General features: G+C 33.1%; 3 protein-coding genes, 1 long non-coding RNA gene and 1 pseudogene across 4 annotated transcripts; 4 read left to right on the top strand and 1 right to left on the bottom strand.

The window, feature by feature from the left end:
• Positions 1-3847: 3847 nt before the first annotated feature.
• Positions 3848-5167, top strand: LOC138310056 (uncharacterized protein F54H12.2-like). The gene has a single exon (XM_069251203.1). The coding sequence runs from the start codon at positions 3848-3850 to the stop codon at positions 5165-5167; it is 1320 nt and encodes a 439-aa protein (XP_069107304.1).
• Positions 5168-7908: 2741 nt separating this feature from the next.
• LOC138310055 (uncharacterized) lies at positions 7909-14185 on the bottom strand. Its single transcript, XM_069251202.1, has 10 exons — positions 14182-14185; positions 14011-14126; positions 13835-13894; positions 13547-13726; positions 13355-13417; positions 13137-13193; positions 12907-12978; positions 12729-12791; positions 8707-12594; positions 7909-7947 (listed from the first exon to the last, which is right to left on the bottom strand). The coding sequence occupies exons 1-10, from the start codon at positions 14183-14185 to the stop codon at positions 7909-7911; spliced, it is 4542 nt and encodes a 1513-aa protein (XP_069107303.1).
• On the top strand, positions 14061-16521 carry LOC138310848 (uncharacterized). Its single transcript, XM_069252177.1, has 3 exons — positions 14061-14628; positions 14810-14999; positions 15292-16521. Exons 1-3 carry the CDS (start codon positions 14272-14274, stop codon positions 15531-15533), a joined length of 789 nt encoding a protein of 262 aa, XP_069108278.1. The 5' UTR covers positions 14061-14271; the 3' UTR covers positions 15534-16521.
• A 13712-nt stretch (positions 16522-30233) lies between these two features.
• On the top strand, positions 30234-37053 carry LOC138310314 (uncharacterized). Its single transcript, XR_011206403.1, has 3 exons — positions 30234-30402; positions 35128-35247; positions 36579-37053. It is a non-coding gene; the product is annotated as an uncharacterized lncRNA (long non-coding RNA).
• Positions 37054-41259: 4206 nt separating this feature from the next.
• On the top strand, positions 41260-44962 carry LOC138310767 (uncharacterized; annotated as a pseudogene).
• The last annotated feature ends 15986 nt before the right edge of the window (positions 44963-60948 follow it).

Genomic DNA, 60948 nt, shown 5'->3' with positions numbered 1-60948 from the left:
GACAATGTTCCGTCTTAAATGTCATTATATCGATTCGTCTGTAATTTTTAAACACAAAAAACTATTGATTACTACATATGATTCCCTCGTATGACATAATTTGTCAATATTTTGAAACATCCATGCAGTGTCATATTTCTCGTGTTTTCTCATATGAGATCAATATATAAACAACTAAATGTTGTCGGAAATTAAAATAAAAAAAATAGTTGTGTGTTCATTACTTTGTGTAATTTTCTATTGCAGCTGCGCTTTGTTCAGTGTACAGTAGTAGTATAATCCCTAGATTCGGTGAATATACACTTTCGTGAGTAATTAACAGATTATAATTAATAAGTAGAAACTTCCGTAATTAGCGTGACACCCGGAAGTTAAAATGGATAAGCAATAGGGTATGATGGAAGTACTTGACCTAAGAAGATCAAGGAGAAAAGATACAATCATGGGTACTAGAATCCTCGGGTATATACACTTTCGTGATAATTAACAGATTATGATTAATAAGTAGAAACTTCCGTAATTAGCGTGACACCCGAAAGTTAAAATGGATAAGCAATAGGGGTATGACGGAAGTACTTGACCTAAGAAGATCAAGGAGAAAAGATACAATCATGGGTACTAGAATCCTCGGGTATATACACTTTCGTGACTGAGCTGATAGGGATTAGAATGTTGTCCACGTTGCACATTTGGATTAATGTGTATAAAAGGAGCAGTAAAAATGTCAACTTCATCAGTCTCTGATCGAGCATCCAATCTCAACAAAACAGCAGCCGATCTACGAAATTTAATGTTCAACCCCCCTTTCAGTACATTTACTGTGTTGACGGAAGAAATAAGGTATGTATAACATTATATATGTGTAGAAAGATAAATAGATATTCTTTTCATTTTTTTTATGCATGAACAACAATAATACATTTCATTATCATTCCAAATCAAAGTACGTGTATAATATCTATACCGTTATTATTTCTATTTTCAGAAATATGATGGCATCGTCAACACAATGCAAGGACGCAAATGTTGTTGAGGAGTATGGATGGATCCTGCAAAGTATGGACAGTACTGAAGATTCACCCACCGTTATGTGTAGGTCAAGTGAGTGGTTTTCTACCAAGTCTGATTGTTTAAAAGACTTTCAACGGTTTAAATGTACACAAGAAGGAGCTTGTGTGGTTAAAAGTAGAAAAAGGAGAATCGTTCAACGAAGTGAAAACGAGGAAAAAGAAAAGTGTGCTAGGATCGCGGCTGATTCCTTTCTAGACATTTTATACATAGAAAACATTATGTGTCGTTTGAATGGTGTGATTGAGAAAAACTGTCCTGGGTGTATTGTGGATCACCCAAGTCAACACAGGCATGAATGCATAATGGATAGCAATGAAGACAAACTGTTAAAAAACTTTGATGAGTGCTTGGAGTCCTTAGATGACATGGATATTGTGGATCGATGGATCCAATACATTGAACAAATGCAACTGGAAGGTTTAGCATTGCATCCTATCTATACTCTAAAATACAGCTGTTTGAACTGGTTAAAATCGTCTTACAAAACGCAGGTCTGGAAAGAGAAGATATTTGACACTGTTTCTCGCATATACTGTGAAAAGTATTAAAAAGAAAAGAGAAAAGAGAGAGAGATACCATACAATATGTGCTTTGTGAATAAGTATGTACACGTAGTTGATACTGTGTATTTATGAATAATTACAAATAAAATTCATTTTGTATTCTTTATATGACTATTGTTTGTTTTCATTTTCTAACCACGTGATAACGTGATCAATAAGGGAACCCTGTTTGAGACGTAACTTTTTATTCCTGTTCTGTACACGGAGACAATGACTAACGACATTGACAAGTACTTACGGACTATCTACTATGACCCTAGTGTTGGTTACAAGGGCGCTGAAGCATTATATCACCAAGCTATTTCTGATGGTAAAAAGGTATCAAGATACAGAATTCAAAAATTTTTACAGAATCAGGATTCTTTTAGTCTACAGAGAAGTGTTCGCAGAAAATTCAAACGCAACAGAGTTATTGTGAACGGCATTGACGATCAGTGGGACATAGACTTAATGTCTGTTGCAAATACACAGAAATATAATGATGGTATCAAATATCTTCTTATCGCCATCGACATTTTCTCAAGATATTTATGGGTACGTCCATTAAAAAATAAACTCGGAAAAACTATAGCTGATGCAATGCAGAGTATTTTTACACATGGTCGAATTCCAACACATATTCGTTCGGATAAAGGTGGTGAATTTATTGCAAAGGAAACACGTAAATTATTCAAGGAGTTAGATATAAATCACTTCGTAACTCAAAACACAGAAACAAAAGCAAATTATGCAGAAAGAGTTTCACGCACACTAAGAAATATAATGCATAGATATTTCACAGCCCAAAGCACTTATAAATATAAAAATGTATTACACCTCATAGATCTTTGGGAAATTTGTAAGCCAAGTGAAGTAAGTAAAAGGAACGAAGAAGAATTGTGGCGTACACAGTATTTACCAAAGAGTGATACAGAAAAAAAAGTTCAGAAAAACAAAAAAAAGAAAACACGACAACGATACCGTTTTAAAGTGGGTGCCCTTGTAAGGATTTCTCATTTAAAGGGTATATTTCAAAGAGATTATCAACAAAAGTGGAGTGAAGAACTATTCAAAGTTAATACGCATTATTACCGTAACGGTATACCTGTGTATAAGATTGTTGACTTAGCCGATGATCCCGTGGTCGGTACGTTCTATCAGAGTGAATTGCAGCGAGTGACTGACAAAGACGATAAAACCATTTGGAAGATAGAAAAAATCCTTAAATCCCGGAAGTCAAAAAGAGGATTGGAATACTTAGTGCGTTGGCTAGGATATCCGAAAAAGTTTGATTCCTGGGTCAGTAAAGCTGATGTAAAAGGAATAAAATAATTATAAAAAAAAATGGATACATATATTATTTTGAAATCAGACGGTAATCAGGAAATGTTTCAGGAAAACTTACCATATAGTTTTGTAACTCAATTAGCGTTTCCGCTTGTCTTAGACGGTGAATGGGAAATAGGATTAACGGAAATAACTTTAGAAAGTCCTTCTAATGTTGGTGATTTAAAACAACCAATAGAATGTTTTGTCTGCTCAAATTTAGCAGACGAATCAATTATTGGTCAGTCGCAGATGCGACTTTTGCGGAGAATATTTGTACCAAAGCAAGATTCATATATTAATCAGATATTTGTTTCACCTTATTATGTGCCTGTGCGTCTCAAAAGCACCAAGATCATCACAGTGTTTGTAAAGACATTTTACGGAGAAGAAGCTTCATTTCTAAAAAAGCCATTGACTGTTACATTACATTTAAGACGTGTTGCTTTTCTCCATTAGTATGTTAGGCAAAGCCTTATACATAAGTAATCCCCAAGTGTGGAAAGATTTTTATCATCGAAAAGGATCAGCATGCAAAACATCGAAACATCATTATAACCAAACCGGAAATGGAATGCGACGAAAGAAAAAATATGGTAAAAGTATGACTATCATTCAAAATGGTTCGTCTCGTATTCATCCTGTCACAAGTATATCAACAATAGTCTCTCCAACTCATCAAATAAATCAACAAGCATCATCACAGCTGAAACAGGAAATTGAAAATGATTTACCCCACGTGACTTTTAAGAAAGCAAAGAAAAGGACAAAAGACTCGGGAAAAAGTTCTAATAGCACAAAACAGAAGCAACCACGGAAGAATAAAAAGGGGACAGCAGTAAAGAAGCCTGTGGGTAAAAAAAAGAAAAGAACTGTGAAAGATAAATCTATATTTAGTAGATTAAACAATGGCGTTTTTGAATGAAAACAACACAGATATTGCACAGCCTTATGAACTCTCAGTATTTGAAGACCTTCCAAACCAGGTTGCCGTAGAGAGGAGCTTTTATGAAGAGTATAGACCTATCTCTTCTCTGTCATCTGATGATTCACCACTAGAATTTTTTGTTAGTGGTCAAGGGGCATTGTACACTGATTTGCGAAAGTCACAGTTATATTTACGATGCAGAATAGTGAAGTCCAATGGTGATTACTTGACTGATACAGATAAAGTTAGTATTGTGAATCAACCGTTACAGTCGTTATGGTCACAACTAGACATCCTTATGAATGGAAAACTAGTATCGTGTCAAACATGTAACTACCCATACAAAGCTTATATAAAAACATTGTTGTACAATCAACATGCCGGTGATAGTGGTCAACTGGAAGCTCAAATGTTCCATAAAGATACAGCACAGTTAGATTCTTTGGATCCTGTTACAACGACAAACGAAGGATTGTTTGTTAGACATTCACTCGTTAAAGAAAGTAAACAATTTGAAATAGAAGGGACACTATTAGAGGATGTATTCGCCATAGATAAGTACATGCTAAATGGTGTGGATATGTATTTGAAATTTTATCGTAATCCAGTGTCATTTGTTTTATTGTCGCCGACTGGTACCGCAAACTATCGTTTACTTATAGAAGAGGCTACTCTGAAGATGTACAAAGTCAAACTAGACCCTGGAGTTATTTTGGCTCATAGTCAACAGTTGGAGAACTCTAAAGCTCAATATTATTTTACTAAATCCGATGTAAAGACACACACTGTTCCGAGATATTCAAATAATGTCTGCTGGGATAACATGTTTCCAAATGCTTTACCATCCAAAGTTTTAATAGGACTTGTTAGTTCATCAGCGGTGAATGGCAGTATGAATAAAAATCCTTTCAACTTTGGTTGTTGGGATGTTACAGATGTAGGACTGTTTGTCAATGGTACAAGCTATCCACAAAGGCCATATAAACTCGATTTTACAAAGAATAACAGATTCGTAACAGCTTACTTGAATTTCATGGATGCAGCCTGTACATCAAGACAAAACGAAATTTTCACTGTTAAAAAGGAGGATTTTGTTAACGGATATGCATTATACACATTTCTATTGGACCCAGCATACGCAGATCAGGAGCACATCAATTTGGTCAAACAAGGGAATACAAGATTGGAAATACGTTTTGGTGCACCTTTACCTGAACCAGTGACATGTATAGCATTTGCTGAATTTCCTTCGCTGTTACAACTGGATAAAACAAGAGATGTTCAGTATATTCAACCATGAATACATCTGACTTGAGAATGTTAATCAACAGGGACAAAATTTTGTCAAAAAGAATTTTAAATGTTTATGCATTGAACAATTTACCACCAAATCTTCTGGATTTCCCGTGTGGTTTGATTGTAAATACAGACCCATCCAGTAAACCTGGAACACATTGGGTAGCTATGTACTTCCATTCACCTATGTGTGGTGAATTTTTTGACAGCTTTGGTCGGAGACCTGAATATTACAGTTGTATTTTAAAAACTTATCTTGAGAAACATTGTAAATATTATGTATGTAATGATAGGGTATTACAGTCATATAATTCTAATGTGTGTGGTATATATTGTTTACTTTATTTATTGTTTGTATGTAATGGAAATACTATGAATATATTTATATCAAAATTTACGTCAATGCTATGTATTAATGACCAAATGATTGTAAAAATGTTTCGAAAAAAATTCTTATGTAGATATTAGAATAAAAAAAATATGAATAAATAAAAAAAATATGGAAAAAACTTACATAAATGCTTATTCTTCTGTTTAAAAAGCGTTACATCGCATGTACGATTACTCATTATAAATGTGATTGATGATAGTGACACATCGAAAAAAGAGGAGACACTTTGAACTGTGAAATGATGTTACCATTTATTGCACCATGTACAATTATGGTTAGCGGTGGTACTGGAAGTGGTAAAACCTACTTTATTAACAGGTTACTGGAAAATGTCAGAGATATGTTCACTGAGGTGCCGTCTAAAATAATATATGCATATAGCGTTCATCAACCAATATTTGATGATATGGAGAGAAAGATAGCAAATATACATTTATTTCAAGGTTTACCTTCAAGAGAAGATATTGAACGATGGTCAGAGGATGTTAGTCAACACACTTTATTGGTGTTAGACGACCTTATGAATGCTTTAACATCAGATAAAGATATTCTGCATTTGTTTACCGTTGATTCTCATCACAGAAATATATCTTGTATATTCATTACTCAAAATTTATACCCACCAGGTAAATATGCCCGGACTATAAGTTTAAATTGTCACTACATAATATTGTTTAGATGTCTACGAGACAAAAAACAAATTTCCATTTTCGGATCACAAGCTTTTCCAGATAAATTACCATTCTTTAAAGATGCCTTTCAAAAAGCTACCAGCAAACCGTACGGATATCTATTGGTCGATTTAAGTCCACATACTCAAGATCTAGCCTATCAACTGAGGACAAATATTTTTGATGAAAACATTATGGTTTATATACCAAAAAGTTAGTACACAGATAGTTAGAGTGTAATACATAATGGCACTACCGAAGAGGATATACACACATCAAGCTTTTCTACAGCTTTTAATGACGTCAACATTAAAACAGAAGAAACAGTTACTGCATTTTATGACTAATGAACAGCTCCGTGTGCTAAGTGAAATTGTGCATAATATATACATGGGTACTTTCCATTTACCATTGGACTATATAAAGAAATTACGAAAACACGCGGGTACCATATCGGTTTTAGCCAGCAAGAAGACAAGTCTAAAGAAAAAGAAACAAACATTCATCAACTTTTCTTGTAAAATTGGTCTGTTACTTCAGCCTGTACGTGATTTTTTTCTCTAAACATGGCTAAGGAAATGATTTTGTTAGACAAGCATAAACTGGAGGGCATGACCAAAAATATCGACAACAATACAAAAGGAAACGATAACGAAAAAATCGTTTCGTCGATATTACAGTATCTTCCGGATTCGATAAAATCTAAAGCCAAAGACTGGTTAGAATTCTTCAGAACACATTTCCACGGTGTGTTTGACTGGAATAGCAAAGGCGAACTTTTCTTTAATGGTACATCTATTAATGGAGTCGACCTGATAACGCTTTTGAAAAATATGATACATTTAACGACAGGTGATGATAATAGTGGATCACCTACTTTTGCTGATTTATTATTAGCTATATTGAAGTCCCTAATTTGCGATAAGGATAATACACAAATAGGTTCAGGGTATTTAAATGTAACACCCAAACCTATTATGTCGCTCAGAGAAAAGGAAATTTTGTCTTCCAAAAACGGTGGTGGGGTCACTGACGAAGACAGTGATGTAGATGAATTATTGACCATCTCACCGGAAATTGAAAACAATGTCAAAAATAAGTATTCTAAATATGTGGAAGGTACTAAGAGCAGAGGACCACCGGGATTACGTAAGAAGCGGAAGTCATTATCATCATCAACATCCTTAAAACCGAAATTAGCCTCCAAGTGGATTAAATTATATTAAATTTCACCGACTCTAGATATGTGTATCAGTTCTACTTTTACACTCGACCAGAATGGATAACGTCATTATGGAGCACATGAATGTATTTTCGGATGATTTGACTTCAACAGAAGTTACATCTGATAATGAAGGACAAAACCATGTTAATAATGATTGTGACACTCCACACACTTACAGATCGGTAACTGCTTCGCATCAAACAAAGAAACAGAAGAGGAAGCAGAGAATTCTTAAACGGAAAAATGTGAAATTTGTCTTAATGATTTCACTTTGTTTAAATTTTGCCTTCGGAATATCGATACCGATTAATACTTCATCCATTGTTACATGTAATGGTAATAATAACTTTACTTCCGCATTCTTTCAATACCATAACGGAAATATCAGCAGTGATCACGAAGACATCTATACATTCAACCAATGTTCAAGTGTGGTTCTAAATACAATGAACAGCAGTTTAGTATTTCTTGGGAATATTACAGTGGATTTCAAATTTCTGGAACAGAGATTGAATGTGAAATGTCTTCATGTCAATTCTACTGATTGGCTCAATTTACCCGAAAACATTAACTGTGTTAACATTAATTTCAAGACAAACAATGATTGCAAATAACATTCATTAATTTTATTTATCAGTTACACAATAGACATTTTTTTTTGTATGTACAGTTATGAAAAAGTAATAATGATAATTCATTTTTTTTTTTTTTTTTTTTTATAAAAAATGTACATCATAATATGATTCATATTAAAGTTCAAATTACAAAAAAAAAAAGTTTAATATGAAAATAGTATTGGTTATAATTAATCATGATAAAATGTACATAAATACATCAGGATATTAGCTTTATTTTACAATGAAAATATACATCCACTTTGATATGTACAATTATGAAATAGTAATGACAATAATTTCAGACGTAACACAGATATTTGCTTTGATGAAAACAATGTACAATGATAAAATAAACAAACGAATACATTTTCACAATCTTTTTTGTTTTGTTTTCTTTTAGTAGCCATATGGAAGCGTCGAAAGGTCATCTAAGAGTTGACGCTTTGTATAACAAAACTGATACTTTTTTATTTCTTTCCTGTTGTAGATTTTAGCACTTTTTTTGTCTCTACATATTTTTCTGTCTTTTACGATATTGATGTGAAGGTCTTGGTTTGTTTTTACAAGGGATTTAACTGTTTCGAAATTTATCAGTTTGCTATTTTTGAAATTTAGTGTGAAACCTTTAACTTTACATACTTCTGTCCCAACGTCCGTCGTGTAAGCGTAGTTTTTTGGCCCCCCACTGATGAATTCTGTAATATAGTGATGGTTTAAGCACTCTAAATCTTTACAACCTAATTCCTTACATGTCAATTCTGACGTCAAGTCACCTAAATAGTCACCTAAACTGGGATTGTACTGTCCGTCTTTGTGTACATATATTAGAGAGTCTGTGTCACTGTAAAGAACTCTGTCACTCAGTTTGTCCATTTCGTTGTACAGTCGAAGTCGTGCGTGTGCTGTCGTAAAACACGCAACAAATATGTTGGTGTTGTGTCCCTCTGGTACAAAGGGGTCTTTGTACAACCATTCCATGACAATATAATCGTCAGATACACAATGAAAGTCTTTTATGTGTTTTGTCTCGTCAGAAAGCAAGAAATGAAAGTCGGCTTGGTCGGTAATGACTTCGGTCTGGGGAAGATTAAGTCGCATACCATACCTCCCCCAAAATGAGTTAAGCATTAGTTTAGCCAAAGCCCTAAGTCCGTCATTTTGTTTTATATTGTCGCGGTCTAAAAGTATGTCTTCTCGTTCTTCATACTGTCGTATGTATTCGTCTTTGTCAGTGTCAGTTTTACACCAGGTCGGCCACCCTGATGCTTCCTGTTTTATTTTCAAAAAGGTGTTTATGTAATTTGTAAATAGTCCGTCTGTACCAGTTGTCGAGTCGTAACAGGCAGTCTGATGAAAGTGATACACTTCGTGTATTTCCTGGACTACATACCCCTTTTGTAAAGCAACGTCAAGCTCTACGGAGCACCATGTGCCCAAGAGAGCGCGTTCCTTATCTGAATGAGTACATGTACCCTGATAGCTATCTTCAGTGCAAGTTCTACACAACGGGAACATGAGTTTACCATTGGATCTGTAGGGTAATACCGGATGATAAAGTTGTCTGGGTGGTAAAATTTTACATTGAATTAAGCCAAAATAGGATGAAATGTCCTGAAAATTTGATGTTATGATCTCAGGGTAGCCGATAGGATACTTGCAGTATTTGTTGACATACGGGTATAGGCTTGTGAAGTCAACATATTGGACTGTTTCACCCTGAACGGGTTTGTAATGCAGGCGATAGGCATTAGTTCTGCCTCCAAAAAATGCATCCCGTGGATGTAGCCTTTCTACAACTTCTATGTTGTCAACAAAAGTTGCAAGTATACTGTCTGACTTTATCTCCTGCCTGAATTCATGATCCCACTTACATAAATAGGTAAATCCTGCAGCTTCAATATACTGCTTTTTGTTTTGGGTGTCCACATATAATTTTTCGAAAGATGTGTTTGTTTTTGGATTATGATTTTTTGGCGAATAACAATCTGGACACCCGTGATAGAAACAAGAATGATACTCGTATACAGTTTTGTTTTCTTTGTCCAAACCATCGACCCGGTACTTTCCTACCTTTTGTTCTCCGCCATTGCATGCATGTTGGATGTGTATGGATGTGTCAGATTTCATTACCCACTCTAACCAAGCAATGGAAATTCTGGAGAACTGATCTTTCACAGTTAACCCATCGGACGGAAGTCTGGCTAGAGTTTGGTCCTTTAGGAACTGTGAGTTGTATACGGCCATACAGACAGATGCAGCCGTGATATACTGTAAAGGGTCTGTGTTTGTCAGATTCAACAATAGCTGTCTAAACTTCAGCAGACACCGTCTCAGTATATCTACATCTGCCAAGCAATACGTAAATAACTCCTCCTGAAAATCAAACACATAGTTCTCGTTTGATTTTTCTTTGTACCAACACAAAAACTGTTTCCTATTTTTACAGTTCATGCTATCGACACCGTAGTAACTTACATCAGGGAGTTTTCCAACATAGTTTTGATTTTGTTCAGTATTGAACAAGTGTGGGAAATAACCTTTTTTTAATTCTACTTCCCCAAATGTTTTTGGTAATTTTGCCAAACTACTTTGTATGAAATTTAGTGAATCAATGACCCTGATTTTAAGAGATGGTATGTACATGTACATAATTTTCCCACCACTGAAGATGATTTCTGGTTTGATTGCGTTTTTGTAAAGATACGCTAGGAGAAAATAGCCATCATAACCCTTCATATTGTGTGCAACGATGGTATATTTTGAATGACTAGGACTAAAAACCCAGTCGCAAAATGTCTCGGCATCCGTAAACGTCATTTGCCGGATACCACAACCGTCACAATGCTGGTTGTCGCCATTGATTGGCCGATCAATGCAAACCTTACAGGTTTTTTGTGCAACACAGAGATTCGGAATGTGAAAACCTGTTTCCTGAATACATTCGAAATCGAAAAAGATATAGTTATATCCCGGTGGGTTCACATTCCGCTTCTCTATGAAACACTGATGATCACCTGTATGGATCTGTTGGCAGTTGACACATTTTCGGTCTTCACAAGAATGTGAATCCGGAGACACATCTTTTCGTTGAAAAAGCCTTGTACACAAAGGACATTTCCAAAACGTTTCACAAAAAGATTTCCCGACACATTTGTTGTACTTATTGAAGGGTGCTTTCTTATGAAGTTGAAAACACTCAGAGTTTTTACAGACTACATTACAGTCCGAACAGATAGCACTGTCCTGGTCTGTTTTGCACTCCTGTCTTGAACAAGTTCTACACTTTGCGATGGTGCATTTGTGCCACCTTTGACCATGAGCCTTTAGACATTCCATGCAGAAATACTTGTTCCCGTAAAAACCCTGAACGTTTACAACAGCATGGAAATGAGAGTCCATTCTCAACAAGAACAACTTACGTGTTTTTTGATGGGAGCCTCTGTATTCAACCTCACCAAAACGACTTCCAGACAACACAATAATTTGAACATCTAAATGACGCTCAAACTGTTTGATTTCAGGGATACCACAACTAGCCTCCAATCTGACACCAGCCTCATTGTGTAACTTGATAGCTTCACATTTTAGTCGTTTGCTCGTAATGTCACGAATACGTTTTTTTGAAACACTTTTACGTTTTGGATTCTGATCATTTTCATCATCAATTTTTGCATATTCGTGACAGACCCAAATAGCACGAGCACAGCAAAGATTGTCATCTTCATTTTTGATTTCAAATATACTATGTTTTCTTTTGATATCGCGTTCTAAGTTGCCTGTAAAATGGCCACCCCTGAGCATTCTTACTGTTCCAATATGAATTGTGAATGAATTTTCCAAAACCAAATGCTGCTTGCTTTGCAAGACTTTGATTATTTCAGCCAAAATTACCTCAGGGGTGATATCTTTCAGTTCCCGAAAATGAATAACAATAGGAGAATCTAAACCTTCCTGATTTATATAGATTCTCCCTCTGTCATCGGATTGGAGACCAGCGGCGGAAAGGGCTATCGCTTTAGCAAATACATCATGTAAATTAGTCAAAAGAGATAACCACGAGCGTCCATGCCAATTTGGCGTTAGACTGACTTCGTATGTTGTCTCTTTAACACCAAACTTAGGCCTGTTTATGGTTCGTTTTTCGCTCAATTGAAATCCACTATCAATGTCCGCATCACTTCCGTTTCCAACTGACGTGACTTTTCCCCCTGTATCTTTACCACCACCTACTTGATCGGCATCACAGTTTTCCTCATTCACATCATCATCATCATCATCATCACCGTCGACGTCATCACCATCATCATCATCACCAACATCATCATCACCATCATCATCATCAGCATCATCACCGTCGCCCTCGCCCTCACCCTGCTCTTCATCATCATCATCATCACTAAAACCTTCGTGGTCATCACCATCATAATCATCATCATCGTCGTCATCATCATCACCGTTGTCCTCATCCTGCACCTCCTCCTCATCATCATCACCATCATCAACAGCATTTTGTGTCATTTCAGTCGTCTGAGAAAAAAACTCAATAGTAAATTATTGTCATTACCATTATGTAAACAGTGTGTAAGAGTGTGTGAGTGTGTGTGTGTGTGTGTAAAGAACAATATATCATTTTTATGCTATCATGTCATGAAAATACTCACTTTCCATTCTTCTTCATCGAAGAGTTCGTTTGCAAATTTCTCGATGTCTTGTTCAGCTTGTATCTGAAAAACAAAATACAAATTTTAATCTGTGTTTTTAAAGACATATATCATTTTCGTTTATATTATCGGTTGTAAAATATCAGTACATGACCAAGACAAAATCTAAATCACTTACTGTCATTTCCACATTGTCTAGTTCCTCTATCAGATCCCCGTTGCTCTCCTCATCAAAACACTCGAAGAAATCCTTGAACAAACAAAAAAAATATTCCATTACAATTATGCATTGTTATATAGATATCGTAATATTATGGAAAACAGTTTTATTAACTATATATATATATTTTTTTTTTTTTTTTTTTTTTTTTTTTTTTTTTTTTTACTGTAAATACTGTAAATACTTACTTGTAATTTTCTTTTCTTCATCAATACGACCGACTCTTGTTTTGCTTTATAGATCTCCTAAAATAATAATAACAATAATTCAATATTAATTTGACAATAATTAATATATCATACAAACAAAAATAATTCAATATTAATTTAACAAAAATTAACATAACATACGAAAAAAGAAATCCATCTTTTTTCTCATACTAATGATTATTAGATACAGTGCTTACCAAATACTCATTCTTTTTTGTTTTAGCTCTTTCCCGTCTGGCATTCCTTTCGTCGTGTTTCTTCTGTATAATAAAATAAAGATTTTTTGTTTGTTTTAAAAATGTATATTATGATATCATCAACATGTTGTATCAATCAAATTATGAAATAAATATATTTTACGCATTATTTATTAGAAATATGAATATTACCTTGAATGCGTCCTGTTGTTCTTTGGCCTTCTTGAGTCTGATTTTTTTTAATTTTTGAATATATACATTTTCTTTGGACTCCTCTGTATTGTCATCGTCACAAATTGACTCAGGGGTTGGTAAGGTTGGATAGTTATGTACAATCACATCCAGTTCCAGAGGAATGTGTCGTTTGGAAACCTTTAACAACAACAAAAAAAATGTGAAATATTAATCAATTTTCATGACTGTAATGAAATTGCGTTCAATAAAATATCAGAGTAAATCAAATGTTTACGAGTTACTTACGGGTTCAATGTCTTCACTCTCGTCTCTAATCGTATTCTTACGCTTACGATTCGTTGTTATCTACAACGACAAAAACACATATATATATAAAACACGGTACAGAGTTTAAATTCTGTTATAAAGTCACGTTTGAGTATTTTAAATTATTATTATTTTATTATTAATATTTTACTTACTTCTGATGGATGTTCAAATCTATCTGTGATTTCTTCAATCAGTTGTTTTTGTTCTTTTGTTAATTCGAATCCTATGTATTCATCATCATCATCATCATCTTTAAATGAGTCATTATCTGAGATGTCGTTCAGAATCTGTAATTTAAAAAAAAAGCATATACAATTACTGACCCATTGTACAACACGAGTTATGCCCCCTGAATTATCAGTCGTCAAATTTCGGACGTTCCCGGTATTCTACAGTGATACCGGAAATGACCGATGTTTGCCGAACACAAGGGAGGGAGAGAGTTGACAGACGGCGGGAACATGTATCCATTACTTTTCATCGTTTTAGTGTTATTACCTGTTTCTTCAGCAAAATGTATTTCGAAAAACAGTCAAGTGTTTTGTAAAGGCAACATTTCAAATAGATCAGTGATGTTGGAGTGGTCTAACGTTAATCGAATCAATTTTGATTTTGTGTATCTGGATAATCCGAACTCGCAACTCAACCTGACTCTACTCCCCGATCTCCGAATTGTGATTGTTACGCGATCCCCAGTCGTAACGTGTGATAAGATCATTGTCAACTCTAATGTTGCTGTGATTATTGACGATACGGCATGCGAGCTTGAGGTGAGTTAAAATACTTTAATAATTAAATATGTGCAGAGTTTTTTTTTTTTTTTTTTTTTTATGATAATTGTAGAACATATACGTATGACGATATTTGTACATCATTTATAACATTACAGAAGTTTTATCCATCTAATATAAATAATTATATCCTTATATATACAAATATTTTACATTACAGAAAACTGAAACAACAACATCGGCTATGGAAAACATCACTGACATACCGAGTCGCAGAATACCAAAAATCGAAACATTACGACCATATAATCACTCGACCACGACACTACCCCCTGGTGAGCTGACCACTACGCTACCCGGACATCAAAGTCTTACCGCCCCAGACCAGGCTGACCCTGTTGACATTGACGGTACGTATACATGTATACATGTACCAACCACTTTTATCTTATCTGACTGAACACATGACAGAGTTTGGTAAATGTATTAAAGATCAGTTTTTAAGAAAGAAAAAAACTATATGATTTATATTTGTTCTCCTTATATGATATATGTTGTAAAAAAAGTGTTTTAATTACTGTATAAAGATTTATTTTTTGAAGTTGAGCAATCCTGAATAATTAAAGATTAAAAATTAATATATACATTGACTATTGTTCAGTGTCCATAAATTTTAATTTACTTTATTTTCTTTGTTTGTAGGTCTGATTGAGAAGATTATCATTTTGAATGCGGCCATTCTAGCATCTGTTGTTATACTGATGAGCATCACATGTATGTACTTTACCATAAAGTATTGCTTCTGTAATCATACAAAGAGAAAACTTCCCAAGACTACTAAAAGAGAGAAACTGGACGAAAGTTTGAAGATTCCAATGAACAAAATACCGAATGTTGAAACGATTTCCTTTGAATCGGTGGAGTTGTGGACTAAACGGGACTAAGACAATATTTCATTTTGAATCGGTGGAATTGTGGACTAAACGGAACAAAGACTGTTTTCTGTATCATTTATGTTTCCGTTTTGATGATATGTCGTATGTTTACAATGATCAAATTTCACTAAGAAAAATTATTTTAAAATATCCAAATTTACAACATCTTAACTTATCTTTTAAAATGTATATCGAAATAACATATATATTGTTATGAAAGAGAAAGAGAGAGAAAACAAATTCTGATATCAAATTTAAATCATCTGATTAAATCAAAAATAAGATAAGTGAAATTAGTACTTACCAGACTTAGTTGGTAGATATCCATATCTTGATCAGGAGATGATATCGAATAATTTCATTCTTTTTTCAAATCATACTGGTAAAAGTATCGACCGAAATAATTACACTTGTCCATAGTTTGAGTGTGGTGATAATTGTGACTGTAGAAACGTTCATATCCTAGTTAACTTAAAGACAATATCACGTGAACAATATTACGTGTAATACATAAGTAATACTCGAAGCTAATTATCTTTTATGTAAATAGTATGATGGTCAAATCTTGATATTCTTCTTCGTGTCAGTGAAATCTTCCTGAAAAGTAAATATGTATATATCCGGTTCATCGGACATCTTCCGGTCATTTCCCGGACATCAGACTAAGGATTATCTATGTTTCGTAATCCTAGAAAATCCTGACATATATCTGTCTGAATGTTGCAACACAGAGGGGAAATGTTAGAATTTTCATATTTCTTCACAAATTTATTCTGAATATCATTATATTTCAATTTTCTTGTGGCATGCATTATTACTTGTTCATCGTTGTTGATATGTAATTTTAACATGTATTCTTTGATCGACGGATATTACACTTACAGTGTACCAGCAAACATGTTTTAGTTTGATTTCATGATTTAGATATATGTATTACGATAAATAACGATCTGCTAATAGAATAGTTTAATCCAACATTTTCTTATTTTGTTACATTTTACCCATCAATAAACAAAATGTTGATGGTATTTTGTGTTGTAATTATTTTCTTACCATACTGATACCACATTATTGAAAATTCTTCATTTTTATTGAATTTACAATCGAAGGGACCCGAAGCCAAAATAATCGAGTTATTAGTACGATACTTGAACCAACATTACTTTACATTCAATACATGCATAGCGTTTCTTTATTTCTTTCATTTTCGTTACTTTCCAAACCCCTGAGTTAATTTTCTCATAATTCAACAAAGTGTGTGAACATTTTATATTAAGTTCTCGTATTATGGATTCAGAAAGATCTAACCAAAGATTCATAACAACAACACAGTCACGAAAGTGTACATGTATACCCGAGGATTCTAGTACCCATGATTGTATCTTTTCTCCTTGATCTTCTTAGGTCAAGTACTTCGGTCATACCCCTATTGCTTATCCATTTTAACTTTCGGGTGTCACGCTAATTACGGAAGTTTCTACTTATTAATTATAATCTGTTAATTATCACGAAAGTGTATATACCCGAGGATTCTAGTACCCATGATTGTATCTTTTCTCCTTGATCTTCTTAGGTCAAGTACTTCCATCATACCCCTATTGCTTATCCATTTTAACTTCCGGGTGTCACGCTAATTACGGAAGTTTCTACTTATTAATTATAATCTGTTAATTACTCACGAAAGTGTATATTCACCGAATCTAGGGATTATACTAGTGTACAGTAAAACCTGCCTTAGCGACTAGTTCCGTATAAAGACCACGTGCTACATGAAACAACTTTTTCTTGTTTACCGAATGAACAATTTCTACATGATTTAATCGGTACATTAAGTCTATATGCCTGTTAAGACAGATAAAGATAGGTATTATTATAATCATTTTATAAGATAATTGTCAATCAGCGACAGGTATGATTACAATGGCCAGTGTGCTGCCTACATTACTGAACAATGTGACGTATTGAGGTCTAAGGTTCACGTGTTTCTTGTATCTTAAAACATCGCCTTTATGTAAAATGAAGATGCAAATGGAGAGCCACACACAAACAATAGGAAATTACGTTCAAAATTATCCATCGAAAGACATTCATTATAAATTAGGGTACCGGCTTTGGTTTCTGCAATTGATTGTGGCCTTGTTGGATTTTTCACGAATGAGATTTAGATGAGAGCGACAAAGCTTGCATATGTAGAACAGACAATCCATTCAATTCGATATAATCACAAGGTCAGAACCAGGGTTTCCAACCTCCAGAGATGTCAGATTGGGAGACATCCCACCAAAGCATTGTCCAAAGTTGGAGATTTTGCGCTGCGTCATTTTGTAGACATTTACATGCACAACAATTAAGATATAACAAAACAACAGTTATCTTCTGCTTATTTATCTTCCAAGCTGGTTTTGTAAGTATTTCAGTGCATTGACCAAACGCTTAAAAAACTAGGCTTAATTGACTTAATTAAACATGTTTTACAATTATGGATAATGAAGCAATGCACATAATTTTCATAACAACATAAGTACTAATTTCAAATAATAGCTTCAGACTGTTACAGTAGTAACTTAAAATTCTAATCTGGGAGAGATACAAAATAGTGAAATTTCATTAAAATTTGATTTATTTCAATTTGAAATTTACTATTATTTTTTTTCATTATTTGATCAATATTTTGCCTAAAATGTACACCAACTCTCTGGAAAGATAATCCCCTTCCTATTTTGTAACGTGATTATTAGTGAAATCCTGAAAAATTATACCAATATCAGGATCCAGCTATTATAATTACCCAAACTGGCGACCAATACGATTGCCAAATGTGTTTGCTTTGGATAGTTAGCCTATGCCTATTTGATTTTAAAAACGTGAGTAAATCATTTACAGTTATAAGCAGTTTTTGCTTTTGAAGTAATACTCATTATCTATAATACACAACATTTCGTGAAAGGCCAGATGATTGTTATCCAAGCGGCTGGTCGACCTCCTACGTGACACGAGTGAATGCGACACAAAGCCAGGCTGCTTATTAGGGCCGCTGGGGTGTTGTTTACTTATCTATCAAGCCAGTGCACCACTGCCTGGTGGTTTGTAGTTTTGTATTTAGTACATTGACTCTATCTGCCTGTTAAGGCAGGTATAGATAGGTATTATTGTAATCATTTTATAAGATGATTGTCAATCAGCGACAGGTTGGACTTAATAATAGCCATTGTGCTGCCTTCATTACTGAACAGTGTGACGTATTGCCGTCTGAGGTTCACGTTAAGTCACGCGTTTCTGGTATCTTAAAACTTCGCCATTATGTAAAATGAAGATGCAAATGGGGAGCCACTCACAACAAACAGAAATGTACGTTCAAAATTATCGATCAAAAGACATTCATTTTAGAATGTGATGCCAGCTTCTTTGGTTTCTGCGACTGAATGTGGCTTTATTAGATTTTTTTACGAATGGGATCTAGATGATAGCGACAAAACGTGCATATGTAGAACAGCAAATCCATTCGATTCGACATAATCACAAGGAAAGGTTTCTAGTATTCTATTAATTTCTGAAAGGAATGCCGTTATCATAATCCCAGAAGTATTAAATTGCAAGCAATATACATCATTTAAGTTTTTAACCGGCAAAGTTCTTGTGTTTGAGCCCCACCATGAATTCATCTGAAGGTAAGATAATGTTTTTTGTTTAGTCAAAATATGTAGTGAAAGATGCTCCACCTACGAAAAACGGTCGGTCAAAAAAGGAGCAAAGAAAGTAAATATTTTTCTTCGGTTACAATTTATTATAGTTTCTTACTTTACACCATTTGACAAGTTCAAGCTTTCAAAATTAATTTCATATGAAAATAATTAAGATAAAAAATTATGTCCCGAACAAAATCCATGGCATTGTGCCCAACAATGAATTAAGTACTTATTGTGCATGCATCAAATGCAAGTAAGTTATTTTATATGCATTTTTGTGTCAGTTAGATATGATAAACTCGATTATACTTCATTTAAAGATGCTTCAACGCCGACAGAGCATAAATAATATTCATTATATGAACAATAATTGGTGATTAATCGTGTAAATATATGTCTAATTAACTCAAAAATAATATAAATTATTTTGGTGCATGCCAAATCAGTTCATCATTCCATATACCATATAGCACCAGGGATTTTTTTCGGGATGCAATTAATTATTTTTGATATTTTAAATTTGAAATAAAATTAGAAGCTCAAACTTTTCAACGATGGTAATGGTGTAAAGTAAGTAACTTTTGTAACTGAAGAAAAAGACTAAATCGTCAACTGCTGTTTCTGATAGTAAATAAATATCATTTGCCAATGGTGGAGCATCTTTAATATTCAAATCACGGGTATCGTTTATGCTCTTTCAGCAGTGAAGCATTTTTAACAATATCTAATTAAAGATGCTCCTCCGACAATAGAGGATAAATAATATTTATTATTTAGACAATAATTGGTATTTACTCTTACACATGACTAATTAACACAATATATATATATATAACAATTTGTTTTGCTTTTGGGGTCTGCTCATTCCATAAAGAGCATAATGCCATAATTTTTTGGGATGAAATTTTGTATTTTAAATACTTTTATATTAAAGTAAAATAAGAAGCGCACAATTTTCAACTACGGTAATAGTGTAAAGTAAACTTTTGTTACCGAAGAAAAATATTAATTTAACGGCTTCTGTTTTTAAGATATGAAATTGACCATTTGTCAGCAATTTAACATATTTACCTATTTATGACGAAATTAACATTATACAATAAAACATGTTTCTTACGGTGCTATAGTAACCAACGCAATCACTTCGTTATAAGCATTGTTCGAAACATGAAATAAAAAGTTTTCATTTCAAAAGGTATTGTTTTAATTTCTTATTTATCAATTAATTTTTTGCTTATTTTTTTTTAAAAAATCCCTTACCAGTTGTTTTGGTTTTGATTTTTCCATGTGCAATTTATGAAAACGTGACGGCTCTTCTTCCATATTATGAATCCATATGTTATGTCAAACTCCTTTTTCATTCTTAATTTTTTTTCTAGTTATTTTAATTTATTTTTCCAGATGGATGTATGAAAATTTGACGACTCTATTTTAATATAAATATGTATTAAATCTAATCCTCAAAATATAATTTCTGATATATTTCTTATGAATTGATTTGTGTTTTGTTTATTTTATTTATTTTGTTTTCTTCCTCTCGTAAAATAGAGATTCTCCGAAAATTCCCGTTGTTTGTCATTTTAATCAAACTCGATTTAGTCAGGTTTAACCACGAGAGTTTAGATAAACATGATAAATAGAGGTTACCGATTAAGTGATTGTTGTTTATCAAACTCGAATAACTTCAAATTCTAAAAAAGACACGAGATTTAGCAAGTGTCTTTTTAAAATTTGAAAATTAACTAAGGAAAGTTTAGACAAACATGATAAATAACGGTCACGCTTTGGAGAACTTCTTTATCCCATAACTTAAACAGAATTTCTCTTTTACAGTTTGGGAAAACGTACCAAAATACACTGCATTATAAGATCTTTCTGCCAAAAACTTATCTAAATGGAGAGCTAATATAATGTTGTTGATCACTTTGAATAATACCTTTTTGATATCGTAAATTTAATGATGTTTAGAAGAAAATGCGCTATGAAAAAATAGCCCAAAGTTGAAAGCCAATCCGAATCAAGACATGAATAAGTTAACCAATGGCAGACGCTGTGGGTGTGTAAACATAAACGATGAACAACCACAAAATGTGGAAGTTAACATGTTTTTACCATTGTGGAACATGCATAGTTATGGGATAAATGTTCAATTTTCCAGGAATAACTTTTGAAAATAAAACGGCTCTACCCCAATGTAATAAATCTATTTTAATTCATTGTGTACCGCTTTGATTTATTTATAATTGACTTAAACGGTATTTTGTTATGCTCCTTCTGTTGTATTTTTACATTTCTAGGCGCTCTTTATGAAAACGTGACGTCTCTACCTCGATACAATATTAAATCTAATTTTAATGTCAAAAGAACGTTTTGAAAAATTCTTATTATCTATATAATACTTATTTTTTCGTTAATATTCTCATCTAATTATTCGTTTTTACATTTCCAGGAGTAATTTTTGATAACGTGACGACTCTACCTTAATGTAATGAATCAAATGCCTTTTAGGTTTTTTTGTTATTTATATAACAATTTATTTTTTGTTATTTTTTATCCTCCTGCTAGTTATTTGTTTTTACTTTTCCAGGTGCAATTTATGATAATGTGACGACACTACCTCGATATAATGAATCCAATGTGACTACCGTTGTGATTCCGTTCTATGTTGCTGTAATTACTTTATGTGCTGGCCTTGTCATAATCATCCTAAACATCCCCGCTGTAATAACGGTCTTCGCCACCAAATTGAAATCTTCAAACTTTATATATCTTCATATCCTTAGTCTTAGCCTGACGGATGCTGGGGTGGGATTTGGCCTCCTGTTCAATGCTGTGATTTACCTTGGTAATATGTTTTGGATAGACATATGGGTCTGCAGAATTCGTATATTTTACATACTTTTAATGATGTCAAGCTCCGAGACGCATATTGCAGTGATATCTCTTGACCGTTTACTTGTCTTCAAAAGTCATACATGGAACTCATTTATAAAGGATTTGTCATTGCTAATAAAAATAGTTATGGGTACTTTCATTATTGTCTTCATTCTAAATATAATAGTCTTTATAATGTTTTCGAACTCTAGTCATGTGCTGATGTGTCAACTGAACTACACGACTGAGGATAAAACGAGATACGTGTTGTTATATTACGGAGCATGGTCTGTGTTTACAGTAACTGCTATCATTACATGTTCTTATCAAAACATACGTATCCTTTGGAGCCACAAAAAGGCGAGAGAGAATGTAAATATCACACATGCAGGGGACATTGACAAGGAAACTCGAGGGATAATGATATTAGGTGTACTAGCTGCCCTACAGATTGTTCTTGCATTGCCTTGTTATCTTTATGCGCTTGTTATTGGGATATCAGGACGAGACAATGTACCGAGAATACTGATACCCTTTGCAGCATTGGCATGCTTATGCTCCGCTTGTAACCCAGTGGTTTACTCATTTAGAAATCATGAAATGAGAGAAACCTTCAATGCGATGACGAGAAAACTAAGCAATGTGTTCGCTTCTGATACAAAAATATCACGAAAACAGAGTTCAACGAATAGTGTAGAATTAGATGAACAGAGGAGAGAAGAGGGTAACCCACGACAGGAGAGAAACGATATCGAAATGAATCATATTTAAATAATATAAAGAATATATATTATAGCGAGACCAGAAAGTTCAAGGAGTGACACCAGACAAAAAAGGAAAATATTGGAAAGTACAAAAAGGGAACAGTAAGATGTCAGACAGACAGAAAAAAGAGATATGTGAGACACACAGGGAAAATAGTGTTGTCAGACACACATGAAATAAGGAAGGTCAGACACACATGAAATAGAGAAAGGTCAGACACACATGAATTAGAGAAATGTCAGACACACATGAATTAGAGAAATGTCAGACACACATGAATTAGAGAAATGTCAGACACACATGAAATAGAGAAATGTCAGACACACATGAAATAGAGAAAGGTCAGACACACATGAATTAGAGAAATGTTAGACACACATGAATTAGAGAAATTTCAGACACACATGAAATAGAAAAAAAGGTCAGACACACATGAAATAAAGAAAGGTCAGACACACATAAAATAGAGAAAGAAAGGTCAGACATACAGGAAAAAGAGAAAAGTCATACAGATAAGAAATGGTGAAAGGTTGGAAAGACAGGAAATATATATAGACTAATTTTTATTTTATATTAAAATGGCGCGATGTTTGAAATCAGCTGATCGATTCACGAGATTCGTTGTAGTCATAGTGCTTTCATAGGCAAATGTCTGTTTTCGTCAGTTGATTGATTCATATAGTGACGAAATACTCAAAATGTAAATATATAAATGTATGTTTATGTGTACAATGTATTTTTTGTGTATAGAAGTTCACGATATGACGCAGTTGACCCTCAATATTCTTAGATATTTCAGAATCCGGATATGAATGCCATAGATCGAGTTTAGTTCACATCTATCAACTCAGTAAACTGTTTGGAAATAATCGCAATTTAGATAGGTTAGTCACAAACGAAAGTGTCCAAATTATTGAGAGTCCGTTGTACATAATTATGATAATCATAGTTTGGTGGTTAATGGTGTGATTTTGTGTGATATTCTTATCATGTAATTTTATTAAATTAAATAAAAATCTTATCCTTTATGAGTTTGTTGTTCTACAGAATATATTGTAAGCAAATTGAATGTGACTGGGCGGATTATGTTGCTTGGTCTCTAACAAGCAGCAGTATGCGCAAGCAATTCATGAACATTGAAAAGGTGGTTTTCAAGCTAATGTTAAAAATCCCATATAAACTGCCCACAGTCCAATTTTCTTGAAACTTTGCATATTGTTAGTACTACTAGTTGTCCCTTTTAAATGACACTTCTTTTTCCTTTTGTGATTTTAAAAAAGGCCCAAAGGGCCTGAATTTTTTGTAGTCATTTTCATTAAAACTACCTGCACAAACATGCCAAAAAAGGTTAGCCTTTGTTAAATATTCTACGTTTTTTTATTCATAATTCATTTGAGTAGATCGTATACTTTGTATTTAAGTCATTTCTTTAAGATTTTTAACGGAAAATTTTGTTTGATATAATATTTCTTACGAAAATTTAACACTTTTTGGAAAAAACGAAAACGAAACATTGCTCTTTGTCATCTTATTTCACCCTGTACTGGTTTTGTCCACAATTTTACCGCCGTTTAAAAATACTCCCATGACATTTCCTGTCTATGTGTAAATCAGGTTCAAAATTAAAATCCTGAAAAACTGTTTTTGAGTGACTTCAAAATAGAGAGTGCATGTAGCAACGGAACACTTCTTTGTTAGTATACCTAGTTATACATTTCCAGTTTATGATTCGAGAGTCCGATATAAGTGAAAATCGGTGTACAGTAATAATTTTTGATGCTAAATATCATGGTAACACCTTTTAAAATATTGGTTGCCATGGTAACAAAACGGAGGCCTCTGATTGGCTAAAATTTAAATGATGTCAGAATTAAGTGAGAATTGGTATATATGTGTTACAAGGTATGCTGAATAACATGGTAACACTTTCAAAAAGATCAGTTGCCATGGAAACAAAATGGAGGCCTCTGATTGGTTGAAATTTAGATATTGTCAGATTTAAGTGAAAATTGGTATATATGGGTTATAAAATATGCTGAATAACATGGAATCCCTTTTTAAACGATTGGTTGCCATGGAAACAAAATGGAGGTCTCTGATTGGTTGAAATTTAGATATTATTAGATATTAGTGAAAATTGGTACATATGGGTTATTGGGTAGGCCGAATGAGATAGTAACAGTTTTAAATACATTGTTGCCATTGTTTCGAAATAAAAGCCGTCTGATTGCTCAAAATTAAGATTGTAGCCTTTGTGGTGCTGGTATTATTTTTAAATTATACATACTTTATTTGAAATTCTAATGTAACTCTGTTTCCCTATATGAAAAGAGAAACTATTTGTTTCACCCAAGAGTATATCTAGTTGTTAGGTTTTTTTGGACTGGTGGGGAAGATGCATGAATAGTTGTTAGGTTTTTTTTGTACTGGTGGGGAAGATGCATGAATAGAAATGCAATAATTTTAGAGTACATATGTTAACTAACAAAAAATTATATCACTAATTGTTGTTTTATTATGGTGTCTATGATAATTTAAAATTTATGGTCAACTAGGGCAAATATTTATTTTTTAGAAAATTCCCCTCGCTACATTTCAGCCCATGAAATGCTGTTTTTTTCCCGGACTTCAATTTTTTTGAAAAAAAGTATCTGTTATAAGATTATACCTATAGCATGTTTTTAAAATAGTTTAAAAGTGTGGACAAAATCGATAACATGCCAAATATTTCGAGCAAACCCAATATCCTCAATTTTTAACCTGACAAAAATTTGAGGTTTTTTTGCTTCAAAATCAATTTGTCGTAAATATAATTCGTAAATATCATTATAAATGGATATGAAATAAAGAATGAAGTATCTTTTATTAACAAAAATAATTAAAACATAAAAATTATGTTCAAAAGATGGACACAAGGGGTCCCCTTGCCACATACCCAAAGCAAGTTTAGAAAATATCAATTCAGGCCCTTCATGCCTTTTTAAAACATACAAAATGAATAAACAACACATAAAAAGTTGTTATGTACCTAGACCTTTAACACTGCAAAATTTGAAAAAAAATCGGCACGTGGGCGGATTTTGCAACCCCACCTTTCATGAATATGTATGAACCTGAGTCAGGTGAGTGTTGTGTTTATGAAGTTTCGTGGATGTAAGTAGGAGTCAACGGCATCTGAATTCCATGAACTCTACTGGGGGTGCAGGAATGTCAGTGGTTTGTTAACTTCATATAGCACAGAAAACAAAATCTGAGCATACACTGAAATCCAGTGGTTTTCGACTGTTACCCTACGGAGTATTTCATGGGAATTTCACTGGATTCCATTCATATTTACACTGCTGTTTCCATTGATATTTCAAATATAATCCAAGTGGTAAATATATATGAAAATTTTATCAAACCAACAGAAATTCTATTGGTATCAGTTCAATATTTGATGAAACAAATTCCTATGACAATAGGTATAATCCATATATCAATATATAACATCAGAAGAGTTTCATATGAAATCACCAACAGTGTACTGTATTTTTCCAAAATAAACCTATAGTTGTAAGGCATCATAAATTATATATAAAAATGTCAGTCTTTCGAACTAGCATACCCCTGGAAGCTAGCACACACCCGGACTCGGCTATTTTCGTTTAACCAATCAGATTCGAGGTGGGCGGGCCTTTTTTTCCGATCACGCTATCAGTTGCTAGGTGACGTAACAATTGGGAGGAGCTAGTTTTGGATAACGCCATCTCCGTTCACGTACTCAGACGACGTTAGTATCGATCGGAAACTGTTACCCAACACGTCGTCATGTTTATCTTGTAAGTGAGAGGCTTGTGAAAAAAACGTAATGAGGCCAGAGGACAATACCTTTTACATGTATATGTACGTACAGTTGTTATGTATTTATTTAGGCTACCTGTGAGTGGTTAACGTTCCGGAATTTCAACAATACTTGTATATAAATTTAGTATTATGCCTAGTGGTATAAATGTAGAAATATAGAGAAATCATAGCGAAATCAAATTTTAACCAGCGGTTTGAATAGAAGCAAAACAAAACGAACATGGAATCACAATTATCATCTCAAGAATAATTTGTATGTTTGAAGATAAGATTACTAGTAGATCCATTAAGATTACGTAGATCCATTACAATGTAAAATTCTCTCAATCTCTAATGACTATTGCCGTATGCGACATGAATATAACGTTTGCGAGAAATATATTTTAGTATAATCATAGCTTTTGAATGTATAGGTATTTAACACAGTTAAAATATGGAATTGAGTGATATATCAAGTTTGCGGTTTTCCTCGAATTTGCCTATTTCCCTCGGCTCCGATTCGGGAAATAGACAAGTCTCGGGAAACCAGAAACTTGCTATATCCCTCAACGCCAGACTTTAACTGTATACTATAACACTACTGGTGACTATAGCGATGACAAGAGGGGTGTGTTGTGAACAACTATAACACAGGTGACTATAGCGATGACAAGAGGGATGTGCTGTGAACAATTATAACACAGGTGACTATAGCGATGTTAAGATAGGTGTGTTGTGAACAACTATAACACTGGTGACTATAGCGATGACAAGAGGGATGTGTTGTGAACAACTATAACACTGGTGACTATAGCGATGTTAAGTGGGAAGTGTTGTGAACAACTATAACACATGTGACTATAGCGATGTTAAGAGGAATGTGTTCTGAACAACTACAACACAGGTGACTATAGCGATGTTAAGAGGGGTGTGTTGTGAACAACTATAACACAGGTGACTATAGCGATGTTAAGAGGGGTGTGTTGTGAACAACTACAACACAGGTGACTATAGCGATGTTAAGAGGGGTGTGTTGTGAACAACTACAACACAGGTGACTATAGCGATGTTAAGAGGGGTGTGTTGTGAACAACTATAACACAGGTGACTATAGCGATGTTAAGAGGGGTGTGTTGTGAACAACTACTAACACAGGTGACTATAGCAAGTGGTTTAACACTATGTTAACAATGTTAACAGGGGTGTGTTGTGAACAACTATAACACAGGTGACTATAGCGATGTTAAGAGGGGTGTGTTGTGAACAACTATAACACAGGTGACTATAGCGATGTTAAGAGGGAAATGTTGTGAACAACTATAACACTGGTGACTATAGCGATGTTAAGTGGGGTGTGTTGTGAACAACTATAACACAGGTGACTATAGCGATGTTAAGTGGGATATGCTGGGTTTTCATTTTTTAACGATATACTGCATTAATTTTAGCACAGTTAAATGAAAGCGGAAACTAAACTGTAAATAAGGACTACACCAGCGACTATTCCCGTAACAATAGAACCGCCGCACGTGTTGTACTATTATTATACGCTGATCATGATAATACTAGAAAGCATGGTTATTGAATCCATGTCAGTGCAAACTGTAAATATGTTAGCATATCGTCTGATTTATAAATCCATAAATCCGTAACAACTGCACAAGTATCGTCCCGTCAATTTTATAATTTATGCATATTTTTTTTCTAGATTGAACAAGGATATACACTGATCTTACTCACATTTAGGTTACTATCAAAACATGACTCAATATCGCTATAGTAAAGACTTAATGTTACCATTGTCAATTCATATAATGACGAAAATATATGGCAACTGATATAGCATGAAAATAATGATTCTTATTTATTTCTATTTTGGTTTGCCGTCTTAGTATTTTTCTGATACATGACACTCCTCTCTGGCCTTCAAACGACGAAATCCATCAAAGGGTTTAAATATCCAATTAACTGTGTGAGACCTGTTACCGAGATGGTGTTCACAAAAAATACTTTTGTGTTTTGTAACTATGCCCCACAGTTAATAAGTCAATCATTTACATCACCCAAGTATCCATATATCAATTATAAGCGATCATTGCAATGCTAGAATTGCATGTCAAAAGTGATAGTGTTGTTTGGGTTGTCCCCCTTTTACTACTGTGAAATAAATAAAATGATATGATGCCAAATGTACATGCTAATTATTATTTGGAAAAATATCAAACATTAATTTTGGATAAAGAGAGTGTCATACTGAACAGATTGATAAACATTGTATGTCAACATTCATCAAGACAATTTCACAAAATGATATAAGCCACCGGACTAAAATACAAAGCAGAGTTCGCCCGTTACAACGTATACCATGCACAACTGTCTATCACGGCCTTGTACTCCGGGACAGTAGGCTGGATGGTCTGTCAATACTTAATGTTTGTGTCTAAAGATAACAGTTAAAATTGAGTATTGTCCGTAACAGTTTGATCTTGCTTACAAGATATTTGAGTTGTCCCCCTTTAACTACAGTAACAGTAAAATAAACAGAAAAAGTCATTTTGTCAAAAGAGTCTGTCCTACAGATCGTTTTGATATATGTCAATCTTCTTCAGAACAATCACACGGAATATCATAAGTCACAGGACTAAAATATGAAGAAGTGATCGCCCGTTACAGCCTCGGCTAGAACTAGTACTGAAATATGGGATTTCCAGAATTAGTAGCTGTACTTTTCTCAAACATTTATGCATGTCTAAAGATAACAGTTAAAATTGAATATTGTCCGTAACAGTTTGATCTTGCTTACAAGATATTTGAGTTGTCCCCCTTTAACTACAGTAACAGTAAAATAAACAGAATGATTATAATGCAAAAAAGAATATGTTATTTTATTATTACGAGTGCGAAAAAGTCATTTTGTCAAAAGAGTCTGTCCTACAGATCGCCCGTTACAGCCTCGGCTAGAACTAGTACTGAAATATGGGATTTCCAGAATTAGTAGCTGTACTTTTCTCAAACATTTATGCATGTCTAAAGATAACAGTTAAAATTGAGTATTGTCCGTAACAGTTTGATCTTGCTTACAAGATATTTGAGTTGTCCCCCTTTAACTACAGTAACAGTAAAATAAACAGAAAAAGTCATTTTGTCAAAAGAGTCTGTCCTACAGATCGTTTTGATATATGTCAATCTTCTTCAGAACAATCACACGGAATATCATAAGTCACAGGACTAAAATATGAAGAAGTGATCGCCCGTTACAGCCTCGGCTAGAACTAGTACTGAAATAGGGGATTTCCAGAATTAGTAGCTGTACTTTTCTCAAACATTTATGCATGTCTAAAGATAACAGTTAAAATTGAGTATTGTCCGTAACAGTTTGATCTTGCTTACAAGATATTTGAGTTGTCCCCCTTTAACTACAGTAACAGTAAAATAAACAGAATGATTATAATGCAAAAAAGAATATGTTATTTTATTATTACGAGTACGAAAAAGTCATTTTGTCAAAAGAGTCTGTCCTACAGATCGTTTTGATATATGTCAATCTTCTTCAGAACAATCACACGGAATATCATAAGTCACAGGACTAAAATATGAAGAAGTGATCGCCCGTTACAGCCTCGGCTAGAACTAGTACTGAAATGGGGGATTTCCAGAATTAGTAATTGCACCTTTTTGCAAACATTTATGCATGGATCGGACAGTCAGCATGGAGGTGATGTACTATGGTAAGTCTATATTTAATTTTATATCTCAATAATCATTTTAGAGATGAAAATTTATATCGTTTGTGATTGGTGTGTGAATTGCCGAATAACACTAGACCTGATTAGTTTATTCATTACCATAAATAATAAATATATCTTTTTGTAACATAGCTGCTACAATGCAAGAACTTGGGTATTCTGATATTTAAATATCAAATTGATTAATAAGAAGGTATTAATCATTAATCAATTCTTATCTTTATTACTAGAAATGACGATGTTGGTGACTTTAAATATCAGGGTGATTTATCCAAATTGATATCTTATTCTACAACCGTTTATATGTAAATAAATATGCATTATGTGGATCTAATAAAGTAAGGTTTTAACACTCATGTAAAGCCAATAATATGTTAAAATCATAAAACCATTCCATTAGCGGCCACGTTCTAAGGACCTTTTGAACGTTCTGCCTCCAACATCTTAAAAGTGATTTTTAGAAGACGAAATAGTTTGAAGAACCTGTCAGAATGATTTGTGTGTATGTAAGCATCTCGCTCAAAGATCACATCTAAGCTAACTATGTATAAGGGGACGAAATGGCGATTTCGATTGATGTTGCAAGGTGTAGAAAAGGCAATTGATCTGATGTACAGGTGTATAAAGGTCATCTGAACATGACCCCTTATAGGATGTTGCTAGATCCTCTATTGAACGGAGTGGTTACAAGAATTGGTATTTTAATCAGATTGCCTGTTGGTAAACACAGATTTGTAATCAAAGAACTGGTTAACGCTAACAGAATACGTCTGTGCCGTTAAAAATCAATATATTTTTTTAAATTGATGTATTACACTCAAATTGAGTGTTAAGAAGCACTAAGATTTATTCCTTTTATGTTGTCCCTATTTCGTATTGTAGTTGCTAATCCTTTCATTTTGTTCCTATTTCGATTTATAGTGGCTAATCTGTTCAGTTTGTTGCTATCTTAGTAGGACAGTGATACCTGAATACCCGCACACGTGACCTACATTTCTAATCTAATGTGTTATAACGTTCCATTATTACATTATATTCTATTACTCATCGATACAAATAGATATGGCCATTTCACAAATATAATCATATTCATTATCTGTTTACATATCTCGGTGTATATTTTTTAGATTAAAAGTATCTTAGAAAGTGATAGGGATGATTTCGATGTTACGAATGTTAAAATACTGATAACATCCTTGAAAGTCAAAAGAGTTGTTATGCTCAGTTATTCCTCACAGTAGGTTTGTAGGTCTGTAAGTGATTGGCATTTATCTAGGTCAATAACATCAGTGATTTTGACATTTCATTACATTCCTGTACACATGTCGTCTTGTTAAAATGATGTTTGAGTTGTTCGCCTTTAATAAAATCAATAAAATGCTATGATACACAATGAATGTATATGTTAATTTCTTATTCGAATAAAATATTCGAACGTAAGTCGCCTGAAATTCATGTTTCTACCTTTTCTAGAAATAATAACGCAGCAGTTCTTCTTTAACATACACAATTGTAAACAAACGTGTGGTATAGTTATAAAATTAGTTCATAAACATCATGATTGGAATCACTGGTTTCTATGAGGCTGTTAGCCAAATATGTAGAGTCTAGAACAATCAATAAGTCCATAGAATGGCCACTCACGTCACGTCCCAGTAAAAAAACTGACTCCAAAAACTACATGATTCTGTCCTAGGAGTTACATTTAAGCAATAAACTGTTACCAGATTGGACATACAGTTGATATGAAGCCCATCCGGAAGGAAGATAAATAGAATGGCGCCCGTTAGGGCGCCATGAATATTTATCTTTCGGACGTATGGGCTTCATATCAACTGTATGTCCAATCTGGTAACAGTTTATTACTTATATTTCCATTACGATCATTCAAATTCAAAACTATACATATATATCTTTTGAATTTCCCGCTTGCGCTAGTGTTGACGTCACCAAGTTCAATAAACGGAACAGCCATAGCATCAGATTCTGAATAAAGTTCAACACAAAACGGTTTGAAACAAGCTAACAAATGAAAATTATGCGATAATATTTTTTATACATGTTATTTTGTCAATACGATAATACCATTAGATTTCATAGACCGCACAACTTTAAAACCAATTTTAAAAATATTTGACCGTTATGTATAGGCGTAAGTATACAGTGTATACATTCTCAGTGACGCAGCGGAAACGTCAAATATTCATACGCTTGACCAGATTGGAGTTCATAGCCAGATATTGCCCATCTGGTTTAACATAAATTAAACGGGAAACTGAAAGTAGAATGGAAATATTCATAAATAAACTTGCTATATATAACCTAACCCAGTTATGTATACCTAACATGTTTTCCCTGTACCAGTCGGAATCCACTTCGGATGTAAATTTATCTACAAGCCAGTAACAAATCAAGAGGTTGGCCACAACTGCAACACTGTAGGCAACAACTATTATATTGCTGGGTTCGACCGTTTTATTCTCTCATACCTACACGTGTAAAACTGGCTGGTCTAGGGCAATACACTCATGTCGCCTGAGGCTGTATTGTATGTAATAAAGCCTCATGACGTCACGGCATCAACAAAATCACTATTTCCTACGTACAGTTATAACATTTTTTCAGAAACTAGGTAGGATTTACTTTAAAAGATACAAACAACAAGATTTGCGTTGCAAATATCATGCATTTTTCATGTATGAAAATTTTTTCAAAATGGCGGGAAACCATAGTAGTAAAATTGCAATGAAACGTTGAGGTATGAGAAAAAATACTCTTTCATACGTGGTTATGAAGGATAGGAATATTCTACTCGAGGGTCACAAAATGTTGTAAAACCCGAGGCATATGAAAGAGTCTTATAGTATATATACTTAACTGCCTTGTATGACTTTTGACTTCTTCTGAGCTGACCTTATGCAATTATTTCACACTATGAATGGACAAACAAATTCTATAGTAAATAAGTAATAGCTGTGCCAAATATTACAGAAGAAAAATAAATTTTCTCTGAAAGTCGAATCTCTGAGAGTCAAAATACATATTCACTCCATAAAAGTTTTCAGGTATTTTTTTCAGGAAATAAGCCACTTGATTTTTGACCCTGATCTCACCCTTTCAAGTTCTCAAACGATTTCGCACTATCATGTTTTTAAAACAGAAAGACCCTTGAGTGCTATGATATTACTGATACTAATACACTAAATATTTAACAGCAATCCCTCTGATTAAGACTGAAATTTAAAAGCATTTTAAAACTAAATATACCAATTCATTATGATATAAATATAGCTTACCTGTTTTATGTTCAAAGAATCTAAAAAACATATTTTCATACGAGTTGCTTTGACAATTTGAAAGTTGAGCGCACATCGGTACGAACTATTCGCCCGTTATCATTCATAAACGGAACGTAGTGCTGGATGTAACATTTCTGTGACGTAACACTTTTAGATTTCCTGTGACATGTATATGTACACGATATTGTACATATCGCCACTAACACTACGACAGTTGCAAGTGAAGAACTAATTAAAATCCCTCTACGGAATTATTAAATGCATCGCGACCATGGACGGAATTTCATATATATCAAAGATTTGACGGTAACGTATTTTGAGTAAATTTGGTAATAATAATCTTTGTAGCATTTTTCTCTAGTTTTTGTTAATTGAACTTATAACCATTTTGTTAGATCATACAAATACGTTGCTAAAACTATAAAGTTTTTTTTTATTTCATATGTTGGTTATTACACCGTATATACTTAAAAAAATAATGTCATGCTGTTGAACATATTAATTATAGTGAAATTCAACCATCGATCACAAATTAAATAATCGTTTTCTAGTTCTACATTACTCTCTGTCTTGAATTAGTGTCACTGATTTCACAATGATTTATTTATATAACCATATTATTTGATATTCTGATATCTTCCCATCCTCGATACTCCAGGGGTTCCGAGCACTTACGATCTCTACACCCCTGGACTATCTCATAGTGAAATTGAAGGCAGCTCAGCGGAAAACATTTGACCAATCACAGACCAGCAACGATTTCCTCTGAATACTACAGAGAGAGCGACGCCCAACTTCAAAGCCATACAGTCAACCACAGTGTACCGTTATACGGCTCTTTTGATGTACATCAAACGACTAAATTTTCTGTTCTATTCTGTTGCCTCCAGTTTTACTATGAGATAGTCCAGGGGTGTAGAGATCGTTAGTGATCGGAACCCCTGGAGTATCGAGGATGATATCTTCCATGATTAAGAGAGAGTGAACTTACCGTTATATGTTGATTTTGGAAACTGTTTCAGCATCGACAACCATAAGGATTTATAATATGCTATATAGTTTCAGTAGTCATTAGTGATATCAACTTTATTGGGAAGAATAAATCGTTTTTATTGCTTTATTATATATTATTAACCTCTTTATTTTCACGAGATACAAATCTACACGTAATTCCGAAAGAGAGTGAAATGTTCCGTGATAATGATATGAAACGTAAACATGAATGTATAGTTGTTAGTTAAAGCCTTTTATCGCGAACTTGTTTTATCGAATAGGTAAAGAACAACGAAAACGCGATGAATTGTATATGAGAAAATAAAAATGGAGTTTCCAGTACCTTTTAGTATTATTATAATACATATTGAATACAAATATTGTACATCTTAGAGACATACTGATTCCATTCCAGACAATGCCACACTGAAGGTGACGATAACAGACGGAACAACATCAATAACAGTCCTGGTCACAGTTCTGACTGACGGACTGGTATGCTGTGTTGTCATTGTACAACGACATACTATTCCAGGTAAAGTTTACAAAAAAGTATTTCCTCTTATATTAAAAGTAAAGATGTATATGATGTGTGTGTAACTGAAACTGATCCTTTGAGACCAAATATAAAAAACATGGCTACATCGCCGTTTTCAGATCTTCACTGAGGTTTACTGCCAGTTTAACCTGAATTCTCTCATTCAAGTATAAATAAAAAGGTACACAAGTGAGAAAATGTATCTATTTTTTAATTATACTGAATAAATGTATTTTTTATATATACATGTACACGTATGTAAATGTGTAAAAATAAATTTGTGAATATTACATTAAAAAATAATAAATTCTGTGTCGGTAGATATACCAAAGTAATTGTATGTCGATGTTTTACACAGTATGACCTACTTTCCTCCACCGTGTTGTTTGTGTGTAGATATGAGGTGTTTGTAAATGTGCATAGTATGGCAAATCTACATCTATGTACACATAAACAAGCTGTACCTACCTATTGAATTAGATGACCAAATCTTAACATAAAGAAATATGACGTTCCTCGTGTTTCAATATCTAGTCTATATCCATATTGTAATGCTGTCATGCCCTTATTTTACCCTGAGATTATAGGAGACAGATTCGCCTAGCGATCACACCCGACACAGAATACCAATCCATTCAAAATGGCGGACACGGTCTATAAGTTATCGTTTACGTCATACTCACGTGACGGGTACCTATATATATTACTCTTCACTGGTTCATAATGACAACAAGGTCTCTAGTGTGTAAAATTTATTGACAGTATAACTAATGGATGACACATTGTTGACATTATATTCTTAAATAAAGAGAATAGAGTAATAATTATATGTATATACAAAAGAAGGTGACGGAGAAATGATTTCACTTTTTACCTGATATATATATATATAATTGGTATTTAAGATTATTTCATTTTGTTAAATTATTTTCAGTCATCTTTTAGATTTTATTTACAAAGGTTTTTTTTTCAGAGCAATGTAAACTTACATTCATCCACTTATCAATATATGAGTGATCTTAAGAGATAACATAACCCTTTAAAATGTAAAACAGCATATCAGAAGTGACAATGAAGAAAAAAGAAATGGAAATAATAAAAGAAACTTATGAATGGGATTTGCGATATATATATTACAACGGGGGTCGGGGAAGACGGGAGGAGAAGTAAAACATTTAAGATTTTTTATTTTTGAAATTTGTTACGTCCAAGGTAATCTGCTGACGTTAAAAATGAGAATCACGAATCTTTCACCAATATTAGCATACGTACATAAATAAAAAATAAAACAAAAACACAAACATTTCCTGCGATGTTATTTTTTTCAGATCATGGTGATGAAATTCGTCTGAGTCGAACTGTGATACAAGATTACGGAAGCCCGTGAGTGACATGGTCAGATACCGGAAGCCTGAACGAACTTTGTGATATAATCAGTTGTGAATTATTATGACGGTATATACTTTTCAATAGCAATAATAAGATTTCATCGGTAAATTTCATGATATTTAGAAAATGAAAGATGTTGATTTATATCTTATATCTTGATTTATATTATATTAACGTCGTATTTATCAATTAGAATAAAGCTGGCCGTGATACATTGACTCCGTATGTTGTATAATACAATATTACAAACAAATAACTATGTACGTTAAAACTTTTGAATAAGTACATTATTATAAATATTTTATATACCTGTTGTTAGTTGCTTTATATTTAGGAAATAAAGCAGATGATGCGCGTTTGCGCACCATGAAATATATGCCAGAACAATGAATACATGTTAGACTTCTATGCATATCAAAAATACTGTATGTCAACAAATTTTTATATCTACATCTAACTAGCCGTTTTAGTTATTAAAAGAAAATAAATGAAAAAATAAAGTATGAAATTAAAAGCAATACGTCTGCGTAAAGGAACATATCATTTGATGAAACAACCGATGATTTAGTGCGAAATAGTGGGTTCGATTGCTCCTGGTTTGTTGACTACCGACTAAACAATGATAGTAGATGAAAAAGATCCACCTAAAATCGGCTGTACAAAAAAGACAAATATTTTAATTATAATATATTTCATATTGATAGATCTTAAAGTATTTTAACACTCTACAGTGAATTCTTACTCTAACGCAGACCTTGTATCTTTATGACCTCGTGAATTCATGTTTATCCTGGACATCACCATACAGTAATTGGGTTTGATAGCAATATATAGGTTCTGTGTAGTGGCTATGGAAATTTACAATCTTCTTTCCAACCTAACCGAAGAGAAGGAAGATGCCGTTAACTTCATATAGTGTTAACGTCAAAGTCTAAGATATCGCCTCCCACAAAAAATGCGTATTTCAGTTATGTTATGAATTTGGGATTCCCCCGATGTATTGATGCCGTAATTGATATAGGTGAATCCCCTTTTATGAATAGAACAGTAATGTGCCATTGGCCACACTATATACGGGCCGTGCGCAAGAGATCACCGAGGAAAACAGCTGAGTAGCTGCGGATGCATAAGTTATCTATATTGCTAGATTTCCTCGCATGCGTTGATCATAACAAGTACAACATGGATGTAACTGTGACATTCCACCTAGATCTTGGGTTTAATAGTAAGTGATTTGTTCAGATTTGTCAGCCAACTTACATTAATTTTACTCACGGCATGAATATCCCTGTTTTAAGATTAAGAAGCACTGGGAAGTATATATTCGTTTCATGATATAAAAATCCTCATGGATAAAAAACATCTTTATAATTTATCAAATTAGATATTAACAAATTTATACATAATCTAAAAATAATAGATGAATATTATTTACTTTTCGGTAAAGTAAGGATGTTGTAGAACGACGGCAGGAAACATAGGACGGCCCATGTTATGAATATTAGCATTTGATTCAAATTGTTCAATGATGCATGTGGTATAAACATTCAACTAATAACTTTTGCTATTCTAATAAATTATTAAAGTTTGTTTCATATTAAGTTAAAGTACGGGAATACTTGTATATCTTTTACATTTACACCTGAACCCATCCTCAATGAAGGGGGAAACATTAGCTTCGATAAGATCTACACACATAATTGCGGGACGGACAGGTCAAAATAATGTTAACATTTTACGTAATATACTAAGCGATACTATAAACAAACACAGCTACCTACTTTACGACTCACCAGTTGTTACTGCAAAAATTGTAGCTAGTCGGGTAGTCTACAAAGATCGGATGTCGTTGACACGGTAGTCTGTAAATAGTTGACTTGTTTTTGTCTGTTTTTTTTTTTCATCATTTCTAAATAATTAACAAAAGTATGATTTCACGTTTTTACTTCTTTAATTGATAAGATTCAATATATATAATTAAGTTTTGGTTCATTATAATCATAATTTGGTAATTATATTACATGTATGGAGAATTTTTGTATGGAATTTAGTTCCCGTACATGTTTTTAAAGATGCTCCACATATCACGAAAACGCGCGCTTTTCTGATCTTGGTACCAACAGAGTTAGCTGCCCTTCCCTAAAACAGCATGGGAAACAAGATGGCGACGCGCAGCCCAAGGCTTCGACAAATAAAATCCAAAAATGATGATGTTGTTGATTCGTATCAGTAAGTATATTGTAAGTACATGCATAAATATAGCGTTTAGATCGATAACCATTCAACAAAAGTAGAAATATATGCATGTTTTGTCGTGAAATTGTGTTTATCTGTTGTGAAATGTTGACGCCCGGTGTCTACGAAAAAATGTACCACCGCTTCATGGCTGCGGCAATATAAATACATATGGAATTCATATTTACCTTGATTATTTTAGCCTTCACAATAAACTAAACTCCATACTTTTTATCCCTTTATCTTACGCTGCAAAAAAAGCAATAAAATCATACTTTATTCTTATAGACTATTAGATTAAATGTTTTCAGTGTTTTGTTTCAACTTTGAAACGAAAAACTGTGAGTGACGTGGGGCCCGGGTTGGGGCACCGTGATGGAGGTTGAGATGTAAGCTTAGTCTGGTATACAGAATTTAAAGCTGACAGTTAATTTTTGGAAATTTTGTTGCACAAAAGTGTTCACAGTAATTAATTAATACTTTCGCTGATAATTTCGAAACATTGGTTTTTACTAATCACACACCAAGCAAATCACTCGGCTTCCTGAAACGCAACCTAAAAATCAACTCACCAGAGTACTAGGCTAGTCACCACACATAAAAGAACATGCATGCAAGGCAATCACTTGACCCAAACTGGAATACTGCTCTCCCGTATGGGACCCCTACCACACACACAGATCACAAACTAAACTACATACTTTTTATCCTTTTATCTTAAGCTGCACAAAAAGAAATTAAAAAAAATCCTTAATTTCACAACTGTACATAACATTTCACACGCCCCTGCATGGGCGTACCCCAGATCTTAAATCGTCACTATTGACGACTCGATCTCCTAACAAGAAGAAGAACCTCGGGATTATCAGCTCTCATATGCAGTGATACGACTTCACACACACATCATAACATGCGGTGGCCGGGTGCTTCAGATGTACCGACGTATATACTAGCACAATTTAAGCTCTCCATATGTGGGCTGTGAGTTCAAATCCCATGTGGGGCAGTTGCCGGTACTGACAACTGGTCGGTGATTTTTTCTCCAGGTACTCCGGCTTTCCTCCAACAACAAACCTAGCTGGTACGTCGTTACATGACGTGACATCAGGATATCAAGGAAGGCAGGACAAAATGTGATAAAAGTACTTAAATTTGTGCTCATTTCATGTGAAATTTTATGAAATTCGTCTTAAAAGTTTTAAATTTTTGCACGCTAAGGCTCGCAAAATTTAAAAAAAAATTAGACTCGATTCATGAATTTTCTTATGAAATGAAAACTCATTTAAAGATCCTATAAAATAAGTATTTAGTTACAAGTTAATTTTTATTGTTTCAGTGAGCTGAACAACACTGCACATTTTCCAATTGCAAGGGCTAGGCCTAGACAATTAGAGAGCTGGACCACAGGAATATACCCCGTCGAAATTTTGCATAATGATCATGAGAGATCCGGATATGTGAAAGTCCATTACATTGGTAAGTATTCACCATTTCTCTTTGTAACATGTTTAAGGTAAATTTAAATAAAGAGATCATAGGCTCCAAATTAATGCATAAGTTTCTGTATCTTATAATTATGATGTAGGCATTGGTGACTTTACCAGGCTAAATAACATTGAGACAATTTAACATTAATGTTGAGATATTACTAGTTTGTTCGCCATTGTCATACGTAAGGATTGACCATTAAAATATGTTTTTAGAGAGATAATAAGTTTTCAAAAATTGTAAGGGTGAATAATTGTATATGTACGTGTCCATGCATTATTCATGTGTTAAAATTGTCCAATTGGCTTGCCAGTTGTTTATATTAACAACATGGCGCACCCTAAGAGTGCTCTAACTTGCCCAATGTACCAATGTTCAACTTTGTCCTAAAATGTTTGACCTTCTATTCATTGCCTTTTTTCTCTCAATTTTTCAGGATGGAACAAAAAATATGATGAGACAATAAAAACTGAAGAAATTGTCACACTCCCAAGACCTTTCACTACATTCTCGAAGAAACTTGCTGTAGCAATCAAAGAAAGTTTGGGTCCTTGTTCAAAGGTAGACAGCCTGGTAAAGTTGAAGCTACCAATTAGTGAGGAGGAGTACAACCTATTGTCAAATTCAGGGACACCCCACAAAGTTACACGAACAAAAACAGTGTACAAAATATCCAGTCGAAACCAGTTAAATCACTACCTAGGTGAAGGATGGGATTACAGAATTTGTAACGAAGAATGTGATAACATCTATGTATTAACATCAACGGTAAAATTTTACCTTCATGTAAGGAAACCCCTGGAAGATTATCAACTATTTCCAGATCATGTGGAAAAGTACAGGATTGACCGAGGATTTCAGCTTACATTTTCATTTGTCCGTAAGTGCGGAAACCGATCTGATGTTAACAAACTACTAAACAGCGACAAGTTGTAATGTGTTGACTTTGTCACTACCTTGTAGTTGATGTGAAAAAGTAGCTTTTTCTGAGTGGTTTACATCCCTTATGTTTGGCTGATCGTTTTTTCGTCTGTCACTACCTAGGTGAAGGATGGGATTACAGAATTTGTAACGAAGAATGTGATAACATCTATGTATTAACATCAACGGTAAAATTTTACCTTCATGTAAGGAAACCCCTGGAAGATTATCAACTATTTCCAGATCATGTGGAAAAGTACAGGATTGACCGAGGATTTCAGCTAACATTTTCATTTGTCCGTAAGTGCGGAAACCGATCTGATGTTAACAAACTACTAAACAGCGACAAGTTGTAATGTGTTGACTTTGTCACTACCTTGTAGTTGATGTGAAATAGTAGCTTTTTCTGAGTGGTTTACATCCCTTATGTTTGGCTGATCGTTTTTCGTCTGTCGTCTTTTTGCCCCAATTTATTTTGTCCATCACAAATTTTTTTTTTTTTTTTTTTTAATTATGGTGGATTTGTCTAAATCCACTCTTTTTTCTTTGTTAGAGGAGCAATGGAAGGAGCCAATCACATTAGATGTTGTCAAAAAAAATAAAAGTAAGTTAGAAAATGAACTTTCACTTTCATTTCAGACAAATGATAAAGATCTTAACATTTTAAGAGCAGAACTCTATAGGCTGAAAAAGAATGGCCTGCGAGCCAAAGTTAAAGGCGGAAATCAATTTCGACGCTTTAAAAATTCCATTAGTCTTTCCAAATTTTCCTGGGATGTATCATTGGCCCTCCATGAAACTGAAATACGAGTCGAAGAAATGAAAAATAAACTTTTGAAACTTTTGAAATGTGTTGAAGAAAAAAATATTTTTAAGTTTTGTAATTTTGTAAGTAATACCAAGAAAAAAGAACAGAAGTTTGTTCAAAAGATTTCATCTTTGGAAAATGAATTGAACAAATCTTCAACTGGAAACAAACAATGTGATACTAAGTTTGAGAATGACTGTAGTGCTAGAAAAAGGAAATCAATACAAGAGTGTTCTCCTTCATATCGGACAAAAATGAAAAAAAAAAAGATAATGAGAAATGTAAAAATGCCCTTGAAAACTTACAACTCAATGGTTGTAAACCAGTTAGTGTTACTGTTCTTAGAAATGGTAAAGAAGAAGTTATTAAACTTTTTCAGGCAGATGAGGATGATATGGAAAATGTAGATGAAACTAAGCTAGATAGTATTAATGCTTTATTGTATATTTTGGATACATTTAATGTGTCTCGGGAAGCCTATCATGAGTTAAGTTCACTGTTTAAGAGTATGCCCCGTGCTCATAATATAGCGGAGTATATTAAAAGTCTGAATCAAGGGTTTGAAATCATCAACACACCAGATGGTCTTGGGGTACAGCAGTCATTGAAACAGAGACTAGTTGATGTAGTTTCACAGTTATTGTTAGAAAACGATGACCTCATTCCTGATAACAATTTGAAGGTAAAAATATCGGGCGATGGCACTCGGGTTGGGAAAAGGTTACATGTGGTTAACTTTGCTTTTAATATTGTCAATGAAGGTTCAGCACATCAAATTTGCTATCCACTATGTATAGTTCAAACAAAGGAGAAGTATGCAGAACTAAACATAGCACTAGATGATCTGCAGCGGGATGTAGCAGAATTACAGGGTAGTAAACTGAAGGTTGGTGATCGGGAGTTCACAGTGAATATTTACTTAGGTGGTGATTATAAATTCTTGTTAGTTGCTGTTGGAATTTCTTCAGTTGCAGCTACACATTCCTGTATATACTGCAAATGTGAGAAAAAGGAAAGAATAAATTTAACAAAGCGGTGGTCGATGAAAGACCCGGTTCTTGGTGCAAGGTTATCGTACACGTCATCAGAGCCTGTGGATACCCCGGCAAGAGGCAGGTCCTCTAAACGGAAAAAAGTACAGTCTTATTCTATTGTAAATCAACCTCTTTTTCAATGTATTACACCCTTTCAAGTAGTATTAGATCAGCTACATCTCTTCCTGAGAATAACTGACAAGCTCTTTAACCTTTTAGTTTCAGAACTGAGAGTGTTGGATAATATTTCACAGCAGACAACATTTGTTGAATTAGATAGAGCAAAAATCAAGCATGTTGCTGCATTAGAGAGTGTATTACAGCAAATGGGTATTCCATTTGAACTTTTTGTTAACAAAGATACAAGAAAGTTAGAGTACAGAGATTTGACTGGGCCAGAAAAACTAACACTGATGGACAAATTTCAGGCATCTGATCTTCTTCCTGACAAAGATAGAGCTGACCAGATACAGAAGTTGTGGGATGATTTTTCAGAAATAAATGTACTTCTGAGATCTGAATCCCCCAATCCAGAAGATTTCCAGTTTAAAGCTGAAAGCTGGTGCAACATTTATGTTTCTTTATACCAATGTCGGGACATAACTCCTTATATACACACACTTCGGTACCATGTCAGTGAGTTGTTACAGCTTCATGGAAACCTTGTCAGATTTTCACAACAAGGGCTATAAAAAATGAATGATATCATTACTAAGAGCTACTTCAGGGCAACAAACCACAGAGGCCTTTCTGCCCTGAAACAAGTAATGGAAAAACAAAACAGACTTGTTCTTTTGGCAAGACATAAAAGGAAAAAACGTGTATACAAAGATAGAAAGCAATAGATAGATTTGAAATATTTACTGGTTACATAGATATATCATGACTGCTGATCTGGTCATCATCTAGGTGTTTTAACAAACAATCCATCCTTTGTTATCATCATGAGTATAGTATATGTGTGTCACACAGTCATTTTGAATTGTCATATAGACAAGTGATATTACTTGGTGTACACATGTAATGATATACTGGTACATGTGTATGTACCAATTTTTTCAATGTTGAGTTTTTATTTTCTTTGTTATTACTGTTTATATTTTCGTTAATTTTATATCATTTTTAGTAGCACAAGAAGTGCATGTGATGTAAATTGTGCAATATATTGTAAGTGCTGAATCATAAATGTATGAATGTGCATGTAATGTACATGTATATATGTCCATGCAATATAAAATGTGATTTCTCTTAAATACATGCAAGTTTCACATTCAAATATTCCATTACATGGATGCATATGCATTATATGAATAACATTAATTCAGAATTGTGGTGATATTTTGGTTATTTTAATTTATTTTTGATAGCAAAAGGAGTGCATGTGATGTCAATTGTGCATTAAATTGTAAGTGTTGACAATCAAATGTGTCTGAATGTTATGTAATGTACATGTGTCAAATATATAATCATATATAAATGTTCCATTCCATATGCATATGAATAACAGGAATTCAAAATCGAATATCTTAATATTGCATGGCAGCAAAACTTTTCAAGTTTTAAGTGATATATATGCAGTAATCATTAATATTGTTGTGTTGTTTTGATATGTCGTATTGGTATGATGATTATCAAAACATACAGACTGTACTCTGCATATGAATGTGCCAAAATATAAGTGTTGACTCCGGAAACCAGAAACACACATGTTTCTGACAGGTGAAGTTAAGCTCTATAAAGAATTTGCTTATTTTGAAACTAAACCATTCCATTAATACATTTTAATGATGTTTGTTTTTAATTAATAAATTTGGTGCTTATTAAACATTTGATTTAGTTTTGCGTTATATTTTTACCTACATGTGTATCAAATAACAATGTAACCCAAGATTGCTGGGACTTCCAATTAGGAATTAAAGATAGTGGAAAGGTCTACTCACGGAGGGGAATTTGAACATGTACATCTTAATATGTTACCTACAGGTAACCATGTTCTGACAGTTATTTTAATTTTTTAAATGGATCGAACAAGGTTTCATATTTTTAAAAGCATGTTGTGGACAGCAAGTCTTGTCACGAACATGCATGCCTAATGTCGAAAACCATATTTCAACTTTGCTATATGTGGTTTAGTCCGCTAAACCTGCCTATATTATTAGGCTTTTTTTATTATTTTTATATATTAAACAAAAAAAATAAATTTAAAAAGCCTAGTAATATAGGCAGGTTTAGCGGACTGTATGTGGTTAGCTACAAGGAACAATAACAAAAAGACCATACAGTTCAATATCTGACCATCAGCTAATAAAGGTAAATGAAAAATATTTTGAACTCGTAGAACTGTGAAATGTGTTCCATATGAATGAGCATCTCCATATGTAGCTGTATTATCTGAAATATGGCAAAACATATATGCACTATATGTACTTTGTAGATGTAAATGAACAATATAAAAAAATATGTGCATAAGCCATATGAATATCAATAATTGATTTACGTATAGGTCTATGAATATTTCATCTTTATTTGTGGATTGATTTTATCAGAGATTTAGATAGTATACTATTACTATTTAATATTCAATATTGGATACCAATAAATTTCCCAATATTACATCACTGATATCAAGAGATTTATGAATAAAAAAATAAAATAATAATAAACACATTTACAGAGCCATGCAAATTCGTTGCTTTTTCCACCTTGTCCGTATCTTTGATTTCATTACCATAGTAAGGCCAAAACAAAATATATATCTGTTTAGGGTTACCTGACCTACCCTCATTTTTTATCCCTGACCCTCATTTTCCCCCACTTTTCTACGGAAAAAAAAAGATCTCAGACTCCGGTTCCGGTCATTATTTTAGTGTGAAAGACACTAAAAAATATATGACCCTAATTTTTGTTTGCCAATATTTTTTTGGCCTAATCTGAATTATTTTCTTTATGTAAGTGGTGTCCTGAATATCAATTTCTGGTCGAAAAAATTGCCAAGATTCGAAATATAAAGCAAGAAAACTATTTTCTATATATCTGAATAATTCAATTACCGTAAATAATCCAGACGATTTATATATCGACCTTTTAAACGTATGGACATAAAGTAGACCCGGAACAAACGTACGGGGTACGATTTCCTATGTACACACACTAAGTTACCAGGATTTCCCTTCTATAAATACGGGTTTTATTTTAGACTTTGAATTACGACACCTGATTGGTTGTTTAGAAAAATATTCGTTCTACGTCACATTCGTTGTAACTAAATAAAGGATGTGGGAAACTTCCGAAACATCCGATAGAGTTTGACCCTTGTCAGGTTTCAGGATGGCTTTGCTTGTCAAAATCGCTCTGGATGCCATCTCCTAATAATGAAAATACGGTATTTATATTGAATTGATACCGATTTTATTTTCAGAAATCGATAACATTTGTTTTGAAGTACACATGATCGGTAGTAATAGAGAGGGACAAAAATGATGTAATAATCAACAACAGGTTTTACAGCTATTTTCGCAAAGGAATTTAGAGAGGGAAAGCTCTTTTCATCATACAGAGGGCGCTATCAGGGGCGATAACTCATATAAAAGATAGTCATTTCGTGATATGCCGCCGACAGAGCATAAATGATCTTCATAATTTGAACAATAATTGGTTATTGATCGTGTATGTATATGTCTAATTAACACAAGTAATGTATAAAATAAATGGTGTAAAGTAAGTAAATTTTGTAACTGAAGAAAAATACCTAATCGTTTGCTCCAGTTTTTTTTATAGTGAAAAAATACTATTTGTCAGCGGTGGAGCATCTTTAATATGTGATAGATCCTTATTCTGATATCAACCTTAAGTATGTATATAAAATGAAAAATAGAGTTGATTGTTGTTTTAATGTTATAACCGTTAATGTTGATTAAATTTGTCTAGGCATAATAACAACATCTAAAGCAAAGGACTATGTAAAGCACAGGACTATGTCTTTTTTAAAGTGAGTGCATTATTATCATTATTTACAATTATAAAATAATATATTTTAGTGATAACATACCATGATAATAATCAATTTTGAAATCTTCAGTGAATTAGCACTTTATTAGTACTCAAACCCGTTTTTTTTTATTTTTTTGTGTCATCTTGACCTCATTGTAATCATTAACAAGCTAACAGCTTACTGTCAATGCTTATGCTGGATATTACCACACACTGGGTTTAATTACAATATTCGGATACCGTGCCGTGCCAATGTAGGTATAATTTTATGCATGATATAACAAAGTATTTTAACACTTTTTTTTTACCCATTCGAATATAGAAAAATGGATACAATGACAATCCGGGATGTTGGAATGTTACCATGTTTAACATTAGTATGTTAAACACCATTCTTCATATTGGTTAGTGTCGCGATATTTCTAACTATGATCAGCTCTGTTCTATTTTTAGAACAATATTTCCGCGTTCTACTCAATAAATTGGGACACACCGTTGAACATACCACAACCACTAAGCGTGCCAGTTTGATTCCCTCGCATGCGTTGATCATAACGTACATATGTACAAGTACAGCATGGAAGTTACTGTGACATTCCACCTAGATCTCGGATTTAATAGTAAGTAATTTGTTCAGATTTGTCAGCCAACTTACATCAATTTTACTCATCACATGGATAGTTCTGTTTTAAGATAAACAAGCATTGACCAGTTTATTTTCATTTCATTCTTTGTTAAGAACTTCATTATACATTATCAAACTCGACATTAAGTAAATTCTATATAACGTATGCTGCTTAAATATATGTATACATTTACCTTTTCGTAACCCAAAATATTTCTGTCAAAGTTATTGCAATGGTGTTGTGGTATTATTCAGATTGCGTTTAATTTGCTCTTGGTATTACTTATAATTAATTCATTTGCATCAAATATTGTAACCTGAATCAACAATATACTGTTATTACAGCATGGAGTGAGGCGATAACTTAAGATGATATCAAACAAATGGACAATCTTCACTTTGACCAATACAGGTTACAAATCCATAAGTTGTACCAGAGACAAACTTCCGTTGAAATTTAAACTCAACTTCCAGAAACTTATAGATTGATGTAGTTAGTTTCGAAATATAATTGTAATATCAGAAATGCATTACAAACTACATCTTTCACTGAGGTACCATCTCACAATATCTGATTAATCTAAATTTTCAAAGAGACTTTCTACGAGAAAACGACGCATATCGTATCAAGTAACTTACTGTAAGAGACCGTAGTGTAGCCTGACGTAATGCTTGAAAGTTTTAATGTTCTAATTGTGTTCACTGTTTGAAATGTATGCAGTATCAAAAACATTTCTAAAAATAAATTATGAATATTTATTTCCAATTACTCTATCAATTTCTTTTATATACTGTGGACATTCAGCAGTGCATTATCAATTTGGTTTATACAGCTCCAGTTCCATCTTCAACAGTCCAGTGGTTACTATCACTGTCTTTTTATCCACCCATGGACTAGGAGGTAGTTTTGTCCTTTAATACACATCAAACTACTCAAATACATGTTTACTGTTGTTTACTGTAGTGCTCTAAAGTTTTGCGTCATTCTCCCAGTAAGCTGCAAAAGAAATATCTTCAGACATGAGATTGTTTAGTTTTGATTTTATGTTTGTTATTGTTAGGGTGGACATAACGACAGTGAGAGTAACCCCTACAGTATCAAGAATGCTCTATTACGAATCAATCGGTTCAGTAAAACGTTACAGTACAGTTATTAAAGTAGGCCTTCCTATTTCTTTGCTATAGTTTGTTTCTTTTTTATATTCATCGCAGCATCAGACACGGACTCCGACACAAACTTTGACTATTTCTGTAGGATTTTGTATGGAAAATAAATGTTGGATTCAGACAATGATATTACGGTCTGGAATTCGATATTTTATTTTGTTTTTCTATAATCCTTTAAAACATGGACGCCGTCTCCGATTGTATGAATTAAGGTGATCAAAAGACAAACACAATACTATTACTGATAGTATTACCACATTGTCAATGATGTGACGTATATATATATAGTATCGGATAGATTTATTACGGTTCTTTTGTTATACATTTTGAGATGACCAAAATGGCGACTGCCCGTCCTTAGAAACGCAAGGGGTTGTCTCAGAAACGAATTTTGAAAAAAAAAAACACTTTACTTTTTTTTTAATCTCAAATGTATACTTTTTAACTTGCATTATAAGCTTTAAATATTGTCAAATAAATAGACATACAAAGCACATCCAGGTAGTCAAATCTTTTATTTGCCTAATACAGGTTACGACTCCAGATCTCTTTTGTGAAACTGGAAATATAAGTGTAATATCAAAAAATGCAATTAAACACTGCATCTTTTTATAACAGACGATGTCATCATCAAAGTGACGATAATGAGCGAATCACCGACGATGACAGCGATGCTTATAGTGATGACAGAAGGTGTGTTTTGTGTGTTGTCATCGTTCTAAGATATGAGAATATACATCCAGGTAATTATGAGGAAATGCATATTTTGTTTGTTGTATGGGAATATGACATTTCAAAATAGATAAAGAGGCTATTCGTTGTTGTTTTAAGATAAATAGTAAACCGTGGATTTATGAGAATATCAGCTTCATGATTAAACAATTATTGATATAATTGAGATAAGGTATCTGATATAAACTTTTAAACTAAAACTCGAAATTCAGTGCATAATGCGTGATTAAAAGTGGCTACTTTTCGGGCGGATGTCCCCTTCCCCACGATCATCACTTGTTTACACAGGTATCTATGAGGTTATGCTATTACAACAACTGGACATCATTGAAATTAAAATTTTGAATAAAAAAAATCTGAAACGTTGGCGTTGATATGATAAAGTGAAATATTACAGTCGTTATTGTATGTATGTATGAATTCAGCATAAAAGAGTTGGTAGAAAAACACAGATGTGAAAATGAAAACAATGGACTGTACAAATGTTGGAATATAATGTTATATATAAGTAAATATAAAACTAAACTGGGACAATCGAATCATCAACACTTGACAAAACTCCATAAGTGTACGTGCTTATTTCATATATCAATCTATATTGTCATTCTTATATATGACGGTGCGAATAGATATACAGGCATTGGATATAAAAAAACAAGGTGTACACACATGTGTATATGTGTAATTACGTTCATGTCCATACGCGTTAAGTACACAATTACATAGGTAACAGTACAGGCTGTGCTGACACTGTCAGTTCCTTAGAAAACTGAGAATTAAAACTCTGAAATCTGATTGTTTTAATCTTTTTCATTAATCTTCTATAAAATGACGATGACTCCTACAGTTCCGTTCACGACATAATATCCGTACACAGGCTATGTGTATTGTACCTACCCGTGTTGAATTTAAAAACAATCCTTCACATATACGGGAATAATTCGTATATCTTATATATTTCCACGATTATCCAGTTTGATGTAAAGTTATATCGTTAATCCTTTCTAAAATATTAAAATTATTTAGCTTATATATACGAACTACACCCAAATTGGCATCACAAATCTGTGTACGACATATCCGGTGTTTCACTATGAGGGTAAAAATGTTTACGTCATAATCACGTGACCGATACCACCGCGAACTGGTTGTAACCGGCTCGTGAGGTGTTTCACAAATTATTAACAGTTGAAGTGTACTTGTTGTCGTTTCCTTTCTTTATGTGTCTATATGATAATTAACCGACATTATCACTTTTTATATCTTTAATTGATATAAATCAATATTCTGTTGGGTCAATTAGATTCATTTGGCTTGTGATAACATTTAAAGATTAGGTTTGTAGTGAATTTCAGTTTCGTACATGTTTTCAATTATTTGATAAAATATTTCTTTGATAGCAACCATAACTGTGTTTGAAAGTCAACAAATGACAAAAAACTAATATCTTGAGGATTTTTCTTTCTTTTTTTCACAGTTGATGGTGATGAAATTCGTCTAAGTCGAACTGTGATCCCAGATTACGAAGTCCATGATGAACATTACCATAACACGGAAGACTAAAGGAACGTTATGATACAATTAATTGTGAACTAATATGACGTTATATACGTCGTATCAACTATACAGTTTATAGCAATCACATGTCATTGTTTAAATTATCATACACTGTATTTAGAAAATGAAACATTTTCTATCGCCATTAGATTATCATCATATTTATCTATTAAAGTAATTCCAATACTGGCTGTGATACATGGATTCCTTACTTGTTGCTTAATACAAATATCTGAACCAAATTAAAGTTCTACGTTGTTTTTAGCAAATGAGTACACCCTCATGACATGTTGAAATACATGGGTATTATACTTTGTTAGATGTTTTATATTTAGAAAATACAGTAGATGAATAACTGAGGTACCATCTCGTTACTGGTTACTAAGGCTCAACTACCTAATAACAGTTAGGACTATCTGATGACATAGAGTATAAATATTCTGAATAAAGAAATAGTTAGTGGTAAATGTTTAGGAATCCTCCTGATAATACAATAATTAATAGTTAGTATTAAGTTGAAGGGAAACCTCCTATTCATACAATAATTATTAGTTAGTGGTAAGTTGCTTGGATCCTTTTGTTAACACAATGATCAATAGTTAGTGGTAAGCAGTTAGGAATGCTTTTGTTAATAGAATAATCAATATAGTTAGCGGGTTAGTTTGTTAGGAATACTTTTGTTTAAAGATGTTCCGCCGCTGACAAATGGTAAATTTTCACTATCAAAAACAAGAGCAGACGATTTAGTATTTTTTATCTTCAGTTACAAAAGTTACTTACTTTACACCATTACCACCATTGAAAAGTTTGAGCTTCTAATTTTACTTCAAGTTAAAAACATGAAAAAATAAATTAATTGCATCCCAAAAAAAATCCGTGTCACTATATCCTATATGGAATGAAGTACTGATTGCGCATGCACCAAAGGCGAAAAAATATAATTCTATATTATATATACAAGATTAAACACCAATTATTGTTCAAATGATGAATATCATTTATGCTCTGTCGGCGGTGGAGCATCTTTAATAGAAATAATTAATAGTTAGTGGTCTGTTAGTTAAGTGGATATTTTTAGATAGAATAATTAAATAGTTAGTGGTAAGTTGTTAGGTAAATATTTTTTGATAGAATAATTAATAGTTAATGGTGAGTTGCTAGGAAATACTTTTGTTAATAGAATTATTAATACACATGTAGTTAATAGTTTAGTGGTTAAGTTATTAGGAATCCTCTTGTTAATACAATAATTAATAGTGAGTAAGCGTACTCCATTTTTTTTATATGAAATAAGTTATCCTGTCCTTGCGGATTTGTACCTGAATGTAAAGTCATGTGTTTGTTGCTACCACAAACGTCATATTGTTCGGGTCTCGGTCCAACTTTTCCTTATTTGATCTCGTTCCATATCATCCAACAGTTTTATCACATTGTGAATTTATTTTCTAACATTATTTTCAACGATAGTTTAGAGTATAAAGGTGAGTCACTTATTACATGAAAATTGTATTATAAGTCGTATTTTTTGTAAAAAATCCATCTCAGCAATTCATTTCATCCCCCATTAATAAAATAATAATGTTAAACTAAATAATACACGTTGTTCGGAATATTCATTTTGGGACACCTTTAAAACACAAACTTTTTCCAAAGTTATCCTATCTATAATCATAGTCGTCGTCGAGTTTTCAAGTTTTCCATAATCAAACGAATCAATATACGATTATTAACGAAATTTTTAAAGGATGAATCTGGTAGATACAGCGGTATCTCCTAGACCCCCGGAAGTTGTGTACATATTGAATATACAACCAAAAATGTACCAAAAATGTAAACCATAAGATATTTTATTGTCAGATGTTACGTTACAATTTGGAGAATTGGGCAAGATTTTGTTAGGTGCAACAATGTTACAGGAATTGGGCAACAGGCAACATGCCTATACACGCCCTCTCCTTACATATTAACAGTAGATACAAATTAATATTGATATATACATAAATAATCTGAATTGCTATATTTATTTAATGATGATGATATCCTAAAACATCAAGCTAGATATTGATAAACATATCATATCATATACAAAATGTCTCCTAGTTCATATCATTACAAATAGAAAAAAATGATTTTACAAGATATTCAACGAATTCAACGAAATCTATTCAACAAAATCAGCGAAATCTATTGGTATCTCTGACAAAGCACTGAACTTTATCCAATATAGCTTTATTAATGTTAATATCGTGTCTTTCAGAGCCTTGCAAAATTGTTTGTGTTGTCCAGTGGTATATCATTGTCAAGTTCCAAGATAGAGTTAAAAAGGAGCCGTCTAAGGTTGACGTATAAAGGACAGTATAGAAAATAGTGTTCACAATCTTCGTTTTGAAATCCACACAGGCAGGCTGGACTGTCACTGAGATGAGAATTAAAGAGATCCGTATTAAGGTTACTAGCAAAATTTCTCAACTGACATAATAAAATATTTGACATACGATCACCATTATATTTGAAAATATCGGAACATTGAGCTCTATTATCAAAGATATATGTATTTACTGTAAAACTTTTGATGGATCTAACAGATGACATTGTAGGAAATGGACAGGACGGTTCGTTCCATTCGGTCATAATTAGACGGGAAAGAAAGCTGTTTTTATATAACTGGGTTCTAGCTGCAGGAACATTAAATAATCTGTTATGTCGGAAATTGTAATTATCACTAATATTTAAAGAGGGTTGTAATTAATTTCATAAATATGAGAAGGGCAATTGTTATTAAATATATTGAAAAAAAGTTATATTTCGATGTAGAATGTCTTCGTTTAATAAGTGGTACTAGGCCAGATTCTTTATAAATTATAGCGTGACTTGTTCCCCTTCTTAAACCAGTTTTAATGCGTGCTGCTTCAAGCTGAATTGACTCCAAAATATCACACTCAGATTGGTTGCAATTAGACCATACTATATTAGAATACTCGAGAATGGGTCGAATAAAGGAAGGAAGTATAAATAGTTTGAAGTGATTTTCTATCAAGTTTGAATTTCAGTAATCTGAGTATGTTTATTCTTTTGTATGCTTTCTCATATATATAATTTTATATGGGTAGACCAATTTGCCATTGAATTGAAATATTACTCCTAAGTGCTTTTGATTAGTAACATTATTAATTTTTGTATTGTTGAAAAATAAATCAGGAATTAATATTTGGGAGTCAACTCGCCTTGAGAAAAGAAGAGATACAGTTTTATCAGGATTAAAAAGTATGCCCCATTTTTCAGCCCACAAAGATATTTTTTCTCATATCATTATTATTAAGAATTTCGGTAGATTCCTGTCTATTTCCTTCAATGAGACTTTATTAAGGAAGTATCGTCAGCAAACAATTTAACATTAGAAGAAATATCATCACCAATATCATAATATACAATAGAAAGAGATATGGACCCAGGACAGATCCCTGTGGTACCCCCGCCTGTATGGATTTAAAGGTAGATTTGAACCCATCAAAGACCACTCTGTCTCCTATTCTTCAAATAAGATGAAAAACCATGTCAACATATTACCTTCGATTCCATATTTTTTAAGCTTATATATTAAACCATCATGCCAGACACGATCAAAGCTTTGCTTATATCACAAAATATCATTCTCGCTTCTTTGCCATTATCCAAATGTTTTACAATTGTGTCATATATAGCTAATAGTTGATAGGTTGTTAAATCTTTAGGTAAAAATCCTGATTGATGTTTGGAGATTATGTTATATCTGGTAAGGTAGTTAAAAAGATTTTTAAACACAATTTTTTCCAAAATTTTGCTAAAAATAGGAGTCACAGAAATAGGTCTATAATTAGATGGATCACTTCGTAAACCTTTACCTTTATATATGGGTGTAACATTGGCATTTTTCCATACATCAGGAAGCATACCAGATGATATGGAATTTAATTATATATTCACATGAAGAGGTTTTATAATTGACTGAGAGACACCCTTTATGAATTGTGGGAGGAATAGTATCAGGGCCTGAAGGTTTATTGGTGTTGAGAAGATGAAGTTGATCAATTATGTCTTGTTCTGTAATGTCGAAAGTTGAAAATGTATGCTGTGGCTGAGGGCTGTCAGGAGGTAAATCGTCAAACATTCTTATTAGAAACAGATATAGATGTAAAATATTCATTGAATGATTCAGCTTTGTCGATAGGATGTTGTTTTAGATCACCATTAATAATCAGAGGAGCGTCGGTTTCATTTTTGTTATTAAGATTATTCATATCTGACTTCGCTATTCGCCACCATTTGTCAGGCGGTAAAGATTTATCAATTAAAGAGGACTGAAGTTTAGATAGATATTTTTCTTTTGCATCACGGATTGAAGAAATAACCTGATTCCGAATGGTTTCTAAATTTGTTCCATGAGGCAGGAGTGTGTTATATAATTTGGCTTTAGAATGTTGACGAATTTCTTCTATCGTATCATTACTCGTATATCATTTGTCATCCAATTTTATCATTGGGTCTGATAGTTACTGTTTTATGAGGTACAAATAGGTCAATAGCTGCTAGGATTTTATCAGTTAAAATAGAATTCAGATTATCAATGCTTCCTTGTTAGTTCGACAGCCCAATCAATAGAAGATATTCATTGCCCCATCATAGTCTGCATTATTAAAGTATAAGACGAGTCTTTTTGTATGCATGTTTTTTGAATGATTTAAAAGTTATATCGGAACTTATAGGAGAGTGATCGCTGCAGGATTAGGGTGTATGTACAGTGGTATTAGTCGTTAAAACTTTATTAGTATTTTTTAGTGATAATTACATCTAATGATTTTGAAGAAGACGAAGTTAAATCCTAGTAGGTTCAGAAACAGTATGTTATTTTCTAATTCGGTATTTTAGTTAAAGGTCTGTGAAAGATCGTCGTTTTAGAGTGTTAGATTTATCATTTCACTGATTTTTAATCAATCACCTACAAGGAATAACGTACTTTTTGTTTGTTCTATAACTCTTATCAAGATTCTCTGCGCTTCAAGTATCCAGGTCCCAGATAATTAATCTATGGAGATTTAGCTAGGGTGGTCGATATTTAGGGTCGATATTAAGAGTCCATGTTGTATAGTTCTTTTTTTGTGTTGTGCTTTCAGAGTCCATATCTCAGTTCATGATTAATTACATTCCATAGATCTTAACTTCTTCGTCTATTGTTGTTGATTTGTTTTAGTCGTGTATCGTATTTGTACACCACCCACCCGGTTGTTATCTATATCCCTCGTCCTTATTTACGTGGATCCATAGTGCATCTAATGCAATATCAATATCGGATATGGTAGTACCGAGGTGTGTCTCGGATTATGCATAATATGTCAAAAATCAGAATATTCGGCTTTCAAGGATGTGGAGCTTGTTACGCATATGAACATATATTTATGTGACATAAAGATTTATTTTCTAGCTGAATGTTTTGGTTCGGGCCTGGATTTGGATGGATATCACCACATAATAGAAGGATGCAAATTCTTAAAAGAATATACTTTATATACACGAAAGATGTGTTCAGGGAGGTGTCAAAGATACCAATGTTTTGAGAATTGCCAACCACCACCGCTCCATACCAGGGATAATTAATTCATTTTTTTTTTTTTTTTTTTTTTTTTTAGAAATAAATATAGCATCAGTTTTTATATGGTTGCATTCATAACATGAATATTCAATAAAAGTCTGTGTCCTTCCTTATTGTGATCACATATATCTGTGTATAGCTATCATGCGCTGCAGCTACAAGTGTACATGCTTCCACACCACTGACATGTAGCTAAGTAATCTAATTAAATCTCCGCATGTTTAGTTTGCACGTGTCCTCATGAACCGAACACATATCGCCTAATTGAAAAAAAAAATATATCTCATCAAGTTATGACTGTTAGGCCCCTAAGGATTTAAACAAATATGTGAATCTGCTCGGTAATCAGCTATATGGCCGGTTTGGGTTTTACAAGGGAAATTCCCTATGGAAATTTACCAAAACAAACTTTACAGACGACCTGGGATACGCGGAATGGACTAGGTCAGTATGTTTGTGGTTTTCCCAAATATTTGTGGTTAATGCAAATATTATGGTTTCCGAATTTCAAAACATATAAAACAGAGCTCTACTTCCGCTTTGAAGCTGCGTTTAAGTTCTGATCACTCTTTTAATTGACTGAAACACTGTATAAATTAGGCCAACACTGTATAGCTTAATTTCACGGATTGTTAAAATATTATCATTGCTTTATCCAAACTTGTAATTTTGCAGCCATTTGTTCCTTAAACAAAGGAGGTTCTATAGTATAAAACCACCTGAAGGTGCTTCAGCAACTCGTGTGTATAGAGTACATCAATATACATACAGCCTCATTTCTTATCATAATTATGATAAGCATTTATTAAAATGATTTATTACACTGTTAAGTTATTGTATATGTTTATGTAATCGTGTTGTATATCCATATTAAAATGTTCAATTTTTAAGATCTTAATCTATAGTTATATCACTGTCTATTTAAAGGCAATGTCACATATACATTGCTATTTGCTAATCGCATACTCCATGGCGTAGAAAAAAAAGGAAGCTTCCGCCAAAAGCCAATGGCGGTCTGCCTAGCTCAACATTTTTCAAAGATTACTCACCAAAAGCAATTCTAAAGAGATAGAGAGATGAAATGTTCAAATAAGATATGTATTCTGTCATCCTAATTAATGCTTTTCAAATGGCAATGTTATATCGATTACTTATATTAGTGATCAAGTATGTTTTTGCGATGTATTTCCTATTTTGGGGATTTTTTTTTATCTAACCTATGCTACTATTACACGTGTGACATGTACAAGTATAAATTGCAGTTATGGAACACTTTGACGTGCGTAATACATTTCGAATTTTAGATTCAAAATACTATTACAGGAGTTCCAGTTTTTAAATATATTGACATTTGGTTATTTGGTTAAACATAATTAGTTAAATAAAAAGAACACAATAAATAAATAAAAATAATATTAAAAAAAGAAATGCGGGAGTATATGTTTTTTTTGTTTTTGTTTTTTGTATATAGGTCACGTATTTTAATGGCGCTGCCCTTCTCTTTTTTTTTTTTTTTTCCCACTCAGAGTTGAGAATATTAAATTTTTTGAGCATTTTCTTTTATTCTTTTCATTTTCATAAAAATACCGATTCATGCAATATACACACATACATACATACATACATACATACATACATACATACATACTTACATACATACATACATACATTACATACATACATACATACATACATACATACAAATGTACATACATTCATACATACATACATGTACATACATGCATACATACATACATACATACATACATACATACATACATACATACATACATACATACATACATACAGTCATACTTACATAACATCATACATATCATACATACATAACATACATTTACATAGCTGACATACATACATACATACTACAAACACACACACACACACACACAATACATAACTTACATAACTACACACACACACCTTCACACACACACACACCCAACACACTACACTACATACATAATTACTATAAATACATACATACAGACATTATTGTACATTTTTATTATCTACATCTAATACTCTATTTAACACATTGTTCATGTATGTAACATTTGAAAATAATCAACTCATTTTCATCAAATAATTATAATTGATTAGTTTAATTTGCTCACTTAATTTTTCTCGTTTCAATGTCATTAAAGTGGGTATGTGAACGATGATTATTATATCTTACATAATTTTTCAAATTTTAATAAGTTAAAGAAAATTCAACTTACAAATTCATCCATCATGGATGCATGATAGAGTATATATATAATTCATTTTAACCATTATCAAATATCAAAGCAGTGAGTGGGGGATAAGTCCTGATACTGGAGCAATGGTGAATGACAATCGTAGCAAAGGTATGTCAAGGAGACATATATTTAGAATTCATAAGTAAATCATTTGTATTACTGTTAACATTCTGAACAACAAGTTGATCGAGGTGACTTGAATATTTCATTAACAAAACAGTGCGTATAAACACAAACATATATACAAAGAAAAAAAGCATTATTTACAAAGCAAAAAGGATCCAACATGTTATATGTATTTTTTTATTTTTAGATAACGTCCAGCAGAAAATAAAGACTATATAGGGGTTTAAACTGAGACTGAATCTTTTAAGTTTTGAAATTACACTAAGTCCTGTTCAAAAGGGTCGACCTGCTGCTGGAGAGTATTAGAAAACTTATAAAAATAAAACAATCAGTAAAATATATATTTACATGAATAAAGATGCTTTATTTTAGTAAAAGATACAGATCGAGTGGGTCAATGAGTGTGTTTCAACATCAGCTTCACAAATATCTTGGTCAATATAATCAGTACGTAAAAAGATACATGTACGTAATCATAGACATACATTTGATAGATATAAATCTGTTTTTACATTATACAATAAATCTATATACGATAAGCTATAGGGAATGATGTACTTTCGTTATCAAACATGTAACTTTTGACAAAATAGGGCTAAGAAATGACAGCATTCGCCTGCTGGAGAGATACTCGTAATAATGTTTTTATAATAAATAGGATATAAAAGTTTACACAGTTTTTACAATTTGAAACATTACTATTACTATTGTTTTTATATCAATATGAGGGTATCGTTATTTTCTTGTAAGTGCACGTTACACCTTAAACCTATACCAAAATAGGATCTTCCGATTAAATGTGACCATATGCATGCTTTCCGCGTCCTAGGCCATAACACAGGGCCACGATAATAAATGGCAGTCCTAGAAATTCACCCGCGTATACATGTGTATCTGAATATAATGCGAACTTGAGCTACTGATTCAAAACGGGCCCCTACTTATTTGCACGTGAGACTTCAACTATGGTATTCATAAACCAGCTGAAAGGCTATGCCTGTAATAGGGAATGTATCATTTATTGGAGAAGGCAAACAATTGAGATATATTCTAAATTTTGGATTAAAGTGTTTGGAATTAAATTCTTTGAGAAAGGTACGTACCTGACTATTTTGTTTTAAATAATTTGTAATACAGAGTGCACAGAAATGATTTCTCATTGAGCCAATTGACCGAACTGACAGACAGACTTCTGATTCCAGTACTATATAATATGTAGTACAGAGTACGGGGAGATGATTTGTCAATGAGCAATTGATCATGACGGACACACATATACATGTACAAACAGGCAGACAGACAACATGACGGACACACATACACATGTACAAACATACAGACAGACAACTTGACGGACACACATATACATGTACAAACATACAGACAGACAACATGACGGACACACATATACATGTATAAGTAGACAGGCAGACAACATGACGGACACACATATGCAAACATACAGACAGACAGACAACATGATGGACACACATATATATGTACAAATATACAGACAGACTACTTGACGGACACACATATACATGTATAAGTAGACAGGCAGACAACATGACGGACACACATATACAAACATACAGACAAACAACATGATGGACACACATATATATGTACAAAGAGACTGATAGACAAAATGACGGACTCACATATACATGTACAAACAGACAGACAGACAAAATGACGGACACACATATACATGTATAAACAGACAGGCAGACAACATG

This window comes from Argopecten irradians, chromosome 16 (genome assembly GCF_041381155.1).
Source record: "Argopecten irradians isolate NY chromosome 16, Ai_NY, whole genome shotgun sequence".
NCBI lineage: Eukaryota > Metazoa > Mollusca > Bivalvia > Pectinida > Pectinidae > Argopecten > Argopecten irradians.
The sequence above is the reverse complement of the archived record's forward strand: the minus strand, read 5'-3'. Positions and strand labels throughout refer to the sequence as shown.

Coding starts and splice junctions, on each gene's coding strand:
- LOC138310055 (XM_069251202.1), bottom strand. Junction 12,792..12,906: donor TAGACAATGTGGAAATGACA/GTAAGTGATTTA, acceptor TTTGTTTTTCAG/ATACAAGCTGAACAAGACAT. Junction 7,948..8,706: donor CGACGGACGTTGGGACAGAA/GTATGTAAAGTT, acceptor TCTCTGTTCCAG/AAATTTGAAATCCACTGTAA.
- LOC138310056 (XM_069251203.1), top strand. CDS start 3,848: ATGGCGTTTTTGAATGAAAACAACACAGATATTGCACAGCCTTATGAA.
- LOC138310848 (XM_069252177.1), top strand. CDS start 14,272: ATGTTTGCCGAACACAAGGGAGGGAGAGAGTTGACAGACGGCGGGAAC. Junction 14,629..14,809: donor ATACGGCATGCGAGCTTGAG/GTGAGTTAAAAT, acceptor TTTACATTACAG/AAAACTGAAACAACAACATC. Junction 15,000..15,291: donor TGACCCTGTTGACATTGACG/GTACGTATACAT, acceptor CTTTGTTTGTAG/GTCTGATTGAGAAGATTATC.